At 40.3% G+C, this 71,285-nt stretch overlaps 5 protein-coding genes across 10 annotated transcripts; 4 read left to right on the top strand and 1 right to left on the bottom strand.

The window, feature by feature from the left end:
- The first annotated feature begins 1,465 nt into the window (after positions 1-1,465).
- On the top strand, positions 1,466-14,516 carry LOC115754055 (ras-related protein RABF2b). 3 transcript variants are annotated; one of them, XM_030692975.2, is made up of 7 exons: positions 1,466-1,635; positions 2,981-3,058; positions 3,150-3,317; positions 4,615-4,663; positions 5,021-5,094; positions 6,125-6,218; positions 14,401-14,516. In XM_030692975.2, exons 1-7 carry the CDS (start codon positions 1,597-1,599, stop codon positions 14,499-14,501), a joined length of 603 nt encoding a protein of 200 aa, XP_030548835.1. In that variant the 5' UTR covers positions 1,466-1,596; the 3' UTR covers positions 14,502-14,516. The 3 variants fall into 3 exon arrangements, with proteins under 3 accessions (XP_030548835.1, XP_030548834.1, XP_048131990.1); XM_030692974.2 differs by lacking the exon at positions 14,401-14,516 and adding an exon at positions 6,527-6,869; XM_048276033.1 differs by lacking the exons at positions 6,125-6,218; positions 14,401-14,516 and adding an exon at positions 6,527-6,869.
- On the top strand, positions 9,943-11,018 carry LOC115754056 (PHD finger-like domain-containing protein 5A). Its single transcript, XM_048276034.1, has one exon. The coding sequence runs from the start codon at positions 10,433-10,435 to the stop codon at positions 10,763-10,765; it is 333 nt and encodes a 110-aa protein (XP_048131991.1). The 5' UTR covers positions 9,943-10,432; the 3' UTR covers positions 10,766-11,018.
- Positions 14,517-19,537: 5,021 nt separating the features above from the next.
- Positions 19,538-28,378, bottom strand: LOC115754042 (uncharacterized ATP-dependent helicase C29A10.10c-like). 4 transcript variants are annotated; one of them, XR_007197765.1, is made up of 8 exons: positions 28,044-28,378; positions 25,931-27,446; positions 24,765-24,953; positions 23,595-23,853; positions 23,339-23,471; positions 21,482-23,248; positions 20,557-21,358; positions 19,538-19,925 (listed from the first exon to the last, which is right to left on the bottom strand). XR_007197765.1 is itself a non-coding variant. In XM_030692948.2 (7 exons), exons 2-7 carry the CDS (start codon positions 27,297-27,299, stop codon positions 20,930-20,932), a joined length of 4,146 nt encoding a protein of 1,381 aa, XP_030548808.1. In that variant the 5' UTR covers positions 27,300-27,446; positions 28,044-28,378; the 3' UTR covers positions 19,977-20,929. The 4 variants fall into 4 exon arrangements, 1 of the variants encoding a protein (XP_030548808.1); XR_004016947.2 differs by lacking the exon at positions 19,538-19,925 and adding an exon at positions 19,977-20,342; XR_007197764.1 differs by lacking the exon at positions 19,538-19,925 and adding an exon at positions 19,977-20,412.
- A 25,892-nt stretch (positions 28,379-54,270) lies between these two features.
- Positions 54,271-55,000, top strand: LOC125314118 (B3 domain-containing protein At2g33720-like). Its single transcript, XM_048275594.1, has 2 exons — positions 54,271-54,594; positions 54,659-55,000. Exons 1-2 carry the CDS (start codon positions 54,271-54,273, stop codon positions 54,998-55,000), a joined length of 666 nt encoding a protein of 221 aa, XP_048131551.1.
- A 13,841-nt stretch (positions 55,001-68,841) lies between these two features.
- Positions 68,842-69,597, top strand: LOC115731297 (putative B3 domain-containing protein At1g78640). Its single transcript, XM_030661954.1, has one exon. It carries the CDS (start codon positions 68,842-68,844, stop codon positions 69,595-69,597), a length of 756 nt encoding a protein of 251 aa, XP_030517814.1.
- Positions 69,598-71,285: the final 1,688 nt, after the last annotated feature.

Below are 71,285 nucleotides of genomic sequence, written 5' to 3' on the forward strand. Positions count from 1 at the left end.
TAGAATATCCTATTCTTTTTTCTTTCATTTACAATGAAAGGAGTTGGAAAGAAGATTATGGATGGAATCAAATATGCAGTACTTATAGAAACCTATGGAATCTAAAAAATCTTGTTTTTTTGTCTCCATCACTTGTAGTGACTTATCATTCAATCAATTTTAGAAATTTGTTGATAGTTTGAATAGATTCGTAGATGATCGTACAAGGAAGGTGGCAGGTTATAGAAAAAAACAACAAATTTTTTTTTATTATCACAATTTCGTGCATAATCCTTTTCTTACTTATTTTCGGTACCTTCTTGTGCTACTTCTTTTTTCTCATACGAGAACATTTGCTTGAATTCCGCGGCTCTAATTTGTCACAGTACTTAATATATATTATCATCAAATGACATCCTATTTCCTTTTTCTGCACTTAAAATTATCACTACTTCGAGACTAAGTTTTCATTATTAGATTAAAAGTTTAGGGGAAGAGTTTGAAAAAAAAGGGCTCGAAGTGGCTTCATTTTCTCAAATAAAGGTCCAAAACCTTATTTCAAATAAGGGTCTAAAATGCCCTCTTTGTCTTAAATAAGGATTTAGAATAGATGTTGTTTTAAAAAAGGGCATGAAGTAACCTTATTATTCTTTAAAAAGGGCCTAACTCATCGGTTGGTAGGGTCATTTTCATCATTTGCTATTTTTTATTTTTTCCTTTTTTCTATTTTTCAAAAAATTTAAAAAATAACTAAGAGTGAAAAAAAAAAAAAAAAAAACAAAGGCGGGCGGGATCGCCAACACCTCGGCGAGGGGCCAGCATGCCCTCGCTTCTGGTCAGCAGGGCGGTCGGGCTCTTATTTGAAATGATCATAGCTACTTTAAGCCCTTATTTAAGATAATGAGGGTACCGTACTATCTTATTTGAAACAATGATCACTTGACGCCCTTATGTGAGAAAATGAGAATATTTGAGGCCTTTATTTGAAATTTTTCCAAAGTTTAGACCTATTGACAAAAATCTTGATAGGAATTGTTTCATTGCTTATTGTCACGGTGGGTGTTCTTGTAGTTGAATCGAATTGTGAATTATATTCCCCTTTTTGTCCTTTTCAACAATTAAAAGATGGCCGAAGACATAATCAAGGAAAGACAGCTGAGAATTCACTTTGCCAAGACCAAGAAGACGTGCAAAAAACCTAAAATGCCCTCGCAAAAAAGAAGAAAAACGAAAAAGGAAAAGTAAAAAGAAAAAAAAAAGGGAAAAAGAAGATGGACAAATCCACCACGTTACTATTCCCGAAAGGCGACGTTACCGGTCTCGATGTTGCCACGTGGAATTTCCGCGTTTTACACCAAGAATGTTAACAGATATATATATAAAGTGAAAATAAAGGGGAAATTGAATACTGCATCGCTCGTAAGGAGAGGAAAAAAAGAAAAAATCAATCGCTTTCGGAGGAGAAGAAGAAGAAGCAAAGAGCTTCGTTGGTTGGAACGATCCCTCCCCCCTTCCTTCCCTCCTTCTTCTCCATTTCCTCCGTCGTCAACGCGCCTCCCTCCCTCCCTCCCTGTCTCTATCTGATCGCCGATCGCCGCTCCGATCTCCGATTAGCCGATGGCCACCTCCGGCAACAAGAACATCAATGCCAAATTGGTAAGCTCTCCCGCCTCTTTCGGTTCTTCTCATCGGGAGATCGGGAATCGGCGCTCGTTCTGGTCGCGTTGCGTGCCTTTGGGGCTTGATGTGTTGCGGTTCCCGTCTTTGATACCGAATTTTTTGGTGGGGATTAGCTCCTCGCTTGTGAATTTCGTCAATTTCAATCGCCGAATCAGTAGCTATAGTTTCTTGTTGATGACCTCCTGCTTGGGGTGAGATTTCGCGGAGAGAGTTCCGATCTTTCTCCAGCGTCAGTCCTTTGATCCTTTTTGGGATTGGGGTTAGGATGAACTAAAGTGCGCTTGCTTTGTTGTACACATCGTCTCCGCTGGAATTCGGTTTGTGTTTGCTATTTTTTTTTTCCGCAGAACCTCCTTGCAGTTTGCTTATTAGCCTTTTGCTTCCCCCTTTGTGCTTTATACTTGAGTAAGGAAGGGTTCGTTTTACTTGGCCTTTGACTGTCAATTTCTCCTTTTAAGGTAGCTTTATGGAGCAATTTGTTTTGCTGCTCCCTGTTAGTATGTGTTCGAGCTGTGATAATGTCCTTGATGGTCTTCATATTAAAGCCTCTCTGTTCTGTAATAGGTGTTGTTGCTTGCTTATTAGATATCCGTTGCTTCATATTGTGCGGTATGAGTGGTATACAGCTTTATTGGACTTCGAAATTTGACATGAAACTGTTATTTGATCATTTCTTGCTTTGTCTCTCTGGTTCTTGGGAGTTCTATACCTTGTGTCATCTTTCTAAACTACCGAAATGCCCTACTGTGCTTTGCTAGGTTATCATCTCGAGAAGATAGTGTTAAAGAGGTGCCAAAAAAAAAAAAAAAGGAAGAAGAATCCAAAGTGGGAAAATAGCAGGGTAGAAAAGTGAAATTTTCTAAATGCTTGACTGACAAAGTCAATGTATAGTCGATCGAAAGTGTGCAATAGCAAGCTAATGCGAAAATGTAGATTAGTGGCTAGAGGTCCTTATGCAATCATTTTTCTGCATTGCTTCTCTGTAACTTTGCGGCCTTCTGCCAATGACCTGGTTGTAGAAACACCCAGTTCACTACTAATGGTGGTCCTGACACCGGAAGGATAAGCATGATAAATGTATTATATTGTTTCTTCTGCTTTCTAGGAAAACTTGCTCGGCGAAAACCATATTATCTTGATGTTTGATTATTGCAGGCTTTTGTTGATAACCTCCATCTAAATTTCCTTAAGCTTTCATGCTTTCTTGAACATGAAATGGTTATGATTCGGTATCATGATCTAATTCTTTCTGTGCTTCTTCACGAGCTGATTACTTATTTTATCATACTTCTGTTTTTGCTTGTTGTTTTTTGTACGTTAGGTGCTTCTTGGAGATGTTGGAGCTGGAAAATCTAGCTTAGTGCTGCGGTTTGTGAAAGGCCAGTTTGTTGAATTTCAGGTTCACAAAACTAGAGTATCGATTTATAATTTTCAGCTGATTTCGTTTCTTATCATAGTAGCTTGACTATGGAGTACTTCTGATGTTGTAGGAATCCACCATCGGTGCTGCCTTCTTTTCTCAGACTTTGGCTGTAAATGATGCAACTGTGAAGTTTGAGATCTGGGACACAGCTGGTCAGGAGAGATACCACAGCTTGGCTCCCATGTACTATAGAGGAGCTGCCGCGGCAATCATTGTGTATGACATGACAAACCTAGTAAGTGAAGCTAACAACAAACCAATTATCGCCTCCATGCTGTATGATGTTGCTAAATCAACAAATTTTTTACTTTGGCGAGAGATCTTTGTGCTAAGTAATAGTTTTCACTACAAGAGAATGCATGTAATATGAGAATCGGCTTCTTTTGGCTTTCAATTTTAGCATTCAAGCACTTCAATTTTCAAAATATGTTCATTTTCTGATAATGGAGTTGCATACGCTGGTCCTTTACTTTTGATTCCTGGGAACCATCACCAATTTTCCACGTACAAGTTTGTGTCCTCAAGAGGTCATTATACATTATTTAGTTGAAATAGTTGCTCCCATGGTATGAGTTCTCCATGGAATTATCAAAGAGCAAACCAATTTATCCTTCTCCAGAGGCCTGGCTGACTTTTGTTGGGTTGGAGTTATCATTAATCGTTTGGTTTTGGTTGCGAAGGTGCTTCTTGTTCTTGCTGTGTAGCTTGGCATGTGGTGGCTTATAATAAACTCAATGAGTATAAGAATTTTAATTGCTTAAGACATTGCACACTGGTAGTCTCACATAAATGATGATAATGTTGGCTGTCTCACAATTTTCTGTTCTTTGCTATAAGCATGCATTTTAATGATCTTGTGGTGCCACAAGTGAACTTGTATATCTCTATTGGATGCTTACTATATTGTTGTCCTTGCTTATGTTGACGTAAACTCCAACTGCCTTTGTTGAAGATTTACTGTCTATCTTCCACAGGATCAACTTGAAACTGGTTGTTGATGTATTATTCTAATTATGGTGCATGATCCTATTTTCCTTCTTAACGTATTATCCCCATTTTTTTGCGGTTGATCTTGTTGCTGTGAGCTCCCTGGGAAAATATTTACAGTATAGTTTTACTTGGAATGGCCGTTCTTTAACCATACGGTTGGGGAAAATAGGGAAGTCACCTATCTCAAAAAAGGACCACTTGACCTATGCCTTTGCATGAAATTACTGGTTCCTCTTCCTATTTACTTGTATTGCCTTAGCCTTTCTTTTCCTCTCTGTTCATATTTACCTGAGTGTCAGGCTTTAATATGAAGGTGAGGCATTGATCTGACTGTTTGTACGACATGACTTATGATGTGTTCATATATGGTTCTATTTATCTGCCTTGCTGGAGATCTTTGTTCATATAGGGATGTAGAAGACTTTACCTTTACAGTTCTTGCATCTGCTTGGGTGCTCTGCAGCTTAGTTCCTTTTTTTTTTTTTTTTTTTTAAATTAGATGTTTTCCTAGCAAAGTGACAAGACTGTTTTCTTGCTTGTAGGCATCATTTGAGCGAGCCAAGAAGTGGGTGCAAGAGCTTCAAGCACAGGGTAGTGATTTAGTCTTTTTGCCTAACTTCTCTATGTTATAGTTATTTATTTGGCTTTGCTGTTGGCATTCACATTTAATTATGTTTGGTGGCTTCTAAGTCGATGGACTTTTAACTTCTTGATCTCCAATATGCTTGTCACTTTTTGTTCTTCTTTTCATGTGTTAAAACCAATTTTTCCTTTTTCTTTTTTTAGTATGACCTTAGTGTGCTGGTATACACTATTAACATTTGTAATTTATCGTGGAGATGTTTGGAGGGGACCTCCTTATCTTTCTTCAGCAAGAACCTTATATCATCTTATAATTGTTTCATGGTTAGTATTTGAGCTAATTAGTTGTTTCCATTCTTGTCAAAGGTAACCCTAACATGGTTATGGCTCTCGCTGGAAATAAAGCAGATTTGTTGGATGCCCGGAAGGTTACAGCCGAGGTAATTACAGTTTTCCTGCTGTTTTGCTTTTGAGATGATTGCTTCTGTTTAGTGCAAAATTATGTTTTTGTTTATCAAGAGGAAAGTGCAATTTCATTGAGGTGGCGATGAGGGGGTGCCCATGTCAGTATCCACTAGATGTAGGATATCTGCATCTTCCAATCTCATGCAATATTTGGAGAAGAAATCGGTTGAGAAGAACCGAGAATCCTTTTTTATTCACTATTTACTTCTGATCACGCTCCTATTCCTCTCCCTCCTCTGTAGACAAAATGTTGTAAGAGTAATCTTTTGCAGATACTTGTGTTTATGTTCGCACAGTCTGAAGCCTATCTGAGCCTTCAGTCCTGCACAGAAATCATCTTGATTGATAAAGATGCATGGAATCTGGGAAGTTAGTCTTTTTGAAGTTTTATCCTTACTATAGACAATAGGTTGGAAGATTGTCTGTGCTGCTTTTGATGCTTATTCGTGTCCTTGTGGCATCCTTACATGCATTCTGGATTCCTAATGAAAAGTGGAACTTGATGGTTACTAACTCCTGAAGGTGGAAACTCATAATTATTACAAATTGCGGGCATCAAAATGACGTGATTTGAGTTGGTTAGATAGAGTGAACACAGAGCGAAGAACGAGTGTCTCCATTGATTTTTTATGATCTGAGTTGGCTCCAATTCAAAGTGGTCATTGTCATTTACGGAAATGACCGACTTTTTGGGGCTCAATTGATAGACACGCTATGTATTAATTACCCAAGCCTAACCTTCTTGAGCTCGCTGTCAATAGGCTAGGCATGAGAAGAGGTTGATTGATTATGCAATGACACAGTTGACAATGAGCTTATGGCTCAGTTTTTAATCAGTATGGAGGCTTTAATTGGTAATCTTTATGATTGATATCAGTCAAAGGAGAAGTTTTTATTTGAAACATACTGTAGGTTTTGGTCCAGATTGTTGGATAAGCACTCGGATGTTAATGAGACTCACTTTCAATTATTCTCCTCTTTATGTTCGGTCCGTCTTTACTGCAGGAAGCACAAACATATGCCCAAGAACACGGTCTCTTCTTTATGGAAACATCTGCAAAAACTGCTACAAATGTCAATGACATTTTCTATGAAATAGGTATGACTGTCTTTGTCAATGAATTCAACTTGTGAATGCATAGTTCATGTCATGCACGCCATTGCATTGAGGGGATTTCATTTACATGTACTCGTCTTTGCCGTAGGTGCTGCATGCTGTGAACTCCTTAATTAGGTTTACGAATTTGATAATGCTTGTAATTTGTCTCTGCTCTCAACCGAGAATGGTGATTACAGCTGAATATATACAATAACTTCTACAATGAAATGTTCCCGCCAATCTTTCTTGGGCACGTTTTCTTACTTTGTTGGTGCCGTATAATTTACTGTTATTTTTCATGGATACAGCTAAGAGACTACCCAGAGTTCAGCCAGCACCGAATCCGTCGGGAATGGTTCTCATGGACAGACCCGCCGAAAGGACGGCGGCCGCCTCGTGTTGTTCTTAAAGTAGCCCCTCGTCTGTCAGTGCTTTCTGTAAAAGCCTATCTTGTCTTCTCACAAAATGCATGATGAATTGCCGTCACTCCGAAGTTATCTCTGCCGAATTGTCGGGCGGAATTGTACATGGGATGTCAATTTAGGTTTTCTCTTATGCACAGCGTTACCAAGTGTGTGATATAATCTTCCATATACAATGGCTATGGTTTGGCTCCTATAACGTTTTCTGATATGTATCTATCACACAATCGCCTTTTGTTTTAGTGGGTAATGCTCCATGCGAGATAATTTCGTTCTCAAAAGCTTAAACAGGCGGAATGCATGCATAACTCATTTCTTAACGATTGCCTAATTATACGATGGATTTGTCACTGAGACAACCATGCACATATGCAGTTCAGCTTCTTATTTTGTTTGGCATACGCTTTCACCATAAAGTAGGAAATATTGAACTTGATTCTTGTCCAAGAGTAATCAAATGTCATTTAGGTTTCGTTTGTTTTGTGGGAACAACTTTTATCAAAATGTTTTTCATATTTTTGGGTGTTCGGTTCACAAAAAATATATGAGTCAAAGGAAACATCATCCATTGATTGAAAAAACACTTTCAAAAGTAGAGAAAATGTTTTTCTCTTTGTGAGAGAAAAATATATTTTCTCTTCTCATCTTTCTTTCATTCGTTCGTTCACATTAAATTTATTTTTTATTATTTTTTAAAAAATTGAATTTTTCTCCTTTCCTTTTTGTCCTTATTGAACGGCGAAATTTTTTTCCTATTTCATTTTCAGACTTAGTCGAATACTGAAAAATATTGTCATTTTTCTAAAAAACGACTCTCTGAAGAATATTTTACCGGAAACGCCTCATTTTTTCACAAAATAAACGGAGTCTTGTAGAGCCAAATTCAAAATATCTCTCTCTCACATGTCTTTCAATTTATATGGGAGTCCAATCCACACGGGATGGCAAGACAGGCCAATCTAACCATAAACAACTTTTCCATTCAAAGTCATATGAAAAGGAACAACTCACGAATATTCAAGATTTTAGAATCAGGCTTCAAAACAAATTAGAAGCGTGGGAGACGCAACGGCTTACCGTTGGAATCGGGATGGCTGAGTGACGTCATCAGTCTTTTACAGTCAAGTCTTTGTGAGCGGCACTGGGGAGCCAGAGATTCTTTAAGATTACTGTATGTGGGGATTAATAAATATAGAGAAATTATTTCCGACGGAAAAATTATCAAAAAAGTCCTCAACCTTTTGCAATTTTGCCAATTCAATCCTAAGCTTTATAAGTTTGTCGATTTAATTCTAAATCATTTCATCTTTTGTCAATTCAGTCCTGTTCATCGAAAATCGCCGACTTGGATGCCAATCGTCATATATGGCACTCACAAGATCGACATGGACAATTATTAATGATATTTCAATATTTTTTTTGAATTATTTATTTATTTACTTATTTTATTTTTTTCCTTTTTTTTATGTTTTCATGTTTTCTTCTTTAGCGGCCGGCAAGGCGTTGCTGCCCTCACCAATGGCTGCAAGGGCCGGGTGACCCTCACCAACAGCTAAAGAAGAAAACTTGAAAACTAGGGAAAAAAAGGAAAAATAATAATAAAACCAATAAAAAATAAAAAAATGTTAATATATTATTAATAATTATTCACGTCAGCATAGGAGGTGCCACATAGGACGACTAGAGTCCATTTCATATGACCTCCAACCAGTAAGACTGAATTGACAAAATATGAAAAATGTTTAAAACTGAATTCGTAAACTTAAAAGACTTAGAACCGAATTGGGACAAAAATATAAAATGTTTAAAACCGAATTCGTAAACTTAAAAGACTTAGAACTGAATTGGGACAAAAATATAAAATGTTTAAAACCGAATTCGTGAACTTAAAAGACTTAGAACTGAATTGGGACAAAAATATAAAATGTTTAGGACTTTTTTGATAATTTTTTCAATTTCCTACTGATACTACAAGGCCAGCCACAAAGGGTTTTTTGGGTTTTGTCTTAATTTAGAAAAGCCTCACGAAAAGAAATAATACCTATATTGTTAAGCACAAAGAATGAGTGAATACCTTATGTTGGGTATGGTTTCTAACATGCTAAAATAGAGAGATTTGAATTTGCCATGTAGTTTTGCCGCCTAAAACTTTGTAATTCGTTTTCAATTACGGAAATATATTACTCTCTTACTCGAATAAGGGCGTACTATAAAAAAAAATTCAATTTTAGCATTTGTCTTAATTATATACAAATTTTTTTTGTCTCATAAAAAACCATCAAATATTGTTTATTGTCCCAATTCTACCGGCCTAATACAAAAAACCCTTCAATTTTAGCTTCTATCCCAATTATATCCAAAACTTATTTTTTGTCTCATAAGAAAATCCCAAACTTTTACTTTTATCTCTACCATCGTCCGCTTTCCGTTTATAATCATAGTTTGTTAATCCCACGTGACTTGATTTTCTCGCCGAACTTATCGTTGAATCTTTGAAATTAGGAAACAATAGGTTTCATGAACAACGAGATTTGAGATCATTTGTCCAAATAATCAGATTTCCACGTTTAGTCATTTTTTGGGCTGTTAAGTACCAATGAGAATTTGAAACGTGTTGTCTTGAGCGGCTCAGTATCTTTCGACAATGTGTAGGGATAGGAAAAGCAAATAACAAAAAAGAAGTTGGTGGAGTTTTTTCATGTCAACTTTGCTAAGATATAATTCATTAACGATGTGAAATGCTACGTATAATTGACTAACGGTGATTATGGAAGGAAGGCTAACAGTAATAAAATTGAGAAAAAAAGAGAGTAAAAATCGATGTTCTTTTTATGAGATAAAAAAGGTTTATACACTAAAATTGAGGTTTTTTTGGTATTATACCGATATAATTAGGAAAAAAGTAAAAGTTAGGGATTTTTTGGATATTAAGTCAATAGAAGTGGGACAACTAAAAATTGGATTTTTTTTTATAAGGTAATTGTTTTTGAGATATAATCGAGATAAATATTATCGGTGACCGCGATGGTTTGAGCCGGGTTCCTTTCACGAGAGGTCCTGGGTTCGAAACTCGTAGGCGTTGCGGGATGCTGCGTACCGGTTTGAGTCATAGCTCGCCGGCTGCGCGGACACCTCGATTACCAAAAAAAAAAAAATATTAAAGTTGTGGTTTTTTGCTCCGACAAAAAAAAAAGAATAAGTGGATTGACAATTTTAATGCCCATGTTTTGAATTTCGGATCCGACAAAAACGACTTGTCGCTTACCTTAAGGACAGCTTTTGTAGGTTGAGAGAGAGAGAGAGAGAGAGAGTGTTCAGGCTCGGAAAATGAAGCATCGCTCGCGCCTGAGAAGCTTCGACAGCTCCGCCATGACCGGCCTCCTCGTACCTTTCGTTTGCCATGTCTTCCCATCTGCGAACATCATCGGAAAAGTCAAAACGAGATTCCGCACTTTCGTTAACACTAGCACGAACGCGATCCGATCGTTCTCAGGGCTCGATCATCAGGCACTGACAGAGAGAGATTGCCAACACACGATCGACTCTGTTTAGGATCGACGATCGCAATCGAGAGAAGTAGGTGTTTATCTGGTTCAACTGGCAAATGTGTTCCGTGGTTTGAACTGGATCAAATCACTTTGAATTTGCTTGTTTCTTATCCTTACGGTAGCCTGTTCATTCCGTAATGAACCTTTGTTATGGTGTGGCTGAACTGAATTGAATTTGCGTGGCTGTGGTATCTGCAGCTTCCCGCCGTACGTGTTTTGCAGCTAGAGGCTCGCTGCGGGGAACATGGCCAAGCATCATCCTGATCTGATCATGTGCAGGAAACAGCCTGGAATCGCCGTTGGACGACTCTGCGAGAAATGTGATGGGAAGTGCGTCGTCTGCGATTCCTTTGTCCGCCCGTGCACTCTGGTACGCGTGTGTGACGAGTGCAACTATGGTTCTTTTCAGGGCCGCTGCGTCATCTGTGGGGGAGTGGGGATCTCCGATGCTTACTTCTGCAAAGAGTGCACGCAACAGGAGAAGGACAGGGACGGGTGTCCTAAGATCGTCAACCTAGGAAGCGCGAAAACCGATCTCTTCTACGAGCGCAAGAAGTATGGATTTAAGAAACGGTGATGGTTTTGTGCGATGCTACCGATACTGGCTTGATGCAATCCATTGATTGACAAAATTCAAAGAGGCTTGAGTTACCATGAAGGTGGTGGGCAATCAATCCTGTCTAGCCTAACTTGTCAGCGATGTTATTGAGAAGCATCTGATGGATATTGTTCTTGAAGGAGATGATACTTTCTCTGTTTTGGTCTCTGAACTAGTCATAGCATTCAGGATTTCTGTGGAGTGACTATGCAAAAAATTGGTCTGCTATGTTCTAAACGTTATTATTCTATGGAAAAAGTTGGTCGGCAAATGGAGCAGTTTGTTTTGCTGCTCTCTGTTAATTTGTGTTTGAGCTGTGACAATGTCCTCGGCAGTCTTCATATCACACCTTCTCTGTTCTGTAATAAGAGATGTTGCTTAATTATGTTTGTATGTGTTGCTTCCAACTTTCCCTATGCAATCATTTTTCTGCTCTCAATGACATTTCTCTCTTTCCTGAAGTTATAATGAGACATAAAGAATGAAGAATTATCGATTCAATACTTCTCTGCAACTTTGTGGCCTTCTACTAATCACCTGGTTGCAGAAGAATCTTGGACATCACTAATGGCGATCTTGAGACCGGGAGGATAAGTGTGATAGGCATATTATGTTACTTTCTCTGCTTACTAAGAAAACTTGCACAGTGAAAAGCATATCATCTTGCTGCTTGATAATTGACAGACTCTTGTTGATAACCTCCATCTATATTTCCTTAAGCCCTCATGCTTGCATTAACTTGAAATGGTTATGATTCAGTATCATGATCTATTTCTTTCCGTGCATCTTGAGCTAGTTACTTTTTTTAGACAACCAGCTGTTTTTGCTGGTTGTTTTCCGTACATTAGGTGCTTCTTGGAGATGTAGGAGCTGGAAAATTTGGCTTGGTGCTGCGATTTGTTAAAGGCCCGTTTGTTCAATTTCAGGTTCACAAAACTAGATTGTTGAAGTATGATTTTCAGCTGATTTTGTTTCTTTTTATCAAAGTTGCTTGACTATGAAGTACTTCTATTGCAGTAGGAATCCATCATCGCGCTGCCTTCTTTTCTTAGAATTTGGCCAAGAGAGATACCACAGCACGATTCCCATGTACTACAGAGGAGCTGCCGTGCAATCATTGTGTATGACGTGATAACTTTAGTAAGTGAATCCAACAGAAACCATTTATCAGTTCCGATGCTTTATGAAGTTGCTAAGTTGACAAATCTTTGACCGTGGCAAGAGATCTTTGTGCGAAGTAATAGTTTTCACTACAGGAGAATGCATGTAATATTGGTTTTATTTCTCTATTGTTGAAGATCTGTGTCCATACAACAATCAAGTGGAATTATCCTTTATAGTTCTGCATCTGCTTCGGTGCTCTGCAGCTCGGTGATTTCTTTTGGCTTAGATGTTTTCCACAAAGTGACAAGACTGCTTTCTTGCTTGTGGGCATCATTAGAGTGAGCCAAAAAGTGGGTGCAACAACTTCAAGCACAGGGTAGTGATAAGACTTTTTTCTTAACTTCTCTATGTTATAACTTATAGTCATTTGTTTGGCTTTGCTGTTGGCATTTGCTTTCATTTATGTCTGGTGGCCTCTAAGCTGCCTACTTATTGATCTCTGATGTGCTTATGACTTTTTGTTCTCCTTTTCATGTGTTAAAAGAGACAGTTTTTATATTTAGTAAGAACTTGGGGTGCCGGCATGCATGATCATCGTTTGTAATTGGTGGTTGAGATTTTTGGATGAAATCTCCTTATCTTTCTTCAGCAAGAGCCTTATATTATCTCAAAATGATTTCATGGTTAGGTTTGGAGCTAACTAGTTGTCTCCATTCTTGTCAAAGGTAACCCTGACATGGTTTTGGCTCTTCTTGGATATGAAGCAGATTTGTCGGATGCCCGGAATGTTACAACTGAGATAACTATAGTTTTCCTGCTGTTTTGCTTTTGAGATGATTGCTTCTGTTTCCTCCAAAATTATGTTGTCATTGATCAAAAGGAAAGTGCAAATTCATTGAGGTGGCAATAATGGGTTGCCTCCCTCAGTATCCGCTAGATGTAGGACATCTACCTCGTCCAATCTCATGCGATGTTTGGAGAAGAAATCAATTGAGAAGAACCGAGACTTCTTTTTATTCACTATCTCCTCCTGATCACGCTCCTATTCCTCTCCCTTTTCTGTAGCCAAAATGTTGTGAGAGGAATCTTTTGTGACTAATTCTGTTTATCTTTGCACAGCCTGATGCCTGTCCAAACCTTCAGTTCTCTACAGAAATCAATCTTGTTGAATAAAGATATGTCAAATCAGGAATGAATCTTTTGAAGTTGTCCTTTTTTAAGATCATTGGTCAGAAGGTTGTTTGTGCTGCTTTTGATGCTTATTTGGGTCCTGGGGGTATCCCTATAAGCATTCTAGACTCCTTATGAAAGGTGAAACTGGACGTGTACTAACCCTTGAAGGGGAAAAAGTACACTAGAAGTGTCATAACTTTTGTATGGTGTTTACTTGAGTGCCATAACTTTTAAAATGTTCATTTAAGTGCCATCACTTTCAAAAATCGTTCACTTGAGTGCCATGCTGACGTGGATGCTAGAAAATCTGACGTGACACTCCGAAAAGTTACTATAGCACGCCGGAAAAGTTACTGTAACACTCAAGTGAATGATTTTGCTCCAACGTAGCACTCAAGTGAATGATTTTTGAAAGTTATGGCACTTAAGTGAACGTTTTGAAAGTTATGGCACTCAAGTGAACGCCGTACACAAGTAATGGCACTTCTAGTGTACTTTTCCTCCCTTGACGGTGGCAACTTAAGCAAATTGTAGACATCAAAATGACATGATTTGAGTTGGCTAGAAAGAGCAAACATATGAACCAAGAGCGAAGAATGAGGGTGTCTCCATCGAATTTTTAAAATCTGAGTTGACTCTAGTTCAAAGTGTTCATTGCCATTCACGGAGATGAACTGACTTTTCGGGGCTCAATTGGAAGACAAGCCATGTGTTAAGTTAGCCAAGTCTAACCTTGTTGAACTCACCATTAATAGGCTAAGGCATGAGAAGGAAGTTGATTGATTATGCAATGGCTCTGTTGACAATGAGCTTATGACTCAGTTTTCAATCACTATAAAGGTTTCAATTAGTTATCTTTATAATTGAAATCAGTCAAAGTAGGAAGTTAAGCTGAAACAAACTGTAGGTTTTGGTCCAGATTGTTGGACAAGGATTGGGACGTTAATGAGACTCACTTTCAGTTATCGTGCTCTATGAATTGCTCATGTCTGGTCCCTTTTGGCTTTTACTGTTAGGAAGCGCGAACATATGCTGTGAACTCTGTAAATAGGTTTACAAATTTGGACTTTGTTTGTAGCTTGTAGCTTGTCACTGCTCTCACCGTATATAACACTATCTATGATGAATTGCTCGTGTCTGGTCCCTTTTACTGTTAGGAAGTGCACGCATATGCTGTGAACTCTGTAAATAGGCTTACGAATTTGGACATTGCTTGTAGCTTGTCACTGCTTTCACCATATACAACACTATATATGATGAAATGTTCCCGCCGATTTTTCTCGTGCACATTTTCTCGCATGGTCGATGCCGTATATGGTTATTTTCCATGGATGCAGCTAAAGAGACTACCCAGAGTTCAGCCAGCACTGAACCCGTCTGGATTGGTTCTCATGGACAGACCCGCGAAAGGACAGCGGCTGCATTGTGTCGTTCTTAAAGCGGTCCTCGTGTGTGCTTTCTGTAAAAGCCCATGTTTGTGTTCTCGCAAAATGCATGATGCATTCTCGTCGCTCCGAAGTCATTTCTGCCAAATTATGGGGCGGAATTGTACATGGGATGTCAATTTAGGTCCCTTTTATTGCAGAGTTGATTCATATATAATGACTATGATTTGGCTCCTACATCGGTTTCTGTCCGTGAGGATAACCTTGAACTTCATTCATGTCCAAAGATTGATCAGACATCATTTATACAACCTGCCCCAAAATATTTCTCTTTTTACGAGTCTTTAAATTCCCCGGGTGTGACGGATCAATTTACCATAATCAACTTTGCCCTTTGAATATATGAATACATATGAACAGAACTTGAAATTTCATACATCACCCCAATAGAAAAAGAAAGGACTCGAGAAACTTGAAGACATTTAGAGCTGTGCTTCAAAAGAAACACTCACCAAGAATTGAATTTCTGGGAGAAACTTGAGATGGCATGATAGCCTATAACAACAAAATTTCATCACTTACTACTCTTTCTCTAAAGATACAAAAAAAAAAAAAAAAACAAATTCCCCTTGAGCACTGAACAAAAGAAGTACTAATTGAAGATTAAGTCTAATTGACTGATATTGTCACTGCGCTAATTCGCCATGCGAAGAAGGCTGAAATGGAACTTGCTAGCTTAAGGATCCTGACACATCCCGATCTCATCGTTCTCCTCCAGCCCCCTTCGCCGCACGAACTCCTTGATCCAACACCACTTCAGGACGCAGGACCCCGAGGATTCCCAGAAAACAAGCACCAGACGATGCTTGGAGTGCAGGTCCGCCTCCCGCACGACGACGTCGGCACCCTTGCTGCTCTTGACTCGCCTCACTGTCTCTTCGCACACGCACGGGAGCACGTGGCTAATCACGTACGCCCGCGGGATCAAGAGAGGTGGCCGAGATCACTCTCGGTAAGCTTCTTCTTTATCGTACAAGGGTCGTAGAGCAGCACCTTCTTGTGCCTCTCCTCCAATTCCATACATCCTGAGGCCTCTTTCTTTTCCTTCTGGCTTCTACAGCGCTTCGCCTTCTTCTCCACAATCAGAGTTCCATCATCAGTGAGTGAAGCCATGGACTTTCGCTTCGGTCGGGCAGGAACGGCATCTTAACAGAGTTCCTGCGTGTCCAAGAAACCCTTCAGATCAGGCGTGAGGGGGAAGCAGTTTCGAGCCGCCGCCACCAATACAGCAGACGAAATTTCTCCACCCTCTTCGTCGCGACTCTTGCCGTGATCCCACGTATATTAGAGACCAAGTCAATTGACGAGTGCAGCAGATACACTCAAGAGTTTTAAAATTGTCAAGTAATATTCGTTTCGCCGGCAGAGTCATGTGGACAACATGAACGATGACAATGCGAAAGTTTTATCTCCATGTTTTACGTCAAACCCTCAACTTGTTCCCCACCGCGGACATTCAAGAAGAAAGCTCCTCTTGCTCGGTCGGGGACAACAATGGCAACAACCAGCCAGAAGAAATCGCTCCCACCACTCTTCGGGGCCGGCGAGTGGGAATCCGTGCAGTCCTTGACCTCCGACGAAACCCACATCATATACGTGGGGAGACGAAGAGATCATCATCATCATCATGTAGCATCGTCCGAAACAAGAACAAGCGGTCCGTTCCAAGACACAATGAAGAAGAGAAGCGCTGCGGGGGAATCTCCATGGAGTTTGGTGCTCTACGAGGACCCGTGGAACGATCAAGAAGAAGCTGTTTTTACGCGTAGCAACCTCGGGCACTTGTGGCGGCTCCTGCTTCTGCTGGACTGTCTGACGATCTCCATGTGCTCCGGTGGATGGCCAAGGAGGTGGTGAGGCGGGTCCGGAGCCGGGAAGGGATTGGACGCCACAGCGAGGGACGTTGCAAGCAAAAATATTCCGGCCAAAAAATTTAAAAATCTTTTCTTGAATAATTAAATGGATTGACTTCTAAGGAGCGATTGCTGAGCAGAAATAGCTTTTTCTGATCCGATCTCGGGAACAATTTTTGAACAGCAGAACGCGTTTGATAACCGCAAAAAATCTCTATTATCGGAATGGAAAAAGAACATAAATGCGATTGGTACGACCTAAAAAATTCTCTTCTCAACTTTTTATTTATATCAATGGAGTTAGTGGGGATTGACGAGTGGCCGGAACTGGCGATGTAACGCCCGAGGGTCCCACTTGCACGATATTGTCCGCTTTGGACTTTGCAACCAACACGATTTTGTTTCTCTGGACACTCAGCCCAGAAAAAGCCTCATGCAAGTGAATAATCCCCCAATCCCTTATAAATTGGCCCAAGACTCTCTCTCTAGGCAATGTGGGACAAGGAGTATCACCCCTTTCATGGGATGTTATATACTCCCCCTTCATGGTATTAGAGCCGACTCTCGACGGCGTGTGGGACCATAGCGGGCACTCGCTAGTGTCGCTAAGGGCATAGTAGGGACGCCGTGCCGCTCTCGGGGGGAGTATGTAACATCCCATAGAGGGGGTGGTAATCTTTGTCCCACATTGCCTAGAGAGGGTGATACTCTTTGTCCCACATTACTTAGAGAGGGAGTCTTGGGCCAATTTATAAGGGGTTGACATTGCCTAGAGAGGGCGGTACTTCTTGTCCCACATTGCTTAGAGAGGGAGTGTTGGGCCAATTTATAAGGGGTTGGGGGATTATTCACTTGCATGAGGCCTTTTCTGGGCGGAATGCCTAAAGAAACAAAATCGTGCGGCTTGCAAAGCCCAAAGCAGACAATACCGTGCAAGTGAGACCCTCGGGTGTTACAGTTGGTATGCAGTGGGCGCGCGTTGGTAAAATTGGCTCAAGACTCGCTCTCTAGGCAATGTGAGACAAGTGAGACCCTCGGGCGTTACGGTTGGTATGCAGTGGACGCGCACTGGTAAAATTGGCCCAAGACTTGCCCTCTAGGCAATGTGGGACAAGAACAAAATCGTGCGGGTTGCAAAGCCCAAAGCAGACAATATCAATCGTGCGGGTTGCAAGGTTAAAGCGCACAATATCGTGCAAGTGAGACCCCTTGGGCTAATTTATAAGGGGTTGGGGATTATTGCTGCGAGAGGGAGTCTTGGGCCAATTTATAAGGGGTTGGGGGATTATTCACTTGCATGAGCCCTTTTCCGGGCCGAGTGCCCGTAAAAACAAAATCGTGCGGGTTGCAAAGCCTAAAACAGACAATATCGTGCAAGTGAAACCCCCGGGTATTACGGTTGGTATGCAGTGGGCGCTCACCGGTAAAATGTGGGACAAGGAGTATCACCCCCTCCATGGAATGTTACAGGCGACCGGCCGCGGTGACTAGCGATGGACTCCCGATAGTAAAAACGAGCATCAAGTTACACCGAGTTTTTTATTTTCTTTCTAAAATGACGTTGCTTCTCTTTTTATTTCCAAAAACAAAAAAATTAATTTTTTTTTTACTTCTGAAATATAAATTTATTCACGTGAACAAAAAATCAATTAATGGATATAAATGGATTTATCTTCTTTTTCTATTTTGGAAAATAAATAAAATAAAAAAAACAGAAAAACACAGAATGAAAAACGTTATCTTGGATACCCATTTGAGGTTGATGCTGTTCATCACTTTTCTGCACAATTAAAGTTATGGGAGAGAGCTGCATTTTCACCACGAGACCAAAGTGGTGTGCTCCTCTTTTGTCTTTGTCTGGCACGACATTTTCAACTTGTCAACCCTTTTTCGGTTGGCGTGATTAATGACAAAGCTTCTCCGTTGTGAAGTCATCGTATATGTCATTTAGCCTAAGAAGCTTATGTGCGAGCATAAGGAAAAGGGTCAATACCACGAAAAGCTTCAAATTAATATATTTATAATAATTTTTTTTCAAACTATTTTTTTATCACAAAAAACTCCAAATTGGTATATTTGTGATAAATTTACCCTAAATTGGTATACCTGTGACAAATTTACTTTCAGTTAATTTTAGTTAAATTTAATCGTCAAATTACCGAGTTGGATGATACGTGGTAGTTGATGGGTATATCGGTTTAGGATTTTTACCTTCTATTTATCACATGTATATCAATTTGAAATTTTTCGTGGTATTAACACAATTTTACGAAGGGTAAATTTATCATAAACGTACATGTTTATATTTTTTATGGTTAAAAAAATTAGTTTAGGGTAAATTTGTTATAAATATAACAGTTTAGGATTTTTTGTGGTCAAAAAAATAATTTGTGGTAAATTCATCACACGTGTACTAGTTTAGGGTTTTTCGTGATAAAAAAAATAATTTTGGGTAAATTTGTCACGGATGTATCGGTTTGAGATTTTTCATGATATTAATCCAAAGAAAAAATTATCAAAAAGTCATAAATCTATCATAATTGTCCACATTCAATCAAAACTTTTTTTTTAATCAATTGAGTCATAAACATTATATATATTTATAGACTTTTTCGATATAATACAACAGTACAACCCAATCCCCAAGAACTGTAAACTTTGCTTGAGCATGATGGGCATAACGATTTATTGTCATGCAATGACTGTTCTCACACTTAAAATCCGATGAAATGTTAACTAAAGAAACAATGCATCAGAGGCATTTCTTTTTAATGGATAGTAAAGACAAGAAAGATGGCTTTCAGTTAAGTAACTAAAATAAACAAGAATAGACACCGCTTGAGTTTTGCCCTCTACACCTATGGACTGAGGAAGCGAATCCTCCCGGCGACGGTGTTGAGTCAAAATATATCTTTTCATCAGTTAAAACTCTTCCTAAAGATTACTGTGACCACTGGTGAAGTTATCGACTCGCTCATTCGAGAAAATCATTTCAGGCGGTACGTAAAACCAGATACCTTAGGGTTCCAAAAGCGAAGGGGGAATGCACCAATTCTCCACGTTAAGACAACCGTCCCCTTCATGTTTTGTAGGGCCTGTAGCATTTCCTTAGAAATGAATATTGGCTGATCCTTAAAAGTGGATGGTATCTCGACCAAAGAAAAGTGTATGATATGCTTTGTTTGTTGCACTAAATGGGTCTCCAATTTTTGCATGCGGGAGGACACTCCCTGGAGTCATTAACCCATTACAAGTTCCACCCATACCTTCAGCTATAACAGGAAAGTCCAAAGGACATTTCACCATTACTCACTAACATAAGGTTTGCTTATATTCCCCGGCTAAGAGCATCAACGCAACTGCCGGCAAAACAAGCCAGACATAGTTCCGAATACCACTCAGACGCCACTCCCAGTAATTAGCTAGCAAGATTGGGATAGTTTCTAGTCATCGCATTCTGAACTATAATTCCAGGATCGGAGGACAATTCATTTACCTTTTAGCGCAAAGATTGATGGATCCATGGAAGATACATAGCCTCCCCCAAACAAGCAGGAGAACCACCTGAGCGATGAACAACGGCGAAAAGATTCGCAGAGGAAGAAGACCAAAAAAGGACAAAAAGGCCTCCTTTCCCTTTTCGCCGGCAAATGTAATGTATAGAATATAACTCAGTGCATGCATCGACTAATCTAAATCAAAGAATTGAATTCCTACTCTAAATGAAGTTACAATAAAAATAAAAGGGAAATTATTCTTATATACAAATCCATGCCCTCCCACACCTTGCCGAGGCATTGCAGATATGTCTCTCTTCCCCTTGAGAAAGAGCAAAGCATTCCAACCAAGTACACAAGTTTTTTTGTTTCTTTTATTCCCTTCCTTTCATACATATAAGAAGCTTCAGTGCAAATAAAGAAGGGGCAGTCATAGAGAAGTGTGTCCACCATCCACTTGTATGCCCAGAGAAACTGAGAGAGCCTGAGCAAGCAGAGCCCATTCAAGAGTCAAACACTCCTTTGACAAAAATCTATATCTCTAAATTTCTAGTCTGCATAAAATTTGCGTTCATGCCTACATTTCTGATTTCTGAGTGCCTTTCTATTCTTTTATTTATTTTAATAACACTCGTAAAAACTCCGCTATCCCCGCCATGTAATCATCAGAGAACTACTTAAGAAAGCAAGGTTCATACCTTAAAATCCGATGGCAGCAAGTTTACCGAGACATCTCGTCCCCATAAAAGGCCTGATACCTGGCTCTTAGCAAACAGATAGGGAGAGGGGCAGACCAGCCAGACATGTTGCAGCAAGGTTCCCTGTGCAAGGTGGGGCTGCTGAGGAATTCCAGTCCTCTCTATGGCTAATCTCCTAAGAAACTTCCAATTATCAAACAAAAGTAGTTCAGCGGAGACCTCATTCCGTCCATTTTTAACTCGTTTGAGCAGCACCTCCAGCCATCGGAGCTTTTCACCCCTAAGGCAAGCACCATGTTCCACGTTTCGAATAAATGGAACACAAGGTGGAGCCTGAGTTTGGCAAAGATCAAAATACAGAGAGGACTAGCAATTAGTAATCTCTCTTCCACACTGGTCCAGAGGAACTCTGCTGCTTCTTCTGTGCGCCGTATTGCCAGGATTCTCTTGACCTGTCACCCACCTGATCAACACCTTCCAGTGAATTCTCCACGGGCGGCTTAAGAGGCCGGAAATTTCCATTCCTAGAAACTAAGGATGCTGGCAACTTCTCGTCATCTTCTGCTGCCACTGCTGACCTGGGCTCTGTGTGCATGTCTGTCGATCTATGCCTCCCGCTTGACCTCAACCCCCTCGAGTTCAAAGGAGCCTTACCTGGCAGGGGAGCAAGAGTCGGTCCTTTAGGTATGTAGAACTCTTTGGGGACAGAATCCATGTCCATGTAACAATTTCTGGCTTTGGCATCAGCAATCAGCGCAGCCCAGTCATCAGACTGAATTAAAGCATTAGCATTTCCCATTACCTATTAAGAGAAAAGGACACAAAAGCAATCAGAATCTGTCCCTGTAAGGGACAAGTGAACAGGACAGGGAATTGGCCAAAACAGAAATGTAAGAGAGTTAGAACAGGGCAGATGAACCCATACCCATAGAGCTCTCTTAGCACGAGTTAGAGCAACATTCATTCGACGAATATCTGCAACAAAGCCAACTCCATGACTTGAAGCACGAACACATGACATTATTATGACATCACGTTCTTGTCCTTGGAAAGCGTCCACAGTATTGATATAAATATCCTTCCCTTCTTCGGAATTCAGAACCTCCTCAAACTCACGTTGAAGGCATTTTAACTGCAACTTGTAAGGTGTAATTATGCCCACGGAAATCTTCCCCACACCCGTAGATTTCAGATTTTTTTGTAGATGCTCATATATACGGAGACAAAACTGTGCTTCGTGTATATTTTGGTAGGAGACAGAACCACCTCGATGGGATTCCCGCCCATGAGTAATATCATAAAATATATAAGGTCTAAGCAATGGATCCCTGTAATATACCTCATCAGGTAACTTCACTACACTCTCACTATCGTTTAGGCGTCCCTGGTAAAAGTACCTGGAAGGGAAATCACGGATTTGTGGATGCATCCTGTACTGAACAGACAACAACATTGTTGGGCATCCAGCCTGTTGAAATCTCTCAAAAAGGCTCCTGCTATATAGCAGAGTCCCAGCTGCTTTGCTGATCACAGTGGCAGGAAGCTGCTGTGGATCCCCAACCAGAACACATCGAGCTGCACCAAGAGAAAGGGGAGGAAGAACTGCCACCTCACTGGCCTGCGCTGCTTCATCAATGACTACCATATCGAAACCATGAGAAAGGCGGGAGAATAACTTTCTACCACTGCTTGAAACGGTAGTGAAGACAATCTCAGCTTCATTGGCATAACTTGCCTCAAGACTGGCGCGGGCCTCTTCCAAGTTAAAATTACTACCAGTACGGAACTTTACTTCTACAATGAGGATGCGAGACATCTCAACCAGCACTTTGTCCCTGTTCTCAACTGCTTGAGCAAGATGCTTGAGCAACGCGTCACGATTCTGGTCCCTTGCCATCAAAACATCAGGATCCACACCAACGGATCCTTGAGAACGAATAGCAGCAGCTGCACTGTTGAGTTTCGATTGAATTTCGGCTATCTCCTGAGAGAATTGAGCTTCATTATTTCTCAATCTATGCAACCAGGCATACACCTCCTCTTTACCCATGGCAAGAAGTTGCTCAGTTCTCCTTTCAACAGAGACGGCCTGCGCTGCACGTGTTTGTGAGTCGACCCCAACTCGGGCTACATCAGGTTTATATATCCTCATTTCCCCATCAATGAAACCACGATCAAGAACACGAGCCAAAAGCTCATCTGTTGCTGCATTGGAGGGAGCACACACTAACATTCTAGGCTTTGGGCAGAGCTTTGGAAGGGTTCGAAAAAGACTCTGATCCATGCTCTGAAGAACTTCATCAATTGATCCAGTTGCATTATTATCAGAACTGCCCTCGCTAGGTTGCTTGTAGCTTTCAGGTGCCAGTTTCTTGAGCAATGAGTTGTAATAATGTTGATACTGAACCAGATGGATCACATTTAACATACCCCATACAGTATGTGTCTTGCCTGTACCTGGAGGCCCCTGAACGAGAGTGAAGGGCCAAGGTTCTTGCCTCTTTGTTGTCCCACTACTTGTACCAGCGGCCGTATGCATAGCAGCCCACTGAATTGCTGACAGTTGGGGTCCGTTAAAGGTCCTGTTTAAGTGTTCTGCAAACTTCTGAGTGAAGCACTCTGGCATGGCAGGGATCTGCTGCTCATAATTAGGAAACTGCTCGGGACTAGGCTGAAGTATCGCTGTTTGCATCTGAAGAGGAGAGAATCAGTTCAACTTGACTTAACACAAGTAACAAAAAATTGCAGTTATACTATTAACAAAAAAAAAATCCACCCGTACCTGCAAATTAAGGCGACGAAATGCATGCAAAGCAATATACTCCCGTTGAGTGGTAGCAAGAGAGCCCAGGACAGTTAAATACCAGATGCCCCTAGGCTGGAGTTTCCTTAAGATGTGATCTTCATTGCCCTCACTGAAAATGTCCATTAGGAGAACACAATTACAGTTAGTACATGGGTACTACATAACATATACAATATACAGAAACAATTCCATTCAAGAAAAATAATCTAACGCTGAATACAGCAAACTCAACCTGCTGGGATCATATGAATCGCCAACATAGAAGTGAAGGATTGCCCCAGGGGGATCACGCGTATCAATAGGCATAAATCGTCTAACCGTACCAGCCACACGTCCAGTTATATCAGGCTCATCCCCCTCATCAATGACAGAGAAATTGTTTCTTTTGGATCTGAATGATCCAGGCCTAGGGGTTGAAAGAACCGCAACATCACCCTCCTTAAACATCCATTTGCACTCGTTTACTGGAAGAACCGTCACATCATACCATCCTGAGGAATAATTTAGTCAGTACATATATACATACAAATATGTGTGTGTGTGTGTGTGTGTGTGTGTGAGAGAGAGAGAGAGAGAGAGAGAGAGAGAACATAAGAAAGAACTACAAGTAGCACCTTTACCATCTTAACTTTCTACAACTTATGATGCCTGAACTGCTAAAATAAAGCCTGATAAAGAATAGAACCATGTAAAGCACTAATCTACTAGTCATAGTCATGTAGACCTTCAACTACAAGCACGCCTAATGAGCATAAATCCATCATCGAAAAAATAGGAACAAAAGAAGTTCAACGTAACAAAAGCTAAGTCAGGAGTCCACATCATCTAAATCCAGTACAAGAGCAACACGGTTGATGTGAGCTTTTTCAGATGAATTTTTTCATGCATCATGCCTACAACACCATTCCTCAAAAAGGCTTTTACTGTTAAGAGTACACTAGGCTGTGCATTACTGATTTCACATCCGACAGCATCCAAAAAACTGACTTAGGTAACCCTCGATTCCTAGACAGACTAGCAAAATGTCCCACCGGGTAAGACAGAAGTCAGAATGTTTCTGCAAAAAATTCTCAAGACTGAATCACGTAAGCCAAGTAAGAACCAAATGCTTGAGCTGTTAAAGGTTACAATATGCAATCAGCCATGGACATGTTTACTTGCTTTCAGCTTTTAAGTTTTAGGTCATTCAATTACTGCCGCAGCAAATGCAAAGCATGCCTTCCCATAACTTGATTCCATTCCGGAGAGAACCCTTTCAAAATGTTGGCGACTAAATAATAAACACATCAAAAGAGTGATAAATATAAATCATAGATGCGTGAATAGTCCTAAACAATATACACCACAAGTACCAGATTCCTAAAAAAGAGAAACACCTCTAATATGGTAGAAGTATTATTACCTCTTTCCCTCCTTTCGATATTCCGCACTCGAACCATTATATGTGTATCTCTTGAAAATGTTTCACTTAACTCTTCCCATGTACTGTAAAGCTGTGCACGGCATTCCTCAAAAAGTAAAGGCTCAAATACTCTGATATACTCTTCTACAGACTCAAATCGACCAGGAACACATTGTAGATCAGTCTCCCCTGGAACACAAGAAGCCACATCACCTTCTATACTCAAGAGAACCAGCAAGGAATCAAACACATAACTAAGCTAATAGAAACAGATATCACCATTTGCAGAAACAGACAAGCCAATATAGGCTACTAAAAACCAATATCACCATCTGCAGTATGACTGCATAACAATAAAATTACATGCATTCAGACCAAGATATTCTGGGACTCCCTTCCAAACTCAAATGCATGTCCTCAAGTGCTGCAATATGCAAGTAAATAAATGGATAATCACACACGAGTCTCGTGCCAGCCAACTCATGCCAGCCAATGAAAGGGTTAGAATTCACATGTAGAAAGAGTAACTCTAATCTGGAACTTGCAAACAGGCCCAAAAAAACTGCCATGAGTATGAAATATCCAGGTCCAAATCACTTCAATAAGCTATTAGACCCTAACATCCAACTGAATCTTACACCCACCACATGTTTCAAATTACAATTAACGACTAAGCCTTTACCCACCCAGTCCAATCGTCCCTATTAAACCAGTTGAACTGGGTTAATTTCAGTTTGATCCAGTTTAGGACAGAGATGGTTAAGTAGGCTAAACCGGACCTGACTATGAACTGATTACTGCCCGACCAGCCAAACCAGTCTTGATTTTAGCTGTAAACTTTACAGCAACTTTGCACAAAAAGAATGAACCTTCTTAGTTCTTAACACATGCTACACAAAAATGTCTAAGTTACGAGCATGGCCATTAATGTGAAGCCCTACACTTCTCTGTGAAGCTAAAATGCAATGATGACAAGTCAGAGTTTTGATTACACAGCTCAATATGCCCTTTTGATGACTTTCACGCATTAAATTTATCGAAATACTATTGGAAAAAGTTATCCAAAGGAATGAAACAAATGCACCGTAGCATCGGCAAAATTTTCCAGTGCGAAGTAAGCACTTCTAAAAAAACATGAACAGTAAGCAAGGTTGATGTTATCATACCAGGTTGTTGCCAAAATTTCTCATTGGTCACCTCACGTATCAGGCGCTCAACTGATGTATCTTGATAAGTAGAATTAATTATCGTTTGTTTCTTAGGAGCAAGATGCTTCTTATTCATCGACTTTAAATCCAGGGAGATCTGACTGATTAAACCTGGCTTCTTGCTAGGAAGTGGAGAACTTTTCGGCTGTCTCAGATCCATGGGTTGCTTCCAGGAACTCTGCCTTGAAGGTTGTGAAACTTCAGCAGATGGGTCATTACTGTTAATCATTTTCTTAGGCTTAGCCAGTACTCCGCCATCTACATCACCATTGCATTCGGACTTAGAATCACTCTGCTCAGCAGTATTGCCTCCTTCAATAGCAGATACGTCCAATCTTTTCAGGTCCTTAGATATGGATTGACCCAGTTTTTCGACAACGCGTTCAGGAGGAGGAGGAATAGTTCGAGTTTCTTTCGCAGAACGAGTGCTTGTAGTTGATGAAAAGTTCAGTCGTCTTGGAGTCGAAGTCTTCATTTGTCCAGCTTGCTTTACATCCTCCAAATTAAGAAACATGGTCTGTCTGTTGCGCTTCTTGCCTAGCATAGCTTCTTTATGTTGGTCCATCTTCCTCTTTCCTGGATTATTCGCACATTTCAGAGCATAGCTCGCCTCAATGCCTTTGACTTCTTTTTGTTTTGTACCGCTGATATCTTCCTCCTGAACACCATTATAAGTATCTATTTTAGCATTGCCCTCGACATTGTGGCTGTCGTTGCTTTCAGAATCATTTGGATGCAAGTTTAGTCCAGTAGGTGCAGAAGCTGAATTTTCAACTCCACCACTTTCAGAAATTTTTCCATTGCAAGAAACAATCTCATTAACCAACCCTGAAGCATTAGTATCCTCCAATTCACTCGTTCCTTTTCCTCGTGAAGCTTTGCCTGGTTCATGCAAACTGCTAGATCTATGTGGATCAGCAGAGCCATCATCATCCGACCATTCACCTTCTTCTCTCTCAACATTACGACCTGCCACAGAGTCAGAAACCAACAGACTTACTGGATTCTTCTCCGCAGCATCACTCAATTTTGATGACGAGGCAACATTGCAATTCCTATCCCCTGCATTCTTCTGCTCAACACGACCCAGCATATGAGCAGCTTTGGGACGAACAAAAGGTTGAAAACCTGACACAGATGATGCATGTGAGAAAGCATTATTGTTGACAATTCTCTGCGGAACTACTGAAGATGCAAGCACGGTCGAACTGTGAGGATTTGAAGATGGAAGAGCCTTCTGCGGCAGCATGCTGTTGACAGTGTCATTCTCATCATCCCCCGGAGGAGGTTCATTCAGATCAAACATGGGCCTTCCCCGAGATGTCATCTCATAGGTAAACACATACAAACTGTACTGTCGGTGCAAATAACTTCAACCGGCAACTGTTCTGTCGCCTTCTCAACATACAATTCGCACTTCTGACGAAATGTGTATGTCCAAGGAAATCAAATGATCCTGATGACCGAAGGAGACCTGTAAATTCGTAAGACGACAATTATACGCATATCTAACATAGCAACAAGGCACACAACAAAAGACCAGTACTTCGAGAAAAATCTTAAATCAAATATGCATAGGAAGGGCAAAAAATAAGTAATTGCTTCACCAAGGATAGCCAAGGCTGCGTCTAATTGCTACTTCGATATGTGAGTTGTCAATACAAATATAAACATTCTATAGCAGTGTTACCAGGGTCGCTCTCTGCCCCAGGGAAGCACGATCCAGGACACCACCGATCAAACCAAACTAACTAGTTTTCGAGAAAACCTTGAACAGAGCCAAACCGAATCATTCCAATGGCGAACCCAACCCAACCGAAACCAAATTGTAAGTATCTACCCAATCAGCTCTCATCTTTGAGGAAAACCCTAAACCGACCAAATCGGCACCTCTTTTAGACGTAACACCTACATGATCTCGCCCAATCAAAAAATCCAAAACCAATGCCCGACGAGTCAACCAAATGCAAAACAAACCAAATGCGGATTCCACAATTAAGTCCCCGCCCCATCGACCAGTGGAGTCGATCGGTGGGTGGGTGGGTCAGAGGCAGACTGCGCGAGAACTCACCGCAGGCGCACGAAGCCAGATCAACCACAGAGCGGGGAGGCCAGCGAACGCCGGAGACCGATTGGGGACGGCTCCTCGGGAGGGCCACCGGAGACGGGCGGCGGCGGCGGAGGCGGCGGCGGCGATCAGTTGGGATCAAAGAGGAGGGGTAAGGAGGGCGGACGGAGAGCTCGCCGGGGTCGGGGATTGGCGAGTCGCGATCGGTGGAATCGAAGAGGTAGAGAGAGAGATAGAGAGGAGCGAAGCTCGATTCGATCGAGCAAAAGAGAGTCAGATGATGTGTGGGGATGAGGGACGTGGAGATCTTTGGGTTTTTGTTCTTGGGGAGAATATCCATGTCATGCCTATGTAGGCACGAAGCGCCTGCGTTTTTAGGTTTATTCCCCGTGAAACGACAACCTTCTTCTCCGAGTACTACTAGTAATGTCACTAACACTAATTCTTTTTTTTTTTAATTTCTTTTTTGACTTTATTAAAATATCGACTCTTTTTTCTTTTTGGATTGTCCGTCAAGAATTTTAAGACGTTATTTATTCGAATTTCGCGAAGTTGCAAAAAGATCATGTTCGAATATTTAAGTAAGAACTCTGAATCGAGAGAAAGCCTCAAAGAATGCATGAGTTGCGAGATCCAGATTAATTAAGAAGCGAGAAAATAGATGTTATTATAAATGGCAAATTTCAGGAATTCCATTTGAATCCATGCAAGAACGCAATCTCTTGACGAGATTGTTTCGAGATAAGTCAGCTGTCTTGCGATTTACTTGCAAATTTTAACTTCACCGAGTTTCCATGCCCGCTATAAACACGCTAGTGAATTCGACGTCGTAGTGAAGATCGATGATCTGAATTGGATGGAGAAGTAAAACTTCTAATATTACTCTTTTGAAACTATAAGAGGTTTTGCTATTTTTCCTATAAAAAACTTTTTCTATTTTTGTGCAAAATATAGAGAAAAATAAATAAGAGGAGGACTTATGTGGGGGGCTTTCCATAAAAAGAAAGTGGGTGGTAGTTACCTAGTAAGTGGGCATTGAGTGCTCTTACTTCTGGGCAGCAGAGGTATCCTTCTAGGCATACAAATCACACACTTTGGGTTTAATTAAAACTATAGATCTAAGAACTTTAGTTTTCGAAAAAAAAAAGTTATGGTTAATTTTTCACCAAATTAGGTGATTTCGTGCGTACCTAATATGTCAACTACATTACGAGTAGAGACCCTCTTATTTTTGAAGGATTTCGAAAAGCCCCATTTTGCGAAAATCCAGCATGAAAACCGTAAAGGGAACATACCCGATTCGCATTTTTCATTAATTGTTTCGGTAAGCATATTTGACTTATTGCACGACACAAGAAGGCCTTTTAAATTTCGGTATGGGAACACGTTTGCAAGCCATATTCTCGATCTCGCCGGAGTCTCATTTTTTTTTTTAGAATATATCAAACTTGAGATCTTATTTGTCGAACACTTTCAACCCTCTAAAGACAGCCTTAGAGGGGCTTTATGTAGGCACAACTTGAAGCAACCCCTCCCAGCATAGGCAAATCTCAAGTCGCTCACTTTTTTATTTCCCTTGAAAAAAATGCGAACAAACCCTACAAAAGAACCGTAAGCACTAACGTTGACCGGCAATGCGAACAAACCCTACGTTGACTATTGACTATCCTTGAATTCTAGAAGCAAAATACATTTTGCATTGGACTAAAGGCTGCAATTGGGCCGGACCGGTGGAGTCTAGTAGTGTCAATCCGGCCCATCTTCTCTTTTGCCATGGCCTGGCATAAAGGGCGGCCCAAATCAAATTGTTCGGGCCCACGGGCCAAATCTAGGCCTCGTCTACTTGAACGGTGGCCGTTGGACGGGGAGCTTGCCAGTGGGCCCCCAAAAAGCAAAGGAAAGGAAAATTCTCGGCAATTGCTCAAGTTGCTCCCTTTCTCCACTCCAATTACTCTCATCATCTTACTCTCCGTCTCGCAATCTCAATCGCACCCCCATTTTCGTGATACATTCCTCTCCATCTTAATCGTCTGTCGTCTGAATAACTCGTCCGATCAATCCGTTGCTAATGGTCAATTATAGCTCTAGCCATCAATTTTGTTTCAAATGAACCGTAAAGATTAACCGGTCGGTCCTTAAATATACTGTACGGATGTCAATTCAGTCCTAAAAATTTCCAAATTTTGTCAAGTCAATCCCGTACACGTGCGCAAAATTTCAATATAATCCTTCCGAACCATTTTCATCGGAAATCCTTGGCCTGGTGGTCCGTTTAATGCTCGTCCTACGCGACACACTGTTGCTTTAGCCATTTCTGGTGAAAACCGATCGAAATGACTATATTTGAATTTCGTGCAAAAATTTGGAAAATTTAGGTCTGAATTGAAATTGATACACCATATTCAGGGGTGGTGATTTCTGCTATTCGTTATCCATCATGCAAGGCTTCATCGTTCTTTCATGCTACTGCAAATGCATGGGATGGTGACTCTCTGCTCGTTCCGTACGACTCCAACTTGGGTTAGGCGAGGAAGTCGATGTTGGCCAGCTCCTCACGACAATCAGATCGCCTTTACACGATGCGTGCTCTTCCCGATTCAGCGGAAGTACATTCGCCCCATAACAGGAGTTGTCGTCCTCTGAGCTACACGGATGAAATTGAAGATACCGGATATGATGATAACTTCGAAATTTGCCGCGGTAGAACAGAAGGGCAAGGTTTCATCTGATGATTTCCATCATACTTGGACGATGGAAGTGAACTCGAGCGCGCTCTTACTATTCATGTTCATACTGCGTGAATTGTCGCTATTCATGTCATACTTCATTGCTTGATATGCTTTTGTCAATGGCGAGTTGGTGAGACCTTTGATAAGGATTGAATTAGGAGTGGAAGATGAAGAGGAGTTTGGGAGGCCGGTTGGCGGTTTTTGGAGCCGGAGGCGGAGCCGGAGCCGGAAATGCGAAGACGGGGACAAAGATGAAGGTAAAGGAGGAGGAGGGGAGGGCTTGCGGTGAGCGACGGATAGAGAGCAGGCAATAAATGTTGGCATTGTCGTTGCATGTGTGCTCAGTCATGTTTCCTTAGAACCGTAGCCTGCCAGCAGAGGAGAGAGAAAAGGGAGTTTTCGGATTAAACGTTTTTCATAGGATGCGGGACGCTTTGGTAGTGCATGATAACACTTCTCAGTTCCAGAAGTCATTCTGGCAAGAAGTGAATTTTTCAGCTTCTGCTTTTTAGCAAAAGTAGTTTTTTCTATTTCTGCTTCATAAGTTGATTTCTGATAGAGAAATGCGTTTGATAACCGAAACAAATTTTTACTTCTGACTGGCGGCGGCGGCGACCGGCGGCGGCCGGCGGTGGTCGGCGATGGGCGGCCGGCGGTGGTCGGTGTGATCAAAGAAGTAATTCTAAGGTGGAGAAGTAAAAAAAAATTGCTTCTCAAAGTTGGCCAAAAATCTTGCCGGAAGTTAAAAATCTTGCCGGAAGTTAAAAATCATACCGGAAGTTAATTTTTTTACCAAACGGATTTCTACTTCGGCAAAGTTTTTACCAAACGAATTTCCCCCGCGATTGACTTCTGGCGCAGAAATCCGAAAATAGAAGTGTTATCATGCGGTCCCTTTTTGAGTGGAGCCGACTAGGCTCACGCACGCCGCGTCCGCGTGAGCTGGTGACGTGGTGATTATAATCCACCTAGAGAGTGTCATTTGGGCCTGTGGGCTCGGAACCGGCCCGTTGACCGGGCCCACGGTTCCAACCCGGAACCGGAACCGTGGGAACCGGCCCGGAACCGCCGGTTTCGAATCGTGAAACGAAAAAAAAAAGGGGGGGGGGCCGTGGGGCAGAGAGCCGTTGGGCTCTCTGCCCCTGTGCCCCGCCACCCCCCCCCTTTGGGCCGTTGGCAACGGCCCAAAGAGCCGTTGGGAAAAAAAAAGAATTAAAAATAATTATTGCCTATAAATACATATGCTCTCCCTTTCATTTTTGTCACAAATTCTTCGAACAATTTCTCGAATTCTCTCCGAAATCCTCTCAAATCGCTCAAATTCTCCCAATTCTCTTAATCTCGACTCAATTCTCTCAATCGGATTTCCGATCAATTCTCTCAAAAATGGCAAGTGGAAGCAAAAATGCTGACAAGGGCAAGATGACTATAGGAGATTCCGAGTATCCCATTCTTGAATATGATCCTCGTGAGTATGCAAGTTGGGAAGACGACGACGATAATATCAACTATGTCCCGATTCCGAACGTCGAGCACATCCCAACACAAGAAAGTCTTCATCCTCCCACTAGTGTCGAAGAAACGTCAACGGCAAATGAGCCGGAACGGAAGGGCCGAGATAATACATCCGACTTGTGACTACACTTCGACAAGGTACGTGATGAAGGCGAAGGTAAGTATAATATAAAATGTAAATATTGTTCGCAAACATATAAATTTACGAAAGGAGACGGCCACGGAACATTTCGTTGGCATTTAACGAAAAAACATCCAACGCAAGCGGGGATCGACAATACGCAACAACAAATTTTCGGGTACGCCACTTCTAATCCTCATCCTATATTTCGTTTCACTGAAGCACTTTATAAACAAACATTAGCTGAATATGTTGCCCTTGATCATGCTCCGTTTAATACTGGTGAAAATTTTAACATGAAATATTTGATAAATACTGCGTTGGTTCCCATAGCGCCAACTATTCCAAAAAATACTCTTAAACGTGAACTTTTTCATCTTTATAAAAAAGGAAAAAATTCTTTAGCAAAATTTTTTGCGGAATTCAATGGACGTGTGTGCATATATGTAGCGATATTTGTAGTGATCCTTGGCAAATTCATTCTTATATGGGTGTCACGTGTCATTGGATATGTGACGATTGGACGATTCAAAAAAGACTTATTGCATTCCGAGTTTTTGATAAAAGACATTCGGCTCATAATATTTATAGAATAATTATGTAAGTTTTAGAAGAATATAATTTAATAAATAAAGTATTTTCAATTGGTTTTGATAATGCAGCCGCAAATACCGCTTCTATTAGAAAATATTTGCAAACCCACTTTTGGCGGACAATTTTTTCACATTAGATGTGATTGTCATGTTTTAAATTTATGTGTACAAGATGGTTTACGAACTCTTGACACTTCTCTTGCCCCAATAAAGAGTGCAATTAAATTTTTATGGAGTCGTCCCCGTTGTATGAAATCATGGGGAAAATTTTGTAAACAAAATGGGAGAAGGGCAAGAAGATTTCCAAAAGATATTCCGACTCGTTGGAATTCTACGTACGAGTTGCTTCGGCAAACTTTTGAATATAAAGATTTATTATGTATGTTTATTTCACAAAATATTCCCGAAATTACTTTACTTCCTCAACATTGGGACGTTTGCAAGAAAATTTTAGATTTTTTGAAAATTTTTAATGATGCTACTAAGACTTTATCTGGTATTTATTATCCTACTACCCATTTATTTTTAATAGAGTGTGTAAATATTGGTAGTGTTTTTAGTGAATATGAAAATGATATCGAATTAGGTCGAACTATTTTAGTAATGCGAGAAAAATGGTTGCATTATTATTTGCAAATTCCTCTTGTCTATTTAGTTGGTATTGTTTTTGATTCACGTATTAAATTAGACGGTTTACAAGATTATTTAAATGTGTATTATCATGATTGTTTACATTTGGAAGATTCAATAGATATTTCAAATATACTAGGAGATGTTAAAGAATCTATAGTAGCATTATATGGAGAATTTTGTAGTAGATATGGTTTAAGTGATTCTGGATCTTTACAATCTACTGCCTCACGTAGCGAAGGTGGTAGTTCACTTAGTAGAGGGTATAATATGCTTAAGAGTAGGCAAAAAAAAAAAAAAAAACAAAAAAGGGGCAACAGGTAGTATTTCTGAATTAGAAAAATATTTAACCACTCAATTTGAGTTTCGTGATGCGGAACATAGTACAGATTTTGAAATCCTGAAGTGGTGGAAGAGTCACCAAATCGATTATCCAGTTCTCGCCCTCATCGCTTGTCAAATATTAGCAACCCCTTCTTCAACGGTTGCAGTTGAACAAGCATTTAGTGCTGGAGGATTAATTTTGGACTCTAGCTGTTTAAGATTAAGCCCGGACTCCGTGGAAGCTCAAGCTTGTGTCGGCGATTGGACGAGGGCGAAATATCGACACCAAGAGTTAAATCATGAACACGAATTTTTTAGCGATGATGTTGGAGATACCACCGTCACGGGTACCATAACGGGTAGCGACGATTGACGATGAGGTAAGTTGGGGTTCTCAAAGGTAAAAGAACTACATGGGCTTTGATTCTTCTATCCCCAAGAAGATATGTAGGCGCTTAATGATAATTCATTAAGTTTAAGCCCATTCCTCATCTTTTTTTCCCCCATATTTTATTACAATGTACAATTTAATTGTATTTTATAATTTATAATTTATTATGTTTATTTTATTATTTATTATTTTAAAAATTAATATTAAAAAAGGAATCGGAATGAACCATTGGTTCCGAATCGGAACCTTCGGTTCCGAAGCGGAACCTTCGGTTCCGAAGCGGAACTGGCCCCGAACCAGAACCGGAAGTATACACGGCCGGTTCCGGTTCCACCGAACCGGCCGTGTATAAATCCACCCCATATTTCCTTGGAAGGAAGAGAGCAATCTGGTCATCCTTCGGTACCCTTGGTCGATTAAATGAATATTCTGGCGGGAGAAATAAGCACACTACGAATGCCATAATTTTTTTCTTTCTCTACATGAGTGCCATAATTTTGAAAAATCGATCACGTAAGTGCTATTGCCGACGTGGACGTTGGAAAAGCTGATGTGGCAATGGCGAAATAATTTTATTGAATATATTTAATGTACATGTGGATTTTTTTTTAATTTTTCTTTTTCTTTTGGTTTTTTCTCCCTTGGCCGGCAAGGCTCACCAACGACCCTCGTCGCCCACAACCGATCGGCCTAGGGGTGAGGGTTGCCTCGCCCTGCGTCAATGGGGCCGCGACGAGCCCGGACAACGACCGTCGAAGCATTGGCGGCGGCGAGCAAGGGCCCTCGCGGCCCCGCCGGCCATGGGTGAGGGCCATTGTGCCCTCACTTGCATCCCGGGGTTGTCTCCCACTACGGCCGAGGGCGTGACGGCCTCGGCCATGGCCGGTGGGGCCGTGAGGGCCCTTGCCCGGATCTGACGAGGCGGCCCTCGCCCCCGGGCTAGCCAGCCGTGGCCAGCAAGGGTTGCCGGTGACCCTTGCCGGCCAAGGCTAAAAAAGGGAAAAAAACAAAAATATCAAAATAAATAAAAAATAAGCAAAAAATTCAGAAAATATTAAAAAATTAAAAAAATCCACATGTCGCTGAAAAATAAATAAAAAATAAATAAAAAGTCCACTTAGGATGATTCACCGGAAGTGACATTCAAGTGAACTATTTTCACCGGAAGTGACACTCAAGTGAGCGAAAAAAAAGTTATGATACTCGTAATGTACTCACCCTTCCGGTGGGAACTGGGAAGGAAATCGTAACGAGATAGACTAGCGCGGCCCTAGCACCGTCTGGAGGGACCCCATACTTATTGCTTGCCAGTTGCCTATGAAACATGTCTTCAGCAACTGGGCCTAAAGCAGGGGGAAAATGGCGACACAGAAAGATGAAAATTACGTGGAGATTCATAGACAAATATAGAGAGCGGTAGGATCACGGATTAAATTATTCACAAGTAATAGAAATGCTGACGTAGTTTAACAATCGTTTAGCTCTAAATACAAATCTAAACAGTGCTAACCTCTACAAATCATTCATTTTCTGTGCAATAAACGAAGTCCGAACTAAATGCAACTTTTAGCAAATCGCAGCAACAACTACATTGGACAAATAGCATTATACTTGCCACATCACTTGCTAGGTTGGTTTCCTCCATCCGTATCGTATAGAGAAATGTTACCTGTGCAATCGACATTGCTGAAGTTAATTGTCTTTTCTTCGGCATAATTCGATTAATTTATGCCATAGATCGCAACACAGTTTGTGCATCTAAACTTATATGTACTTTCTTTTTTTTTTTTTTTTCGAATTTTTTTTCCTCTCTTGAGACAATTACAATCGAAGCCTTTTTGTTTACCTTCGAACGTTATAGGGATGAATTATTTCGTGTCCAAGTTTTCTTTATGCAAATGGAGATATTTTTGTCACTAATCTTGTTTCGCGCTTTGGACTGCCACAAAACAGGCTTTTAGCGATGGAGCAATGTCGTGCCGAGAGGATAGTCTACGACTCTACGATGACGACAATATTCAAAATTTTGTCACTAGTATCTCCTGCCAGTCTGGGGCTCCTTTTTGTTTTTTTTCAAGCCACGAACTTTGGTTTTCAAAATTTTGTGGCGGCAGGTGTTAAAGTATTCCTATTAAATGGGTGAGCGGGTCGAAAATGGCTCGATTCTTATTGACCAATTTAATCTTTTTGACCCATTTGCACGCAATACTACTTTAACGACCTATTTTCGACTTGACATACACATGTCCCAACCCATATTACTAAAACACTTAAATATTAAAACCGTTGTTCGACGAACGACGGCTGGCCGCCCTCTGTCGCCACCGCCCTGCCGCCCCGTCCCCGGCTCGCGTCGGGCTTGTAACCACCCCCACCATAACCGCCTTCGCCGTAGCCACCTCCATAACCACTGCCCCTACCACCATAGCCCCGTCCCTATCGCCCTCTACCTCCGCCGCCGTGATTGCTCCCTTGCACCGCAGTGCCATCCGGGTTGGTCATGTCGACGGCCTCGGTCTAGTTGCCGTTGGACTTGATCCAGAACTTGACAGTCTCGCCCTCGGCGAGGCAACGAAAGCCCTCATATTTCTTTTAAAAAATAAAATAAAAAATCTTTCAATATTTACAATGGTTTATTTTTCCCCGTCAAGCTACATAATATAATAAATAACTTAAATAAAGACTCATTCGGTAGCAGACCTTGGGTTTTTTTGGCTATTATGCGCCTGTTGTAAGGTTTTAGCATAGGTTGGGTTTTAGGAGCACATGTAATTGAAAGACCATGCTTTTCGTCCCTTGGATAAATTGGACACCAAACAAAACAATTCAGAAACATCAGATAATTGATAAACATCTCGAGAAAACTAGCCTTCCATTTTCAGAGTGTGTATGGATCGATAATCAAGTAAAGGAAATATCACAAGTTCCATTTTGTCTAATACGTTAAAGCTTATTGAATCCTAACAAGAGTTTATTTGAAAAAGTTCTAAGACATGAAAAGGAGAAAAGCCCATGTTGTGTTTATGAAATCACGATGAACCTCATAACTGATCTCCTATTAATGGCAACAAAATTTGATGGGCACATGATAGGAGGATATACAGTGGAAAAGTCAACTGAAAAATGAAGGAGTCAACATCGAGAAAAATCCAAAACCGATATATCTGTGATACATTTACTCTATATTATTTTTCTGACCACAAAAATTATAAATTAGTACACATGTGACAAATTTACTATAACATAAATTTTTTATCATAAAAAATCTCAAACTGGTACACATGTGAAAAATTTACCATTCATTAGTTTTCACTTAAATTGGATTAATACCACAAAAACCCCCAAAGTAATACTCATGTGACAAACAGAGGATTAAAAATCCTAAATTGGTATACTCGTCAATTGTCACGTGTCATCTAACTTAGCAATTTGACTATAAAATTTAGCGAAAACTCATAAAGGGTAAAACTATCACATGAGTTCCGGTTTGGAATTCTTAGCGGTCAAAAAAGTAATTTGGGGTAAATTTATTATATTAGTTTAGGGTTTTTCTTGATATTAACTCAAAATAAGCTCATTTGAGGCCGGTTAGTTAGAATGGATTTCCAAAAAGATGACATTAGTAATATATTTTCACTTTAGAAGAGGCGCCTTTAATCTAAATAGTAAATATTGCATATTCTGTTTTTGAAAGAATAAATCACCTTCTGTATCATCACTTTAGTGGTTACAATTTTCCGCTCTCTTATTAACCTTCATAGGAACGGAGAAACTTTCTCCCACATCTGCAAAAGCCATCACGAATCAAATGTCTTATTAATCTGGATAATATGTTTTTTTTTAAAAATAATCGCTTGTATTGCTCGAAATAATGAACCAATGGAAAATGTTTCCATTATTCATAATAATTTATGTCTAAACATTTTTGTGAAAGACCAAACTATTTTTCATTGACTTATTTTTGCAAGTGATACAAGCAATTAATTTGAGAAAAATATTTTTCAAATTGTTTAATTTTACGAAATAAATGAAGCCGAAAGATCTCCATGTTTTTTCTCACGTGCAACTCACAATGAAACCGCAGAAGAAGAATAAAATGAAGAAGAATCGGACATGAAATAGATTTTTTAGAATTTATGCATCCCCTTCATGTAATTTATGCATGCAGGTCACTTCCTGGAGTCATTAATCCACCACAAGATCCACCCACATCTTCACACGAAAACGCAGGATGAAGAGACCATCGATGGTGCCGGCAGCGAGCGATCGATAACGGTTGGAGGAGGAGATTTGGGCTGAAGAAATCAAACGTCATCATGTTATTGCTTTTTTTTGGAGAGACAGATAGAAATTAGAAGCGTAGGAAATCGAGAGATTATATCGATTATGAAAAAGCCCTACATGTAATTGTCTCTGTGTGATACTTTTGCGGATCGTCGAGAGTAATCGAACTACAGTTGGATAGAACCGAGATGTGAAGATATGGGAAGAAGAATGTCTCGTTTTTTAAAGAGCTACAAAAATTGGGAAGAAAAATGTTGCAATTTGAAATTAAAAGAGGAAAATAGTTTCTATTTGAAGGAAATAAAGAGAAGCTAGAGGAGAAAATTAAACATAGGAAAATATGTGCCTAAACTCTAAACTACACCCATTGTGACACCAAACGTCGTGAACTTTTTCTTTTATTTCACTAAAGCTCCCCAAAACTTGGGCAAGTTTACAAAAGCTCCCTCAACTATCATAAAAATCCTAAATTTACTTACTGTGATACTAATACTCTATACTTATTCTTGTGACACTGTTACAGATTTAAGAGTTTCGAAGACACAAACGGGGTTTTCGGCATTAGTGCCATTTTGGGCATGTTAAGAATTTTTGGTGATCTGAAAAAATGTTTGGATTATTGATGTTACGGTGACATAATTTAGAATCGTTTGGCGGTGTCATCCCTACAACATATTCAACTAACCTTATAACGACATATAATGGAGCCAAAACACGAAACTGTCCCTCTCAAAAAATTTGAAGAAATTGATCAAAAGAGAAGGCAAAGGTAAAACAAGCTCAGAGTGTCCCATATGGACGTATCCGGAGGAAATCCAACTCGAATCTTTGAAAATATTTCTATTTTTGTTACCACACGTGCACTAGTAATCTTAACCTGACTCGAATTAGGAAAACCCCTCTCCAATATTGATGACGTCACTCCCCCTTCCCAATTCCAACGGTAAACTATATATTCCTCTCTACACTCCGAGTACATGTCGGCGTCTTTCTATTATTCTGTCCAACGCTGTCTTCTCTCTTTAGCCTCTCTCTCAATTTCTCTGAACTGTTGGCTTTGTTGTTTTCGCAGAGTGTTTTCCTGTTTCTTAAACCAAAACCCCATGAAGCTCATTGATTTCTTCGGCCCCGAATCGCCTCCCATGGGCGGCGTCCTGAGAGGGGCTGTCCACTCGCCGCCGTTGGTGGGCTCTTCGGCGTGCGTTTCTTATCTGCACGATCACGAGAAGAAACCCGTTAGCGACCACCTGGGAGGCGAGGTCCACTCCCTGCAGTTGACAGACTCGTCGTCGTGCCTTTCTCATCTGCACGATCAGGAGAAGAACCGAGACGAAGGGGCCAGAGATGATGTTTCATCTGCAGTAGAGGTGGTGGCTCGCGTCTTCTTCCCCCTCACGCCTGATCCCAAGGGTTTCTCGGACGCGAAGGTACTGAAGAAAGAGGCCTCGGAAGGCGAAGAAGGGGAAGACAGATGCACTGGCGTTTCCACAGAGTTGACGCTACTCTACGACCCTTATAAGATCAAGAAAAAGCTTACGAAGAGCGATCTCGGCCACCTGTCGAGGCTCTTGATACCGCGGGCGGGCGTTTTGAGCCACGTGCTCCCATGCATGAGCAAAGAGAGAGTGGAGCGAGTCGAGAGCAAGGAGGGTGACAAAGTCGTCGTGTGGGACGCGGACACGCGCTCCGAGCATCGACTGGTGTTTGTTTACTGGATATCGTCGAAGTCCTATGTGCTGAACGGGTGTTGGAACAAGGAGTTTGTGCAGCGGAAGGGGTTGGCGGACGGCGATGAGATCGGGATATACTGGGATCCTATTGCGAGCAGGTTCGTTTTCAGTCTTCTCCGCAAGGCGAATTAGCGTTTCGTGAAGGCGACTAGCGATCAACCGAGTGACCGAATCATTTAACCAGACTTAATCTTGCATTAATATTTCTTTTCTTCGGTGACCCACGGGAGACTTCTTTTTTTTTTTTATCTTTGGAGAAGTACTAGTAGTTATGGGATTTTTCTGTAATATGAAATTAGGCTGTCTCTACTTTCACTCAGAATTTCAATTCTTTGGGAATGTTTTCTTGACCCGTTTCTTTTCTATTATAGTGATATACGAAATTTTATGTTCCATTCTTAGATATCTATATACATATGAAGGTACACTTTAGATGGGCAAAAAGTTGATTATGGTAGATTGATCTGTCGTACCATTCCGTGTGGACTGTAATTCCGCCTTACAAATTGACATCCCAATGGAATATGAAGTTACAAATATCGCAGTATTATTACTGTGTGAGCTCGAGTTTGTTTTCTGTCCACAATGTCATCAAGAGCATCGAAACTGATTCGCCAATCCTCGCAAAGAGAAACTGAGGTAGGAGCCATTCATATATGAAAAAGATAAGATCTCACACACTTGGTAACCACTATGCACAAGAGGGACCTAAATCGATCACTGCATGTACAATTCTGTTTCGCCAGATAGTACGGCGGAGACAGCTTCGGAGTAAACTTTCTCCTTTGACTAATTACGTTTAATAAGATGATTCATTGAAACCTTTATAGTGATCATAAACTTGAGTCATGAGCTCATTGTCAACAGTGCCATAGCATAATCAATCAACTTCCATCTCATGCCTTGCCTGTTGATAGTAGGCTCAACAAGTAATCAACTCAGATCTTACAAAAACCAATGGAGACCTTTGTTCTTCGCTCTCGGTTCATATGTTCACTCCATCTAACCAACTCAAATCACGTCATTTTGATGCCCGTAATTTGCAATAGCTTTGAGTTGCAACCTTGAAGGGTTGGTAATCATCCAGTTCCACCATTCATTAGGAGTCCAGAATGCACATACACCCCAAGGACGCGAATAAGCCTCAAAAGCAGCACAAGAAGATTTCAAATTCAACAACAAGATTTCTGGGGAAAAGTATACTAGAAGTGCCATAACTTGTGTACGGCGTTCACTTGAGTGCCATAACTTTCAAAACGTTCACTTAAGTGCCATAACTTTAAAAAATCGTTCACTTAAGTGCTACGTCGGAGTAAAATCGTTCACTTGAGTGCTACAGTAACTTTTCCGGCGTGCCACGTCAACTTTCCGGTATGCCACGTCATCTTTCCGGAGTCTACAGTAACTTTTCCGGCGTGCTACAGTAACTTTCCCGGCGTCTACAGTAACTTTTTTGACTGACACGTCAGCTTTTTCGGCTACCACGTCAACATGGCACTCAAGTGAACGATTTTTAAAAGTTATGGCACTTAAGTGAACGTTTTGAAAGTTATGGCACTTAAGTGAACGCCGTACAAAAGTTATGGCACTTCTAGTGTACTTTTCCCAGATTTCTGACTAACATTCTTTATTTTGATCCAACAAGATGATTCCTCTAGAGAACTGAAGGCTTGGGCAGGCATCAGACTGTGCAAAGATAAACACGAGTATCCACAAAAAGGTTCCTCTTACAACATTTTGGCTAATGTGAAGGGAGAGGAATAGGAGCGTCAACAGGAGGAGATAGTGATTAAAAAGGAGTCTTGTATCATGTCAATTGATTTCTTCTCCAAACATTTGGTAGGCACCCCCTTGTTGCCACCTCGATGGAATTGCCGTTTCCTTTTGATCAACGAAAACATAGTTTCGGAGGAAACAGAAGTAATCATCTCGAAAGCAAAAAAGGAGGAAAACTGCAATTACCTCAGCTGTAACCTTCCGGGCATCCAACAAATCTGCTTTACTTCCCGTGAGAGCCATAACGGCGTCAGGATACCTTTGACAGGAATGGAGACAACTAGTTAGCTCAAAGCTAACTATGAAATAATTGTAAGATGATATAAGGATCTTGCTGAAAGATTATAAGGAGGTCCCATCCAAACATCTCCACAAATAAATTACAAATGATGATCATCTAAACCGGCACCCCCAATGACACACTAATAACAAAAAGTGTTTCTTTTAACACATGAAAAGGAGAAGAAAGGTTGCCAACCAACATAGATAAATGTGAGTGCCAACGGCAAAGCCAAATAAATAACTATAACATAGACAAGTTAAGCAAACAGATCTGATCACTACCCTGTGCTTGAAGTTCTTGCACCTAATTTTTGGTTCGCTCAAATGACGCCTTCAAGCAAGAAAACAGTCTGTCACTTTGCCAGGAAAACATTTAAGCCAAAAGAAAGTAGAGAATAAAACCATACATGGACAATGTCACTAGATTCCTATATGGACATACAGACAGTCATATCAACGCCTCAACTTCGTATAGAATCTACACCCATGTAGATATGAATAGCCTTTGGGTGGGTATGAGAATAACAATACGTTGTGGGCCACAAATTCCTGAAGAAATAGATTCCGCCGAAAAATAGACTGTTAATTTAGCAAACACCCAAACACTGTTACGCAATCAGTTCTCTAGGTCAAATGGTCCTTTTTTTCAAAACAGAGGGGACTTTCCTCCTTTTCCCCCAACCTTAAGGTAGTTATAGAGTGGACATTCCATGTAAACCTTAAGAAGGAACATTGATCATGCACCATCATTAAAAATAACAGATCAACAACCGGTTTCAAGTTTGTCCTGGGAAAGAACAAGAGTAAATCATCAACAAAGACAGTCGAAGATTACATCGACATAAACAAGGATAGCAATATAATATGCATCTGATAGAGATGCTGAAAACAAGTTCAATGGTGACACCACAAGATCAGCTACCTTTTGCCAATATATGCAGCAAGAATAAGAATCACACTAACAACAAAAACCAAACAATCAATCATAACTCCAACCGAACAAAGGTCAGCCAGGACTCCAGAGAAGGATAAATCGGTTTGCTCTTTGATAATTCCACAGAAAACTCATACCATGGGAGCAACAACTTCAACTAAATAAAATTTAATGACCTCATAAGGACATGAACTTGTACGTGATAAGTTGATGAGGGTTCCCAAGAATCAGAAATAAAGGACCAGCATATGCAACTCCATTATCAGAAAATGAACATCTTTTGAAAACTGAAGTGCTAGGATGCTAAGATTGCAAGCCAAAAGAAGCCGATTCACATATTACATGCGTTCCCTTGTAGTGAAAACTATTACTTTGCACAAAGATCTCTTGCCACAGTCAAAGAATTCTCGATAGCAACTTCATACAGCATCAGAGCCAATAATTGGTTTCTTGTTAGCTTCACTTACTAGGTTTGTCATGTCATACGCGATGATTGCTGCGGCAGCTCCCCTATAGTACATGGGAGCCAAGCCCAGACCTCAAACTTCACAGTTTCATCATTTACGGCCAATGTCTGAGAAAAGAAGGCAGCGCCGACAGTGGATTCCTACATTAACAAAAGAGCTTCATAGCAAAGGTAAAACAAGCTTAGAGTATCCCATACCGACGCCGTCTCTTTCTTTGTTTCATCTTCTTCCTTTTTTTTTCCAATGTAACAAGCGGTGTTTTTTTTTCTATTTATAAACTCCTTATTATCCTATTTTGTACATCTAAAAATCTTTCTTTTGTTCGAATTAAAAAAAAAATCCAGCCTTTTAAAGTTTCGTCCTATTACATGACGAAAATAATCTAACGTAGCATAAAAATCTAACTGGGAATTATCTTCAACTCATTATTATATAATTAAAGATTGTGTGATATAAGAGCATCCGTAGGAAATCGATCTTGAATCTTTGAACATATTTCTATTTTTATAATCCCACATGCACTAGTAATCTTAACATGACTTGAATTAGGAATGCCCCTCACTCCAATATTGATGACGTCACTCCCCTTCCCGATTCCAACGGTAAACTATATATCCCTCTCTGACCTCCGAGTCTTATGTCGTCCTCTTTCGATTCTCTCCAACGTTGTCTTCTCTCTTTAGCCTCTCTCCCAATTTCTCCGAACTTTTGACTTTGTCCGCAAAGTGTTTTCCTGTTTCTTAAACCAAAACCCCATGATGCTCATCGATCTTTTCAGCCCCAAATCGCCTCCCATAAGCGGCGTCATGAGAGGGGTGGTCCACTTGCCACCGTCGATGGGCTCTTCGGTATGCATTTCTTATATGCACGATCATGAGAAGAAGTCCGTTAGCGACCATTGTTGGATATATTGTTAATATAGTCCAAATAATATATTCATATACAAGCCCAATATGTGAAAGCATGGCTATTTGGGTCCATATGAGCTGGAGCCCAATGGCTTGCATATTAACTCTAGGGTTCTCCTAAGCTGGAGGTAATACTATTGAGCATTCCAAACTTGATGTCTCTTGGTGTAATACTTCAAGCAACCATAAAACACTCTCTACTCTCTCAAATCCATAACCTCCAACAATCTTGAAGTATTAGATTCGTGTGTCGAATTTGAGCGAGTAAGGTGCCTACTTGAAGATCTCATCAAGATGAACTCACGAGTGTATTTTTTTTTATTCAATTCGACGGTGGGATCGGCCGGGATGTGAGTTTGAAGATTCGGGTGACCGAAATCTTTGATTCAAAAATCCAGAAATAATAGCCAATTTCGGAGGGTGAAACCACTTGGGTTTTGTTCTACTCTTTGATATGAATGTTTGAGTGGTCACTCGCGTCGAATGAAGATTGGACGATGGAGATACGGTTGCAGGAAGTTTCACTGTCGCGTGCGATTTTTCGGTAACTTTCAGCTATTTTTCCGACCGGTTTCCAGCCGGTTTCCGGCAATAAGGGCGATCCATCTTAAGATTTTTTGGGGTTTGCTTTTTGGCAAATTCCACCTCTACAGAGCGGTTTTACCAAGGCCTTGGACATTATTCGAATTTGTGAGCTCCAAGGACTCCAAGATGTACTCTTTCTAACTCTTTGCTCTGATTAAAATGGCAAAACATAGTTCCCATGATATTATAAAGCTGCAATCATTTGATGTTATTGAATTTCATGGTTGGAAATTACATGTTCAATTTGGCATGAAAGAATGTGAAATATTCTAGACTGTATTGAGTGATTTTGCATCTATCACTAAAGATGTGGATAAATATCAATGGAACAAAGATGAAGATTTTTGTAGAGATTACTTGTTGGCCTCTCTAAATCCTCATCTAGCTATGACTTATAGTGAGTATAAGATGGTGAAAGAGATATCCGATCACTTGAACGCTCGGTTCCAAAAACAAGAGGGGCTCTCTAAAACTCTCCAAGCGGAGAAGTTCTTTAACATTAAATTCAATATGAATTTGAGTATTACCTCTCAATTAATTGAACTTGAGAACATGAGGAACAAGGTGAAAGATAATAACTCTAATATGTCCGATAACCTCTTTGTGTTGAGTAAGCTACTTGTTGAATGGAGTTCTTTCAAGACTGAAACGCACTGACTGAAGGAATAGATGGGATTTGATGAATTAAAGAGATATATTCACATTGAGGATCAAAACTTGTCTAAGAAAAGTTTGGAACAAGTAGGACAACAAAAGCCAGTTGCCAACTTAGATTTACACTCCAATAAACCTCGGAAAAAGTCCAAGTCATTAAAAGGTGAATCCTCTTCACGGTTGGAGGCCAAAACGACTATCTCCAAAAGGAAGAAGAAGGGCAAGTGCCATAATTGTGGAAAGTGGGCAGTAGAGTGTAAGCAACCAAAGAAGTCAAAGAATGACACACCACAAAATGAGGCTAATTTGCTAATTAGTGAATCCAAGCCTCAAGCCTTCATTGGAATGATGAAGAATGGAAAGACCAAGTGTCTCTTCGAGTGGTGGTTGGATAGTGGCGCTACTTGTCATGCTACAAATGACAAGAACTTACTCACCGATGTCACAGAAGTGAAAGACACCGTGGAAAATTGCAATGGTGGTGAGGCGGAGGTGACTCATCTTGGAACTACAAATTGGTGCTTTATTCAAGTAAATTACTAACTCTGAAACATGTTAGAGTAGTACATTTACTTAAAAAGAATTTGATATCTATGTGTTTACTTGATAAAGCTGGTATGTCCTTTTCAACTATGAATGGTAGAGTAACTTATCTGTTAACTAATGTTATTTTAGTTGTGCATTCATGGTTAATGGTATGTATATGTTGAGTGTAGATATGCTAGCATAAATCATGTGAGTTCTACTTTGATTAATCCTAAGTTGTTACATAATAGACTTAGACATGTGAACTATAGGAAAATGCAACATCTAGCTAAATGTGAAGTGTGTGCACAGGCTAAGATCACTAGAAAACCTTTTAAGTCGGTTTCTAAAAGCACACAACTTCTTGAGCTAATACATTCTGGCCTTTGTGACTTTAGAAATTACGTTACTTGAGGTCGTCGGAAGTATCTAATAACGTTCACGTACGATTTTTCTAGATATTGTCATGTCTATTTGTTGAAATCGAAAGATGATGCTTTTGAAAAGTTTAAGATTTTCAAGTCTAGAGTAGAAAATCAACTCAACTTGAAAATTAAGAGGTTTATGAGTGATAGGGGAGGAGAATATACAATCACGGGGTTCAAGGAATTATGTACTTGAGAGGATATAATACAAGAAACCACTGCTCCTTACTCACCACAATCAAATGGTGTTGTAAAGCGTAAGAACGGAATGTTAAGCGAAATGTTAAATTCTATGTTACTTATAGGTGGCATGCCTTCCTCCTCTTGGGGAGAAGCGGTTCTAAGCGCCAATCACATTTTGAACAGGTTGCCACACTCTAAGTTGTCTATGACACCATATGAGATATGGCAAAAGCGTTCTTGTAGATATGACACTCTTAAGACTTGGGGCTGTGTTGCTTATGTAAGAATACAAGATCCTAAGAGACCTAAGGTGGGGTCTCGAATCATTCTTGGTGTATATCTAGGTAGTGCAAAGATAGTTCGCGAGATAGGTTTTTGGATCTATTTACTAACACAGTAATAAAATCTAGAGATGTGGAATTCTTCGAGAATAAGTTTTTCGGAGATAATGGCTTGAAAGTTTCGGATCTACGAGATACGATTTTAGAATCTCTTGTAGACTCTAAAGCAGGCCTTTTGACACTAATCCCACGCAACCGGCTATTGAACCAGTTCCGGTTAGAATATCTACAAGAGAGAGAGTTCCCAAAAGTTTTGGTGAGGACTTTGTTACTTACCATCAAGAGGATGATCCATTCTCTTATCGGGAAGCAATGAGATCTAGGGAATCCCTACCGAGGGCAGAAACCATAGATGATGAAATAAGCTCTCTGTTGTAGAACCACACTTGACAGCTTGTCAATTTGCTAAAAGGGTCTAAGGCTATAGGTTGTAAGTGGGTATTGAAGAAGAAACTAAATAGTGATGGATCGTTAGCCGGATACAAAACATGTTTAGTAGCTAAAGGCTATAAACAGCAGAGTGGAATAGACTATTTTGATGTTTATTCACTAGAGTGTCATCTATCAACTATAAGAATTCTTCTTGTTTTGGCATCCATTGAACACTTTGTAATGCATGAAATGGATGTAAAGACAGCTTTCCTAAATGGAGAGTTAAATGAGGAAATCTACATGGAACAACTGGAAAGGTATGTCATGAAAGGTCTTGAGGACAAAATTTGTAAATTAAACAAATCATCGTATGGTCTTAAACAAGCACTTAAGATGTGACATCTTAAATTTGACAAAGTGGTAAAGAGTTATGGTTTTCGGTCTAGTTATTTAGATAAATACCTTTACCATCGTTTTACGTCAAATAAGATAGTCATCATTTGCTTGTATGTTGATGACATGTTAATTCTTGGCTCCGATCATTCTGTAGTGAGTGATGTGAAAGCTACTTTAGCTAAAGAATTTGACATGAAAGATTTTGATATTGCTAATATTATTCTTGGTATGAAAGTGAGTTGTGAAAGGCAACTCATCTCCCTTAGCGAGACTCATTATATTGAGCAGCTACTTTCTACTGTGGATACAAGTGAGTGCAAATCGAGTGAGACACCATGTGATTATAATAAAAAGCTGAGTCATAATGAAGGGACCAGCGTGGATCGGTTAAAGTACTTGAAATTGATTGGTAGTCTCATGTATGCTGTGAGTTGCACTAGACCCGATATAGCCTTTCGGTTGGCATGTTGAGCCGTTTCACTAGTAATCCTAGTAAAGAGCATTAGGATGCCTTCGGTAGGCTGATGAGGTATCTTAAAGGTACTAAAGATTATGTTCTATGTTCCTCTGGTTTTCCTCCAACGGTGGATGGATATTCTGATGCCTTATGGTGCTCAGAAATTGAAAATAGTAAGTCCAAAAATTGATATGTATTCACTTTTGGTGGAGCTGATATTACTTGGAAATCCAAAAGACAGACTTGTATTGCATTGTCGTTTATGGAAATGGAACTTGTTGCTTTAGCTTCAGCCGGCGAAGAAGCGGCGTGGATAAAGAATTTGATTGTGGATATTCCTTTGACTTGGCTAAAGATTAATTTTTTAAGCCTATTCTGTGATAATCAAGCAGCTCTCCAAGTCATCAAGAATGCTCTCTTTAATTCAAAGAGAAGACATGTGAGACCGAGACATGCGTTGTTGAATTATCTAAGAGAACAAGGAGTTATCACCTTCATAGATGTGAGATTAAAGGATAACATGGTCAATGCTCTGACAAAAGGTATGCCTAAAGATCGATTATTAAAAATAGTGGGGGAAATGAGATTAAAGACTGTATAGATAAGTCTTAATTACCATGTACTTACCTTCTAATTATGTGTTTTGAATTTTAGAATCTTCCTTTGTTAGCCAAAATGATAAGCATAGTTTATATGTTTCATTGATGTTCGTGGACGCTGACTAATTTGAAAAGGGTGAGTTGTCTCATTCCAAACTTGATGAAGATGACTTTAACCTAATTCAAAGGTTCTACCTGGGAAGCTTGTGCCATTCAAAACCTAATGATACATTCCAACTAGGTTGGACTATCTTTTTGGTTAAATGATCTCATTCCAAACGTGATGTTAGATTATTTGACTTTAAAGAATTAGTAATTATGACATTCCAAATTGAAACGTAGAAATAGTTGTTTGCATAAGAAGCTTGTTGGTCATGTTCTTAATTGAAACTTGATATTACATGATAAGGTTATTGTAAGTGACTTGACTTTTGGTTCTGTTCTTTGAAACTAGACAATGGTTATTCTTTTACAAATAAACTTAAGTTGATGGCTCTTTGTAAATCAAATTGTTTAGGCATTATTCATAATTTATGAAACCGGTTTGATGCTTATGAACATGTTATTATAATGCTTTATTACATTAATATATGTTCTTCTTTGCCTGATGTTATGATGTCAAGTTCTTTTAGTAGAACTAGACATTTTTAGTAGATTATTCAAATGATTGAATTCATGATAGTATAAAATTCATATTTGACATTCTACAGGAGATGACATAAATGGAGGAGAGCTTAATGAGTGGGATCTTGACTAGGATGACCTACTTGATGACTGAATATATTTATTTAGAGTGTGTGGGGACTTGATAGTTCACCTGTTATTGCCCATTTTGATGGAGTCCATTTACTTGAGACTTACATTTTGCTATCTCTATTTTGTGACCATTATTATGCTTGTTTCTTGTATTTGTAAGGCCTTGGACTATTTTGACCAACTTACTTATACTTGACTATTGCGTATATGTTGGTGGTCAACTAATTCGAGATTTATTTTTGGATGCTTGAGATTTGGATGAGTTTAGACTGAATCTAAAACTCTTATTATTTATTTTGATATACTGACCTCGGAACGGATTCATGATAATGATGATCCACTTATTTGGATTGTAAATGATGATTGAGTTTAAAATTTTCTTGCTAAAACTCTTTGTCCGATCTAAATTGATTGTCTTGGACTGAATGTGGATGATTCATATTTGTTTGAACATTACACTGACCACCATATTAAATTGTATTGTATGATGAACATAGGAGGAGATTGTTGGATGTATTGTTAATATAGTCCAACTAATATGTTTACATACAAGCCTAATAGGTGAAAGCATGGCTATTTGGGTCCATATGGGCTGGAGCCCGATAGCTTGCATATTAACTCTAGGGTTCTCCTAAGCCGGATGTAAAGCTGTTAAGCATTCCAAACTTGATGTCTCTTGGTATAATACTTCAAGCAATCATAAAACATTCTCTACTCTCTCAAATCCATAATCTCCAACAACTACCTAGGGGGCGAGGTCCACTCGCTGCGGTTGACGGACTCTTCGTCGTGCCTTTCTTATATGTAGGATCGGGAGAAAAACCGCGTCGAAGGGGCTAGAGATGATGTTTCATCCGTAGTAGAGGTGGTGGCTTGCGTCTTCTTCCCCCTCGCGCCCGATCCGAACGCGAAGGAAGTCGGCAACCCCTGTCAAGAAACCATCCTGGCCCAACCAAAGTGAAAATCCATGGCCTCACTTGCCGATGCTGGAACCATAATTGTGGAGAAGAAGAAGAAGAAGGCGAAGTACAGTAGAACGTAGAAGGAAAAGAAAGGGGCCTCGGGACGTGATGAAGAGGAAGAAAGAAGCAATGGAGTTTCCACAGAGCTGGTGCTGCTCTTCGATCCTTACAAGATCAAGAAGAAGCTTACATGGAGCAATCTCGGCAACCTATGGAGGCTCTCGATCGGGCGGGACTTTGTAATGAGGCACTCGCTCCGATGGATGAGCGAGGAGATAGCGAGCGAAGTCGAGAGCAAAAAGGAGGCTAATGATGTCAACATGAGGGATGCGGACACGTGCTGTGAGCATCAACCGGTGTTCGCGTTGTGGGAATCGTCAGAGTCCTACGTCCTCAGGGGGGTGGATCAAGGAGTTCGTAAAATGGAGGGGATTGGCGGTTGGCCAAGAGGTTGGGGTATATTGGGATTCTTATGCTAGCAATTTTTACTTTTAGCTATCTTCACAAGGCGAATTAGAGTTAATCTCAAATTAATATTGTTTTTGTTGGGGTTACTTTTGGACTTGGATTTAAAAGAGTTGTATCATTGAAATTTTGCATAATTGGGATAATTTTTTCCTGTTACGTTACGTTATGTGAAGATCCAATAGCCTGTCCAAGGCTATGGCCGTGAACTAGGGGTGTCAATAGTTCGGTTTGGTTTGGTTTTTCCAAAAACCAAACCGAACCGAACCATTAGGGTGAAAAGCTTGAACCGAATGGAACCCGCCTTGAACTAAATATGAACTGAACCAAATATCCAATTCAGTTTGGTTCGGTTCGGTTCGGTTTAGTTTTTGATTTTTAGTTTTAACTTTCCATTTTTTTCCAAAGCTGATGCACTGGCCCATCACCACCGCCCCCAAAATTCAAAGTCCCCACAGGCTTGGTTCAGCGCAAAGAAAACCACTCCACCAGTTCTCCCCCGACGCGCCTCCCCACGGTGTGTGCGGCCTCGCAGGACGCGAGCAATGACCGGCACAACAGGCGGTTGAAGTTCAAGTGCTGGAGCCACCCGTTGAGGCACCCGATCTCTCGCAACGGTTCACCCTCCTCCCTCGGCGTAGAGAGGCACACCATGCGGTCGGGCACCCCAAAACCCCTTGCAAACGAAGGCGAGGGCGTCGCGAGCCCTCGCGGCCCCGACCCACCCTTGCGGTGGCCGGCAAGGGCCTAAGCGAGGACCGTGAGCCCTCTCTTCGCGAGATCTCGCCGCTTGATGGAACGATGATTGGGAGGTTTCACGAGAGAAATTGAAGTCACGGGTGCGTCCTTTCTTAGTGATGGAATTGGAAGAAGCTCGCGGTTCACTGTTCAATGTTCCCTTTAAATTGATTGCGTTAACCGCCATAGTTGTTAGCGAGATTGAACAAGCTCGTTAGGGTTGATTTTGAATTTTAGCCTACTGAAAATGTCTGATTTATTGGTGGCGGTGGCGGCGGCATTGTGGCGGCGGCGGCGAGGAAACGCCAACGATGGGTAGGATGGGGTTGAGGGTGATGGCAGTGGCGGCGTTGGTCACGAGGCATGGGTGGGGGGTGGGTAGGAGTGTGAGGAGCATGAGGGGGTGGAGGTTTTGGGCGTGTTGAGGGAGCTCGAGGCTTGCGTAGCGTCGGTGGGGAGGTTGAATTAAAAGAAAAAAAAAAGATTTTCGGTTCGGTTCGATTAACCGAACTAAACCAAAACAAATTGAACCAAAAGAAATAAATGGTTATTTTTCAATTAACTGAACCAAAATTGAATTGAATTGAACCAAAAATGGATAAATTTTTGGTTCGATTCGATTCGATTAATAGTTCGATTCAGTTTTTTGGTTAGTTTTGACACCCCTATCGTGAACGTTGGCATGGCTCAGCATAACCCGAGTCGTTGAAAGAAAATCAAGACCGACTCGTCTAAAACTCTTGCAGCTTGTCTAAAACTCAAAAAAGTAGAAATAAAATCAAAGCAACAAGACTCCACTGTCAACCCACGGGGCTCCTCCTAGCAACCGCACCTTCAAATATATTCGCCATGGTGGGTGTCAAATGAACAGTGAGAACATGACCTCTGATTTGATGCCATTGTTACAAGAGCTAGAGAATTTTTTTTAGCTTTTTAATTATTTCTTTATTTTGATTAACTTTTTTATTTAAATTATTTTAATTTCAACCCCATTTGTAAAAAAAATTAATAAAAAAAAGTTAATTTTTTAATTTCTTTTGAATTTTTAAATTTTCCCCTTTTTTACACGTCCCAATTTGAATTTTTTTGTAGTCAAAAAATTAGTTTAGGATAATTTATACAAATTTAGGGTTTTTTTATGGTAGTAGCTCAAAATAAAATCATTTCCGGTAGATTAGTCTGAATGGATTTTCCAAAAAGAAGACACTAGAATTATACTTTCATTTTACAAGAGGCGCCTTTAATCAATAAATAATAAATATTGCATACACTGTTTTCGAAAGAATAAGGCACCTTCTCTATCATTAATTTAGTGGTTACGATTGTCTGCTCTCTTATTAATCATCCTTTTGTTCCAATTGGTAGCATCATGATTATTGATGTTACGATGGACACAATTTAAATATTTTTTGGTGGTATCATCCATACAACATATTCAACTGAAATCTTGTAGGGAACACATCACTTTACCAAAATAGGAAATTGTCCCACTCGAAAAAATGTGAGCAAATTGATTAAAAAAAAATGGAAGACGAAGGTAAAACAAGCTTACGGTCTCTTTTATTTTATTTTGTGTCGTTCTTTCCCATATAACTACCTGAGTTTGTGATAAACTCATCAAATTATATGTTCGAATAATTAATTTTTTTTTTAAATTCCAGCCTTTCAAAATTTCCGTCCTCGTAGATGTTGAAAATAATTTAACGAAGATAAGAAGCTTGTTCGTAGCATAAAAATCTAAAGGGGGAATTATCGCCAGCTGTATAATTAAAGGCATGCATATCTGCGGGAGATCAATCTTGACTCTTCGAAAATATTTCCTTTTTCTATAAACCCACGTACACTAGTAATCTTAGCCTGACTCGAATTGGGAAAACCCCTCAGTCCAATATCGATGACGTCACTCGCCTTCCCAATTCCAACGGTAAACTATATATCCCTCTGCAGCCTCCCGAGTCTTATGTCGTCTTCTTTGTATTATTCTCTCCTACGTTGCCTTCTCTCTTTATCCTCTCTCTCTCAATTCCTCTGAACTGTTGCCTTTGTCGTTCTCGCAAAGTGCTTTCCCGTATCTTAAACCAAAACCCCATGAAGCTCATCGATTCCTTCAGCCCCACATCACCTCCCGTAGGCGGCGTCCTGAGAGGGGCGGTCCATTCGCCGCCGTTGATGGACTCTTCGGCGTGTGTTTCTTATCCGCACAATCACGAGAAGAAACCCATTAGCGACCACATGGGAGGCGAGGTCCACTCGCTGCAGTTGACGGACTCCTCGTTGTGCCTTTCTTATCAGCACGATCAGGAGAAGAAACCCGACGAAGGGGCCAGAGATGATGTTTCATCTGCAGTAGAGGTGGTGGCTCGCAACTTCTTCCCCCTCACGCCTGATCCCAAGGGTTTCTCGGACGCGAAGGTACTGAAGAAAGAGGCCTCGGAAGGTGAAGAAGAGGAAGAGAGATGCGGTGGCGTTTCCACAGATCAAGAAAAAGCTTACGAAGAGCGATCTCGGGCACCTGTCGAGGCTCTTGATACCGCGGGCGGGCGTTTTGAGCCACGTGCTCCCGTGCATGAGCAAAGAGAGAGTGGAGCGAGTCGAGAGCAAGGAGGGTGACAAAGTCGTCGTGTGGGACGCGGACACGCGCTTCGAGCATCGACTGGTGTTTGTTTACTGGATATCGTCCAAATCATATGTGCTGAACTGGTGTTGGAACAAGGAGTTTGTTCAGCGGAAGGGGCTGGCGGACGGCGATGAGATCGGGATATACTGGCATCCTATTGCGAGCACGTTCATTTTCAGTCTTCTCCGCAAGGCGAATTAGTGTTTCGTGATGCTGACTAGCCATCAACTGAGTGACCGAATCATTTAATCAGACTTAATCTTGCATTAATATTCATTTTCTTCGGTGGCCGACGGGAGACATTTTTTTATCTTTAGAGAAGTACTAGTAGTTTTGGGATTTTGCTGTTATATGAAATTAGGCCGTCTCTACTTTCACTCAGAATTTCCATTCTTAGTGAATGTTTTCTTGATCCGTTTCTTTTCTATCATAGTTATATACGAAATTTTATGTTCCATTCTTAGATATCTATATACACATGAAGGTATACTTTAGATGGCCAAAAAGTTGATTATGGTAGATTGATCTGACGTACCATTCCACGTGGACTGTAATTCTGTTTTACAAATTGACATTCCAATGGAATATGAAGTTACAAATTTCGCAGTATTATTACCGTATGAGCTCGAGTTTGTTTTCTGTCCAGAATGTCATCAAGAGCATCGAAATTGATTCGCAATCCTCTCAAAGAGAAACTGATGTAGGAGTCTTTCATATATGAAAAAGATTAGATCTCACACACTTGGTAACCACTATGCACAAGAGGGACCTAAATCGATCACCGCATGTACAATTCTGTTTCGCCAGATAGTACGGCGGAAACAGCTTCGGAGTAAACTTTCTCCTTTGACTAAATACGTTTAATAAGATGATTAATTGAAACCTTTATAGTGATCATAAACTTGAGTCACAAGCTCATTGTCAACAGTGCCATAGCATAATCAATCAACTTCCATCTCATGCCTAGCCTGTTGATAGTAGGCTCAACAAGTAATCAACTCAGATCCTACAAAAACCAATGGAGACCTTCGTTCTTCACTCTTGGTTCATATGTTCACTCTATCTAACCAACTCAAATCACGTCATTTTGATGCCCGTCATTTGCAATAGCTTTGAGTTGCAACCTTGAAGGGTTGGCAATCATCCAGTTCCACCTTTCATTAGGAGTCCAGAATGCACATACACCCGAAGGACGCGAATAAGCCTCAAAAGCAGCACAAGAAGATTTCAAATTCAACAAGACGATTTCTGACTAACATTCCTTATTTTGACACATTGTTATCCAACATGATTCCAGTAGAGAACTGAAGGCTTGGGCAGGCATCAGACTGTGCAAAAGATAAACACGAGTATCCACAAAAAGGTTCCTCGTACAACATTTTGGCTATTAGAGAAGGGAGAGGAATAGGAGCGTGCACAGGAGGAGACAGTGATTAAAAAGGAGTCTTGTATCATGTCAATTGATTTCTTCTCCAAACATTTGGTAGGCATCCCCTTATTGCCACCTCGATGGAATTGCCGTTTCCTTTTGATCAACGAAAACATAGTTTCGGAGGAAACAGAAGTAATCATCTCGAAAGCAAAAAAGGAGGAAAACTGCAATTACCTCAGCTGTAACCTTCCGGGCATCCAACAAATCGATCTGCTTTACTTCCAGTGAGAGCCATAACCGCGTCAGGATACCTTTGACAGGAATGGAGACAACTAGTTAGCTCAACGCTAACCATGAAATAATTGTAAGATGATATAAGGATCTTGCTGAAAAATTATAAGGAGGTCCCATCCAAACATCTCCACAAATAAATTACAAATGATGATCATCTAAACCGGCACCCCCAATGACACACTAATAACAAAAAGTGTTTCTTTTCACACATGAAAAGGAGAAGAAAGGTTGCCAACCAACATAGATAAATGTGAATGCCAACGGCAAAGCCAAATAAATAACTATAACATAGACAAGTTAAGCAAATAGATCTAATCACTACCCTGTGCTTGAAGTTCTTGCACCCAATTTTTGGTTCGCTCAAATGACGCCTTCAAGCAAGAAAAGAGTCTGTCACTTTCCTAGGAAAACATATAAGCCAAAAGAAAGTAGAGAATAAAACCATACATGGACAAAGTCACTAGATTCCTATATGGACATACAGATAGTCAAATCAATGGCTCAACTTCGTATAGAATCTGCACCCATGTAAATATGAGCAGTCTTGGGGTGGCTATGAGAATAATAACACGTTATGGGCCACAAATTCTTGAAGAATAGATTCCGCCCAAAAACAGACTGTTATTTTGACAAACACCCAAACACTGTTACGCAATCAGTTCTCTAGATCAAATGGTCCTTTTTTTCAAAATAGAGGGGACTTCCCTCCTTTCCCCCCAACCTTAAGGGAGTTATAGAGGGGACATTCCATGTAAACCTTAAGAAGGAACATTGATCATGCACCATGATTAAAAATAAGAGATCGACAACCGGTTTCAAGTTTATCCAGGGAAAGAAAGACAGTAGATCTTCAACAAAGACAGTCGAAGATTACACCGACATAAACAAGGACAGCAATATATTATGCATCTGATAGAGATGCTGAAAACAAGTTCAATGGTGACACCACAAGATCAGCTACCTTCTGCCAATATATGCAGCAAGAATAAGAATCACACTAACAACAAAAACCAAACAATCAATCATAACTCCAACCGAACAAAGGTCAGCCAGGCCTCCAGAGAAGGATAAATCGGTTCGCTCTTTGATAATTCCACAGAAAACTCATACCATGGGAGCAATAACTTCGACTAAATAATATTTATTGACCTCATAAGGACATGAACTTGTACGTGATAAGTTGATGAGGGTTCCCAAGAATCAGAAATAAAGGACCAGCATATGCAACTCCATTATCAGAAAATGAACATCTTTTGAAAACTGAAGTGCTAGGATGCTAAGATTGCAAGCCAAAAGAAGCCGATTCACATATTACATGCGTTCCCTTGTAGTGAAAACTATTACTTTGCACAAAGATCTCTTGCCACAGTCAAAGAATTCTCGATAGCAACTTCATACAGCATCAGAGCCAATAATTGGTTTCTTGTTAGCTTCACTTACTAGGTTTGTCATGTCATACGCGATGATTGCTGCGGCAGCTCCCCTATAGTACATGGGAGCCAAGCCCAGACCTCAAACTTCACAATTTCATCATTTATGGCCAAGGTCTGAGAAAAGAAGGTAGCGCCGACAGTGGATTCCTACATTAACAGAAGAGCTTCATAGCAAAGGTAAAACAAGCTTAGAGTATCCCATACCGATGCCGTCTCTTTCTTTGTTTCATCTTCTTCCTTTTTTTTTCCAATGTAACTAGCGGTGTTTTTTTCTCTATTTATAAACTCATTATTATCATACTTTGTACATCTAAAAATCTTTCTTTTGTTCGAATTAAAAAAAAAATCCAGCCTTTTAAAGTTCCGTCCTATTACATGACGAAAATAATCTAAAGTAGCATAAAAATCTAACTGGGAATTATCTTCAACTCATTACTATATAATTAAAGCTTGTGTGATATAAGAGCATCCGTAGGAAATCAATCTTGAATCTTTGAACATATTTCTATTTTTATAACCCCACATACACTAGTAATCTTAACATGACTCGAATTAGGAAAGCCCCTCACTCCAATATTGATGACGTCACTCCCCTTCCCGATTCCAACGGTAAACTATATATCCCTCTCTAACCTCCGAGTCTTATGTCGTCCTCTTTCGATTCTCTCCAACGTTGTCTTCTCTCTTTAGCCTCTCTCCCAATTTCTCTGAACTTTTGACTTTGTCCGCAAAGTGTTTTCTTGTTTCTTAAACCAAAACCCCATGACGCTCATCGATCTTTTCAGCCCCAAATCGCCTCCCATAGGCGGCGTCATGAGAGGGGTGGTCCACTCGCCACCGTCGATGGGCTCTTCAGCATGCATTTCTTATATGCACGATCATGAGAAGAAGTCCATTAGCGACCAATGTTGGATATATTGTTAATATAGTCCAAATAATATGTTCATATACAAGCCCAATATGTGAAAGCATGGCTATTTGGGTCCATATGAGCTGGAGCCCAATAGCTTGCATATTAACTCTAGGGTTCTCCTAAGCTTGAGATAATACTATTGAGCATTCCAAACTTGATGTCTCTTGGTGTAATACTTCAAGCAACCATAAAACACTTTCTACTCTCTCAAATCCATAACCTCCAACAATCTTGAAGTATTAGATTCGTGTGTCGGATTTGAGCGAGTAAGGTGCCTACTTGAAGATATCATTAAGACGAACTCGCAGGTGTATTTTTTTTATATTCAATTCGATGGTGGGATCAGCCGGGATATGAGTTTGAAGATTCGGGTGACCGAAATCTTTGATTCAAAAACCCAGAAATAATAGCCAATTTCGGAGGGTGAAACCACTTGGGTTTTGTTCTACTCCTTGATACGAATGTTTGAGTGGTCACTTGCGTCGAACGAAGATTGGACGATGGAGATACGGCTGCGGGAAGTTTCATTGTCGTGCGCGATTTTTCGGTAACTTTTCAGCTATCTTTCCGGCCGGTTTGCAACGAGTTTTCGGCAATAAGGGCAGTCCATCTTAAGATTTTTTGGGGTTTGTTTTTTGGAAAATTCCACCTCTACAGAGCGGTTTTACCAAGGCCTTGGACATTATGCAAATTTGTGAGCTCCAAGGACTCCAAGGTGTACTCTTTCTAACTCTTTGTTCTGATTAAAATGGCAAAACATAGTTCCCATGATATTATAAAGCTGCAATCACTTGATGTTATTGAATTTCATGGTTGGAAATTACATGTTCAATTTGGCATGAAAGAACCTGAAATATTCTACATTGTATTGAGTGATTTTGCATCTATCACTAAAGATGTGGATGAATATTAATGGAACAAAGATGAAGATTTTTGTAGAGATTGCTTGTTGACCTCTCTAAATCCTCATCTAGCTATGACTTATAGTGAGTATAAGACGGCGAAAGAGATATGGGATCACTTGAACGCTCGGTTCCAAAAACAAGAGGGACTCTCTAAAACGCTCCAAGTGGAGAAGTTCTTTGACTTTAAATTCAATATGAATTTGAGTATTACCTCTCAATTAATTGAACTTGGGAACATGAGGAACCAGGTGAAAGATGATAATTCCAATATGTCCGATAACCTCTTTGTGTTGAGTAAACTACTTGTTGAATGGAGTTCTTTCAAGACTGAAATGCACAGATCGAAGGAACAAATGGGACTGGATGAATTAAAAAGGTATATTCACATTGATGATCAAAACTTGTTTATGAAAAGTTTGGAACAAGTAGGACGACAAAAGCCGGTTGCCAACTTAGATTCACACTACAATAAACCTCAGAAAAAGTCCAAGTCACTAAAAGGTGAATCCTCTTCACGGTTAGAGGCCAAAAAGACTATCTCCAAAAGGAAGAAGAAGGACAAGTGCCATACCTGTGGAAAGTGGGATCACCTGGGCGTAGAGTGTAAGCTACCAAAGAAGCCAAAGAATGACACACCACAAAATGAGACTAATTTTCTAATTAGTGAATTTGAGCCTCAAGCCTTCATTGGAATGATGAAGAATGGAAAGACCGGTGTCTCTTCCGAGTGGTGGTCGGATAGTGGCGCTACTTGTCATGCTACTAATGACAAGAGCTTACTCACTAATGTTACAAAAGTGAAAGACACCGTCAAAAATTGCAATGGTGGTGAGGTAAAGGTGACTCATGTTGGAACTACAAATTTGGTGCTTTATTCAAGTAAATTACTAACTTTGAAACATGTTAGAGTAGTACCTTTACTTAAAAAGAATTTGATATCTGTGTTTACTTGATAAAGCTGATATGTCCTTTTTAACTATGAATGGTAGAGTAACTTATCTGTTAACTCATGTTATTTTAGTTGTGCATTCATGATTAATGGTATGTATAAGTTGAGTTTAGATATTGATAGCATAAACCATGCGAGTTCTACTTTGATTGATCCAAAGTTGTTACATAATAGGTTTGGATATGTGAACTATAGGCAAATGCAACATCTAGCTAAAACTCACACCATTCCAGTGGATACTTCTATTCGATTTGATAAATGTGAAGTGTGTGCACAGGCTGAGATCACTAGAAAACCTTTTAAGTGGGTTTCTAAAAGCACATAACTTCTTGAGCTAATACATTCTGACCTTTGTGACTTTAGAAATTACATTACTAGAGGTTGTCGGAAGTATCTAATAACGTTCACGGACGATTTTTCTAGATATTGTCATGTCTATTTGTTGAAATCGAAAGATGATGCTTTTGAAAAGTTTAAGATTTTCAAGTCTAGAGTAGAAAATCAACTCAACTTGAAAATTAAGAGGTTTATGAGTGATAGAGGAGGAGAATATACAATGACAGGGTTCAAGGAATTATGTACTTGGGAGGATATAATACTTGAAATCATTGCTCCTTACTCACCACAATCAAATGGTGTTGTAAAGCGTAAGAACAAAACGTTAACCGAAATGTTAAATTCTATGTTACTTACAGGTGGCATGCCTTCCTCCTGTTGGGGAGAAGTAGTTCTAACCGCCAATCACATCCTGAATAGGTTGCCACACTCTAAGTTGTCTATGACACCTTATGAGATATGACATAAGCGTCCTTGTAGATATGATACTCTTAAAACTTGGGGCTGTGTTGCTTTTGTAAATACAAGATCCTAAGAGACCTAAGGTAGGGCCTAGAATCATTACTAGTGTATATCTAGGTAGTGTAGAAGATAGTTCTACAGATAGGTTTTTGGATCTATTTACTAACACGGTGATAGAATCTAGAGATGCAGAATTCTTCGAGAATAAGTTTCTCGGAGATTATGGCTTGAATGTTTCCGGATCTATAGATATGATTTTAGAATTTCCTATAGAATCTGAAGCGGGCCTTTTGACACTAATCCCACACATGGTGTCGTTGAACCTGTTCAGCTTAGAATATCTACAAGAGAGAGAGTTCCCAAAAGTTTTGGTGAGGACTTTGTTACTTACTATCCAGAGGATGATCCATTCTCCTATCGGGAAGCAATGAGATCTAGGGAATTCCCACTATGGGCATAAATCATAGATGATGAAATAAGCTCTCTGTTGTAGAACCACACTTGGCAATTAGTCAATTTGCCAAAAGGGGCTAAGGCTATAGGTTGTAAGTGGGTATTGAAGAAGAAACTAAATAGTGATGGATCAATAGCCAGATATAGACATGGCCAAAATGAACTGGGGCTCGGAATCGGCCCGGAACTAGACCGTTGACTGGGCCCCATGATTCCGACCCGATTTTTTTAAGAAAAAAGAGGGTGGAGGCCCGGGGAAAAAGAGTCGTTGGGCCTAGGAACTGGCGGTTCCACCTTTTTTAGAAACCGAAATCGCCGGTTTCTAAATCGGAATCGGCGGTTCCACGTAACCAGCCACGCCTGGCCGGATACAAAGTACGTTTAGTAGCTAAAGGCTATAAACGGTAGAGTGGAATAGACTATTTTGATGTCTATTCACCCGTGTGCCATCTATCAACTATAAGAATTCTTCTTGTTTTGGCATCCATTGAACACTTTGTAGTGCGTCAAATGGATGTAAAGACAGCTTTCCTAAATGGAGAGTTAAATGAGGAAATCTACATGGAACAATCGGAAGGGTATGCCATGAAAGGTCTTGAGGACAAAGTTTGTAAATTAAACAAATCATTGTATGGTTTTAAACAAGCACTTAAGATGTGACATCTTAAATTTGACAAAGTGGTAAAGAGTTATGACTTTTAGTCTAGTTATTCGGATAAATGCCTTTACCATCGTTCTATGTCAAATAAGATAGTCATCATTTGCTTGTATGTTGATGACATGTTAATTCTTGGCTCCGATCATTCCGTAGTGAGTGACGTGAAAGCTACTTTAGCTAAAGAATTTGACATGAAAGATTTTGGCATTGTTAATATTATTCTTTGTATGAAAGTGAGTTGTGAAAGGCAAGTCATCTCCTTTAGCCAGACTCATTATATTGAGTCGTTACTTTCTACTTGTGGATACAGTGAATGTAAACCGAGTGAGACACCATGTGACTATAATAAAAGAGCGAGTCCTAATGAAGGGACTAGCGTGGATCGGTTAAAGTACTTGAAATTGATTGGTAGTCTCATGTATGCTGTGAGTTGCACTAGACCCGATATAGCCTTTCGGTTGGCATGTTGAGCCGTTTCACTAGTAATCCTAGTAAAGAGCATTGAGATGTCCTCGGTAGACTAGTGAGATACCTTAAACGTACTAAAGATTTTGCTCTATGTTACTTTGGTTTTCCTCCAACGGTGGATAGATATTCTGATGCCTTATGGTGCTCAGAAATTGAAAATAGCAAGTCTACAAGTGGATATGTATTCACCTTGGGTGGAGCTGATATTACTTGGAAATCCAAAAGACAGACTTGTATTGCATTGTCGTCTATGGAATCAGAATTTTTTGCTTTAGCCTTAGCCGACGAAGAAGCAGTGTAGATAAAGAATTTGATTATGGATATTCCTTTGACTTGGCTAAAGATTAATTTTTTAAGCCTGTTATGTGATAATCAAGCAGCTCTCCAAGTCATCAAGAATTCTCTTTAATTCAAAGAGAAGATATGTGTGACTGAGACATACGTTGTTGAATTATCTAAGAGAACAAGGAGTTATCACCTTGATAGATGTGAGATTGAAGGATAACATGGTCGATGCTCTCACAAAAGGTATGCCTAAAGATCGATTATTCAAAATAGTGGGGGAAATGAGATTAAAGACTGTATAGACAAGTCTTAATTACCATTTACTTACCTTCCAATTGTGTGTTTTGAATTTTGGAATCTTCCTTTGTTAGCCAAAATGATAAGCACAGTTCATATGTTTCATCGATGTTCGTGGTTGCTAACTAATTTGAAAAGGGTGAGTTGTCTCATTCCAAACTTGATGAAGATGACTTTAACCTAATTCAAAAGTTCACCTGGAAAGCTTGTGTCATTCTAAACCTAATGATACAATCTAATTAGGTTGGACTATCCTTTTGGTTAAATGATCTCATTCCAAACTTGATGTTAGATTATTTGACTTTAAGTAATTAGTAATTGTGACATTCCAAATTGAAACGTAGAAATAGTTGTTTGCATAAGAAGCTTGTTGGTCATGTTTTTAATTGAAACTTGATATTACATGACAAGATTATTGTAAGTAACTTGACTTTTGGTCCTGTTCTTTAAAACTAGACAATGGTTATTCTCTTACAAATAAACTTAAGTTGATGGCTCTTTGTAAATTAAATTGTTTAGGTATTGTTCATAATTTATGAAACTGGTTTGATGCTTATGAACATGATATTATAATGCTTTATGACATTAATATATGTTCTTCTCTGCTTGATGTTATGATGCCAAGTTCTTTTAGTAGAACTAGACACTTTTAGTAGATTATTCAAATGATTGAATTCATGATAATATGAAATTCATATTTGACATTCTACGAGGGATGACAGAAATGAAGGAGAGCTTAATGAGTGGGATCTTGACCAGGATAACCTACTTGATAAATGAATATATTTATTTAGAGTGTGTGGGGACTTGACAGTTCACCTACTATTGCCTATTTTGATGGAGTCCTTTTACTTGAGACTTACATTTTGCTATCTCTATTTTGTGACAATTGTTATGCTTGTTTCTTGTATTTGTAAGGCCTTGGACTAGTTTGACTAGCTTACTTATACTTCATTATTGTGCATATGTTGGTTGTTAACTAATTCTGAGATTTATTTTTGGATCTTGAGATTTGGATGAGTTTAGACTGAATCTAAAACTCTTATTATTTATTTTGATATGCTGATCTTAGAACAGATTCATGATAATGATGATTCACTTATTTGGATTGCAAATGATGATTGAGTTTAAAATTTTACTGCTAAAACTTTTTGTCCGATCTAAGTTGATTGTCTTGGATTGAATGTGGATGATTCATATTTGTTTGAACATTGCACCGACCACCGTACTAAATTGTGCTGTATGGTGAACATATGAGGAGATTGTTGGATATATTGTTAATATAGTCCAAATAATATGTACACATACAAGCCCAATAGGTGAAAACATGGCTATTTGGGTCCATATGAGTTGGAGTCCGATAGCTTGCATATTAACTCCGGGGTTCTCCTAAGCCAAATGCAAAACTGTTGAGCATTCCAAACTTGATGTCTCTTGGTATAATACTTCAAGCAACCATAAAACATTCTCTACTCTCTCAAATCCATAACCTCCAACGACTACCCGGGAGGCGAGGTCTACTCGCTGCAGTTGACGGACTCTTTGTCGTGCCTTTCTTATCCGCAAGATCGGGAGAATAACCGCGCCGAAGGGGCCGGTGATGATGTTTCATCCGAACACGAAGGAAGTCGGCAACCCTTGCCAAGAAACCATCCCCGCCCAACCAAAGCGAAAATCCATAGCCTCACTTGCCGACGCTAGAACCATAATTGTGGAGAAGAAGAAAGAAGGCGAAGTACGGTAGAACGCAGAAGGAAAAGAAAGGGGCCTCGGGACGCGATGAAGAGGAAGAAAGACGCAATGGAGTTTGCATAGAGCTGGTGCTGCTCTTCGATCCTTACAAGATCAAGAAGAAGCTTACATGGAGCAATCTCGGCAACCTGTGGAGGCTCTCGATCGGGCGGGACTTTATAATGAGGCACTCGCTTCGATGGATGAGCGAGGAGACAGCGAGCAAAGTCGAGAGCAAAAAGGAGGCCGATGACGTCATTGTGAGGGATGCGAACACGTGCTCCGAGCATCAACTAGTGTTCGCGTTGTGGGAATCGTCAGAGTCCTAAGTCCTCAAGGGGGGCTGGATCAAGGAGTTCGTGAAACGGAGGGGATTGGCGGTTGGCCAAGAGGTTGGGATATATTGGGATTCTTATTCTAGAAATTTTTATTTTTAGCCATCTTCACAAGACGAATTAGAGTTAATCTCAAATTAATATTGTTTTTGTTAGGATTACTTTTGGACTTGGATTTAAAAGAGCTGTATCATTGAGATTTTGCATAATTGGGATAATTTTTTCCTGTTACGTTACGTTCTGTGAAGATCCAATAACTTGTCCAAGGCTATGGCCGTGAACTAGGGGTGTCAATAGTTCGGTTCGGTTTGGTTTTTTCAAAAACCAAACCGAAGTGAACCATTAGGGTGAAAAGCTTGAACCGAATCGAACCCGCCCCGAACTAAATATGAACCGAACCAAATATCCAACTCTGTTCGGTTCGGTTTGGTTTAGTTTTCGGTTTTTCTTTTTGGATTTTTAGTTTTAATTTTCCATTTTTTTCCACAAGCGATGCCTTGGCCCATCACCACCGCCCCTAAAATTCAGAGCCCCCACAGGCTTGGTTTAGCGCAAAGAAAACCACTCCACCAGCTCTCCCCCGACGCACCTCTCCATGATGTCCATAGCCTCGCAAGACGCAAGCAGCAACCGGCACGACAAGCGGTTGAAGTTCAAGTCTTGGAGCCACCCGTTGAGGCACCCGAGCTCTCGCAATCGCTCATCCTCCTCCCTTAGCGTAGAGAGGCACACCACGCGGTCGGGCACCCCGAAGCCCCTTGCAAATGAAGGCGAGGGCGTCGCGAGCCATTGCGGCCTTGACCCACCCTTGCGGTGGCCGGCAAGGGCCCGAACGAGGGCCGTGAGCCCTCTCCTCGCGAGATCCGGCCGCTTGATGGAACGATGATTGGGAGGTTTCATGAGAGAAATTGAAGTCACGGGTGGATCCTTTCTTAGTGATGGAATTGGAAGAAGCTCACGGTTCATTGTTCAATGTTCCCTCTAATTGCGTTGACCGCCATAGTTGTTAGCGAGATTGAAAAACTTCGTTAGGGTTGATTTTGAATTTTAGCCTATTGAAAATGTCCGATTTATTGGTGGTGGCGGCAGCGTCGTGGTGGAGGCGGCGAGGAAACGCTGGTGATGGGTAGGATGGGGGTGGGGGCAATGGCGGTGGCGGCGTTGGTTGCGGTGGCACGGGTGGTGGTGGGTAGGAGTGTGAGGAGCGGGAGGAGGTCAAGATTTTGGGCGTGTTGGGGGAGCTCAAGGCTTGCGTGGTGTCGGTGGGGAGGCTGAATTAAAAGAAAAAAAAGATTTTCGGTTCAATTCGGTTAACCGAACTAAACCAAAACAAACCGAACCAAAAGAAATAAATGGTTATTTTTCAATTAACTTAACCAAAATCGAACCGAACCAAAAATGCATAAATTTTTTGTTCGATTCGATTCGGTTAATAGTTCGATTCGGTTTTTTGGTTACTTTTGACACCCCTACTATGAACGTTGGCATGGCTCTGCATAACTCGAGTCGTTGAAAGAAAATCAAGACCGATTCGTCTAAAACTCTTGCAGCTCGTCTAAAACTCAAAAAAGTAAAACTAAAATCAACGCAACAAGACTCCATTGTCAACCCACAAGGCTCCTCCTAGCAACTGCACCTTCAAATATATTCACAATGGTGGCTACCAAATGAACAATCAGAACACGACCTCTGATCTGATGCCATTGTTCCAAGTGCTAGAAATTTTTTTTAGCTTTTTAATTATTTTTTATTTTTATTAAATTTTTTATTTTAATTATTTTAATTTCAGCCCCTTTTTAAAAAATTTTAATTAAAAAAAGTTAAAATTTTTAATTTCTTTTGAATTTTTTAATTTTCCCCCTTTTTACATGTGTCCCAATTCGAGTTCTTTTGTGGAAAAAAAAAATTAGTTTGGGGTAATTTATACAAATATAGGGTTTTTTTTTATGGTATTAGCCCAAAATAAAATCATTTCGAGTAGATTAGTCAGAATGGATTTTCCAAAAAGAAGACATTAGAATTATATTTTCATTTTACAAGGGGCGCCTTTAATCAACAAATAATAAATATTGCATACACTATTTTTGAAAGACTAAAGTACCTTCTCTATCATTAATTTAGTGGTTACGACTGTCTGCTCTCTTATTAATCATCATTTTGTCCCAATTGGTAGCGTCATGATTATTGATGTTACGATGGACACAATTTAAAATTTTTTTTGGTGGTATCATCCATACAACATATTCAACTGAAATCTTGTAGGGAGCACATCATTTTACCAAAATAGGAAATTGTCCCACTTGAAAAAATGTGAGCAAATTGATTGAAATAAAAAAAGGAAGACGAAGGTAAAACAAGCTTACGATATCCCATACACCCGCGGTCTCTTTTATTTTATTTTGTGCGTTCTTTCCCATATAACTACCTGAGTTTGTGTGATAAACTCATCACATTATATGTTCGAATAATTAAAAAAAATTCAAAATTCCAGCCTTTTAAAATTTCCGTGTTGTTATATGTGGAAAGTAATTTAACGAAGTGAAGAAGCTTGTTCGTAGCTTAAAAATCTAAAGGGGGAATTATTGCCAGCTATACAATTAAAGGCATGTATATCCGCAGGAGATCAATCTTGAATCTAGAGCCATGAGACAGATGACGGAGAGAGCTGGCGATCGCAAGTCGGTGAGGAAGGAGTGCGGGGAAAGCGCGGATCTGGAGTGGGGACGAACAAAGTAAGGACGAAGAGAGTGAGGGAGGGGGACGAAGAGAGTGGGGGAGGCCGAAAAGTAAAAGTAAAAGAGTCTTAACCTGGCTCGAATTAGACAAAACCCCTCACACCAATACGGACGAAGAGAGTGGGGGAGGGGAAAACAGTAAGGACGAAGAGAGTGGGGGAGGGGGACGAAAAAAGGACGAAAACAGTAAGGAGGCCGAAAAGTAAAAGAGTCTTAACCTGGCTCGAATTAGACAAAACCCCTCACACCAATAACGGTACACTATATATCCCTCTGCAACCTCGAGTCTTATGTCGTCTTCTTTCTATTATTCTCTCCAACGTTGTCTTCTCTCTTTAGCCTCTCTCCCAATTTCTCTGAACTGTGGCCTTTGTCGTTCTCGCAAAGTGCTTTCCTGTATCTTAAACCAAAACCCCATGAAGCTCATCGATTTCTTCGGCCCCAAATCGCCTCCCACAGTCGGCGTCCTGGGAGGGGCGGTCCACTCGCTGCCGTTGATGGACTCTTCGGCATGCGTTTCTTCTCTGCACGATCATGAGAAGAAACCCATTAGCGACCACCTGGGAGGCAAGTTCCACTCGCTGCAGTTGACGGACTCATCGTCGTGCCTTTCTCATCTGCACCATCAGGAGAAGAACCACGACGAAGGGGCCAGAGATGATGTTTCATCTGCAGTAGAGGTGGTGGCTATCAACTTCTTCCCCCTCACGCCTGATCCCAAGGGTTTCTCGGACGCGAAGGTACTGAAGAAAGAGGCCTCGGAAGGTGAAGATGAGGAAGAGAGATGCGGTGGCGTTTTGACAGAGTTGACGCTGCTCTGCGACCCTTATAAGATCAAGAAAAAGCTTACGAAGAGCAATCTCGGCCACCTGTCGAGGCTCTTGATACCGCGGGCGGGCGTTTTGAGCCACGTGCTCCCGTGCATGAGCAAAGAGAGAGTGGAGCAAGTCGAGAGCGAGGGTGCCAAAGTGGTCGTGTGGGACGCGGACACGCGCTCCGAGCATCGACTGGTGTTTGTTTACTGGATATCGTCGAAATCGTATGTGCTGAAGGGGGGTTGGAACAAGGTGTTCGTGCAGCGGAAGGGGTTGGCGGACGGCGATGAGATCGGGATATATTGGGATCCTATTGTGAGCAGGTTCGTCTTCAGTCTTCTCCGCAAGGCGAATTAGCATTTCGTGAAGCTGACTAGCGATCAACTGAGTGACCAAACCATTTAATCAGACCTAATCTTGCATTAATATTTCTTTTCTTCAGTGACCGACGGGAGACATTTTTTGATCTTTAGAGAAGTATTAGTGGTTATGGGATTTTGCTGTTATATGAAATTAGGCTGTCTCTACTTTCAATCAGAATTTCAATTCTTAGTGAATGCTTTCTTGATCCATTTCTTTTCTATTATAGTTATATACGAAATTTTATGTTCCGTTCTTAGATGTCTATATACACATGAAGGTATACTTTAGATGGGCAAAAAGTTGATTATGGTAGATTGATTTGTCGTACCATTCGGTGTGGACTATAATTCTGCCTTACAAATTGACATCCCAATGGAATATGAACTTACAAATATCGCAGTATTATTACTGTGTGAGCTCGAGTTTGTTTTCTGTCCAGAATGTCACCAACAACATCGAAACTAATTCGAGGACTGATGCAGGAGTCATCCATATATGAAAAAGAGGGACCTAAATGGTCACCGCACGTACAATTCTGTTTCGCCTGATAATAACTTCGGAGTGAATTGAATTCATCATGCATTTTGTTAGAAGACAATCTGGGCTTTTACAAAAGCACAGGCGAGGACTACTGTAGGAACAACACGATGCATCCACCCATCCTTTCGGCGGTTCTATCCGTGACAATCATTCCGGACGGGTTTAGTGCTGGCTAAAACTCTGGGTAGTCTCTCAGCTGCAGCCGAAAAACATGTAACGGTAATAAAATATGCGGCATTGACCATATAAGAAAATTTGCACCCGAAAAAATGGCGGGAACAGCTCATCATAGATAGTATTATACATGGCGAGAGCAGTGACAAACTACAAGCAATATCGAAATTCCATGGCAAAGGCAAGTACAAATGAATGAAAACTAGTCGATGCAATGGCGTGCATGATTTTGATTGAGCTCAAGTCCTTATCCAACAATCTGTACCAAAACGTACAGTTCGTTTCAGATTAACTTCCTCCTTTGACTGATTACGTTTAATAAGATGATTAATTGAAACCCTTATAGTGATCATAAACTCGAGTCATAAGTTCATTGTCAACAGTGCCATAGCATAATCAATCAACTTCCTTCTCATGCCTTGCCTATTAATAGTAGGCTCAACAAGTAATCAACTCAAATCTTACAAAAACCAATGGAGACCTTCGTTCTTCGCTCTCGGTTCACATGTTCACTCTATCTAACCAACTCAAATAATGTCATTTTGATGCCCGCAATTTGCAATAGTTTTGAGTTTCCACCTTGAAGGGTTGGTCATAATCCAGTTCCACCTTTCATTAGGAGTCCAGAATTCACATAGGGATGCCCCCAAGGACGCGAATAAGCATCAAAAGCCGCACAAACAATCTCCCAACCTATAATCTCTCAAAAAGGATATAACATCAAAAGACTGACTAGCATTCCTTGTTTGACGCATCTTTATCCAACAATATGATTTCTGTAAAGACTGAAGGCTTGGGCAGGCATAACCATGTTAGGGATACCTTTGACAAATAAATTAGAAATGATGATCATCTAAACGGGCACCCCAATGACATACTAATAACAAAAAGTGTTTCCTTTAACACATGAAAAGGAGAAGAAAGGTTACAAGCACATCGGAGATTGAAAATGAAGTCTAGCTACTTAA

This window comes from Rhodamnia argentea, chromosome 3 (assembly GCF_020921035.1).
Source record: "Rhodamnia argentea isolate NSW1041297 chromosome 3, ASM2092103v1, whole genome shotgun sequence".
Taxonomy (NCBI): domain Eukaryota; kingdom Viridiplantae; phylum Streptophyta; class Magnoliopsida; order Myrtales; family Myrtaceae; genus Rhodamnia; species Rhodamnia argentea.

Bases quoted from the DNA above. Each gene is read 5' to 3' on its own strand.
- LOC115754055 (XM_030692975.2), top strand. From the start codon at position 1,597: ATGGCCACCTCCGGCAACAAGAACATCAATGCCAAATTG. The intron at 3,059-3,149 runs GTTCACAAAACT...CTGATGTTGTAG, and splicing joins GCCAGTTTGTTGAATTTCAG to GAATCCACCATCGGTGCTGC. The intron at 5,095-6,124 runs GTAATTACAGTT...TCTTTACTGCAG, and splicing joins CCCGGAAGGTTACAGCCGAG to GAAGCACAAACATATGCCCA.
- LOC115754056 (XM_048276034.1), top strand. From the start codon at position 10,433: ATGGCCAAGCATCATCCTGATCTGATCATGTGCAGGAAACAGCCTGGA.
- LOC115754042 (XM_030692948.2), bottom strand. From the start codon at position 27,299: ATGACATCTCGGGGAAGGCCCATGTTTGATCTGAATGAACCTCCTCCG. The intron at 23,854-24,764 runs GTAATAATACTT...ATTATTCCTCAG, and splicing joins TATCGAAAGGAGGGAAAGAG to GATGGTATGATGTGACGGTT. The intron at 21,359-21,481 runs GTATGGGTTCAT...TTCTCTTAATAG, and splicing joins GTGCTAAGAGAGCTCTATGG to GTAATGGGAAATGCTAATGC.
- LOC125314118 (XM_048275594.1), top strand. From the start codon at position 54,271: ATGAAGCTCATCGATTCCTTCAGCCCCACATCACCTCCCGTAGGCGGC. The intron at 54,595-54,658 runs GTACTGAAGAAA...GCGTTTCCACAG, and splicing joins AGGGTTTCTCGGACGCGAAG to ATCAAGAAAAAGCTTACGAA.
- LOC115731297 (XM_030661954.1), top strand. From the start codon at position 68,842: ATGAAGCTCATCGATTTCTTCGGCCCCAAATCGCCTCCCACAGTCGGC.